The sequence below is a fragment of the Nicotiana tabacum genome, chromosome 8, assembly GCF_000715075.1.
Source record: "Nicotiana tabacum cultivar K326 chromosome 8, ASM71507v2, whole genome shotgun sequence".
Classification (NCBI taxonomy): domain Eukaryota; kingdom Viridiplantae; phylum Streptophyta; class Magnoliopsida; order Solanales; family Solanaceae; genus Nicotiana; species Nicotiana tabacum.
In genome coordinates, this window is record NC_134087.1 from 26,690,917 (window position 1) to 26,752,218 (window position 61,302).

The 61,302-nt window shown below is 38.4% G+C and overlaps 3 protein-coding genes across 4 annotated transcripts; 2 read left to right on the plus strand and 1 right to left on the minus strand.

The window, feature by feature from the left end:
* The first annotated feature begins 28,800 nt into the window (after positions 1–28,800).
* On the plus strand, positions 28,801–32,774 carry LOC107788678 (subtilisin-like protease SBT1.2). 2 transcript variants are annotated; one of them, XM_075219125.1, is made up of 5 exons: positions 28,801–29,630; positions 30,096–30,782; positions 31,276–31,761; positions 31,855–32,212; positions 32,328–32,774. In XM_075219125.1, the coding sequence occupies exons 1-5, from the start codon at positions 29,261–29,263 to the stop codon at positions 32,347–32,349; spliced, it is 1,923 nt and encodes a 640-aa protein (XP_075075226.1). In that variant the 5' UTR covers positions 28,801–29,260; the 3' UTR covers positions 32,350–32,774. The 2 variants fall into 2 exon arrangements, with proteins under 2 accessions (XP_075075226.1, XP_016465863.2); XM_016610377.2 differs by having other exon boundaries at positions 31,855–32,774.
* Positions 32,775–34,209: 1,435 nt separating this feature from the next.
* Positions 34,210–41,255, plus strand: LOC107788677 (nuclear transport factor 2-like). Its single transcript, XM_016610376.2, has 10 exons — positions 34,210–34,339; positions 34,429–34,519; positions 34,634–34,768; positions 36,819–37,128; positions 37,563–37,897; positions 38,415–38,586; positions 38,743–38,864; positions 38,943–39,008; positions 39,772–39,856; positions 40,830–41,255. Exons 2-10 carry the CDS (start codon positions 34,481–34,483, stop codon positions 40,928–40,930), a joined length of 1,365 nt encoding a protein of 454 aa, XP_016465862.1. The 5' UTR covers positions 34,210–34,339; positions 34,429–34,480; the 3' UTR covers positions 40,931–41,255.
* Positions 41,256–46,226: 4,971 nt separating this feature from the next.
* Positions 46,227–49,117, minus strand: LOC107788676 (plasmodesmata-located protein 2). The gene is made up of 3 exons (XM_016610375.2): positions 48,225–49,117; positions 47,262–47,399; positions 46,227–46,593 (listed from the first exon to the last, which is right to left on the minus strand). Exons 1-2 carry the CDS (start codon positions 48,976–48,978, stop codon positions 47,263–47,265), a joined length of 891 nt encoding a protein of 296 aa, XP_016465861.2. The 5' UTR covers positions 48,979–49,117; the 3' UTR covers positions 46,227–46,593; position 47,262.
* Positions 49,118–61,302: the final 12,185 nt, after the last annotated feature.

Here is a 61,302-nt window from a genome sequence, read left to right on the forward strand (position 1 = left end):
AGTTCTAGGTCGCCCACCAGTATAATGCGGGAATACTTTTAAGTTCTAGGTCGCCCACCAGTATAATGCGGGAATACATTTAAGTTCTAGGTCGCCCACCAGTATAATGCGGGAATACATTTAAGTTCTAGGTCGCCCACCAGTATAATGCGGGAATACTTTTAAGTTCTAGGTCGCCCACCAGTATAATGCGGGAATACATTTAAGTTCTAGGTCGCCCACCAGTAAAATGCGGGAATACATTTAAGTTCTAGGTCGCCCACCAGTATAATGCGGGAATACATTTTGTCTGTTCATTCCATATTCTAGGTCGCTCACCAGTAAAATGCGGGAATACATTTAAGTTCTAGGTCGCCCACCAGTAAAATGCGGGAATACATTTAAGTTCTAGGTCGCCCGCCAGTAAAATGCGGGAATACATTTAAGTTCTAGGTCGCCCACCAGTAAAATGCGGGAATACTTTTAAGTTCTAGGTCGCCCACCAGTATAATGCGGGAATACATTTAAGTTCTAGGTCGCCCACCAGTATAATGCGGGAATACATTTTGTCTGTTCATTCCATATTCTAGGTCGCCCACCAGTAAAATGCGGGAATTCATTTAAGTTCTAGGTCGCCCACCAGTAAAATGCGGGAATACATTTAAGTTCTAGGTCGCCCACCAGTAAAATGCGGGAATACATTTGAGTTCTAGGTCGCCCACCAGTAAAATGCGGGAATACTTTTAAGTTCTAGGTCGCCCACCAGTAAAATGCGGGAATACATTTAAGTTCTAGGTCGCCCACCAGTATAATGCGGGAATACATTTAAGTTTTAGGTCGCCCACCAGTATAATGCGGGAATACATTTTGTCTGTTCATTCCATATTCCAGGTCGCCCACAAGTATAAATGCAGGCATGTCATTACCAATAGGAGACGCACTTCCTCAGTTTAGTTTCACCATAGGAGACGCACTTCCTAAGTTTAATCTTACCAATAGGAGACCCGCCTGTAGAACGGAGTTTGTTGTAGGACAAAGAAAAGAAGTAATCAGGCGTCCACCTGGAGAACAAGGACAAAGAAAAGAAGAAATCAGGCGTCCACCTGGAGAACAAGGACAAAGAAAAGAAGAAATCAGGCGTCCACCTGGAGAACAAGGACAAAGAAAAATAGTAATCAGGCATCCACCTGGAGAACAAGGACAAAGAAAAGAAGAAATCAGGCGTCCACCTGGAGAACAAGGACAAAGAAAAATAGTAATCAGGCGTCCACCGGGAGAATAAGGACAAAGGAAGGAAGAAATCAGGCGTCCACATGGAGAACAAGGATAAAAGAAATAGAAATCAGGCACCCACCTGGAGAATAAGGGAATACAATTGAAGTATTGAAGTCAAAAGCCCGCTCATATGAGAAAGGAGCACACTTAGAATCAATGAAGCAGAGGAATACAACAGGAATCCCAAGCAGGAAGCAAAAAAAATCCCCAGCATTCACAATGGCTGGTCAAAAAAGACAACAAGAAAACAAGAGGGGAAAAGAACCCAAGGTACGGAAGCGGAGAACAGATGTGGTCCGCTCAAGAACTAGCACCTACAACTAGCAGTATCAAGGTTCAAATCTGAATTCTGTATGAAGCACCATTCAAGACTCAAGACCAAGTTTCAGAAGACTTACAGATAGGAATCCCTGTAACTAGTAGCTGATAGGCTTAGTTAGTCTTTTTCAGTCTTCATTTTTTGTTGTAACGACAGGACCGCGGACCGGAACCTCAACGGAACGGCACCTCGATCGGCTCTTCACCTCGGTACACTTCACTATCTCTCTCATTTTCGAACTACACGTGGCCTGATTCCTATAAAACCAAGGATATGTAGGCAGCTCAGATACCAGGGCTCGGTCACATTCCTTTCCTTTCCGTAGTGTAGTCCCCTCCAAATAATGGTTGGGTCAAAAACACGTCTAGTCGTTCTTTGTCGGAAAACTCTTCGTGTTTCCAGTCAAAGAGGGGCAGCTGTAAGCACGTGATTTTTGACCCTCCCCGAGGATTTTTACATTTTTTTAGCATAAATATGTAATTGGGTCTAATATAGTCATTTTAACTATTTTACTTTATTTCGTTGTAAAAAGAAAAATCACAAAAATATATATAAATTTTAGTTTATGTATTTCTCATAAACTTGAAAAATACAAAAATTGTACTTTATTTTGGTACTTTATATAAATTCGAAAATTACAAAAAATATAATTCTATTAATGTTTTGTAGTCGTTTTAATTTTGGAAAAATACAAAAAATATTACTTTATATTTTGTCTTTATTAAAAAAAATGAAAATTACAAAAAATAGTTTTATTAATATTTTATAGTCATTTTAACTTTGAAAAATACAAAAAATATTACTTCATATTTTATCTTAATATTTACGAAAATTACAAAAAATAGTTTTATTAATATTTTGTAGCTATTTTAAATCATGAAAAATATTTAAAAAGATATAGTTTTGTTAAATACTAGTCTTATTTTTTTGGTAGTTATTTTACTTACATAGGACTAGTTAAGCAACGTGCTCCTATTTCTCGGGTCCGGGCAAAAGAATAATGTTCGGGTTCAAATCACCCGCTTTTAGGCCTAATTTCGGACCTAGCCCATAATAATCCGAGTCCACCACACATGAGGGGACACGTGTGGGGAACACGGACGAAATACGATACACGGGGAACACCACCACGCGTGGGGGACACAAGTCTCGAACCCCACCACGCGTGGGGCTCATTTGTCTTGGCAAAAATTATACAAATGCACGGACAAACAAGCCAAGGGGGAGGACTTTTTTTTGAAAAAATTTGAGAAGGAGACTACTGTAGATCTTCTTCTTCAAAAGAAGAAGAAGAAAACACCCTACTGTGAAAACAAAACCAAGGTAGCAACCAACTCCTCCTCCCACCTTCACCACCGAGCAACCAGCCCCCCCCTCGTCGTCATTTCCAGACGACAACCAAACAACCCGTCACCTCCACATCCAAAAACCTACCCAAACCAGTCGCACCTCCTCCCTCTCCGCCTCACGACCACCACCAAACAGCCCAACTCCCTCGTCGTCTCACACAGTCGAACCACCAGCCCCCCTCGTCGTCATTTTCCGGTCGACAACCACCCAGCCCAGCTCCGTCCATCCCGTCCAGTTCACTCCGTCGACCACTGCTCGTCGAATACTGTCCAAACCAACCAGTCCTACACCCTAAACCATCGTCAAAACCACCCAACACCACCACGACCTTCCACCTCCAGCTACCAACCTCACCATCGACCACCGTCCAAACACCACCTCCGACCAGCTCCTGCTCGTCGCGCTGCTCCGTCGACCACACCTGCCGAGCCAACAAAGCCCACGACCACTCCTCCTCCGTCTGGCTCCATCAAACCAGTCGACAACTAATCAACCAAACCCCAGCTCGCCTCCTTCCCCAGCAACGAACTAGTCGCCATTAGCATTAGCATGCCCAGTTGCCGCCGTTTCTTCGCTATCGTCGCGCAGTCCGTCTTTGGTCGTCGTCGGGTTGTGCTCGTGGCTTCCGGTCTGATATCGTTGAGTTTGACATCGAGGTTCCGTCATTGGAGAGGTTTCCGATAGTTGTCGGGACAGTTTGGTTGTTGTTCTTGCTTCAAACAGGTGCATACACATTTCCAACTTGTTATATTTGCTTAAATGGAATGAAATGATAAGGATTTCCTATGCACTATTTGTGTATCGAATTTGTTGAATGTCTCTTCCTTTGTTTCATTATTTTAAGTAGCTATTCCGCATTTTGTTTCTTCATGCTCAGATTATTGTTATCTACATGCTTGTCTCAAGAGTTGTTTGTACGTGTAGTAGTAATGTTAAAATCATAGGAGTAATTTTAATCCCGCGGAAAAAATATTCGTTTCATCAAATAAGTTTACTTTACAACCCATGACCTCGCAAAGTAGCAAAAATGTAGTTATTTTAGCCTTGTCCCTTTTTCTAATAAATAAAAAATAAAAAAATTAAATAATAAAATAAAAATAAAATAAAATGAAACGACCCTCGCCAAATAAAAGAGACAAATTGCGGGGCCCTCACAAAAATATATGTATTAAATACTTAGATTCCGGGATGGACCGTTTAGCAAATTTTACAGCCTTTCCCAAAATAACAATACGCTAGTCGCTTTAGGCGCGCCTTTAATAATTTAATTTTCTTAAACTCGGGTGCACATTTATGTGACCCAAATCCAAATCTCAACGAAATCGAAATGTGTCTCTAATCACGGGTATATTGATTATGGCGTGGCCCGAGATGCATTTCCATGACGTTGTAAATTCCTTTTAATAATAAATGAGACGAGCCTCGACAAACAAAAATGTAGAAGCTGCGGGGCCCTCTAAATGTATATATTAAGAATACTTAGAATCCGGGACATGCCATTTAGCAAATTTTACAGCCTTTCCCAAAATAACAATACGTTAGTTGCTTTAGGCGCGCCTTTAATAATGTTATCTCCCTAAATTCGGGTGCACATTTATGTGACCCAAATCCAAATCTCAACCGAGTCGAGATATGTCAATAACCACGGGTGCATTGATGTAACGTGGTTCGAGATATGTTTTCACGACGTTGCAAGTCCTATAAAATAACAGTGAATGATAAAAGCGGTTAAAAGATAAAATTGGCACATAAGTTCACATTTGTATAAAATCAGATAATCAAGCCGAATATAACAGTTGAGCGACCGTGCTAGAACCACGGAACTCGGGAATGCCTAACACCTTCTCCCGGGTTAACAGAATTCCTTATCTAGATTTCTGGTACGCAGACTGTAATATGGAGTCATTCTTTTCCTCGATTTGGGATTAAAATTGGTGACTTGGGACACCCTAAATCTCCCAAGTGACGACTCTGAAATAAATAAATAAATCCCCTTTCGATTGTCCTTTAATTGGAAAAACTCCCTCGCGCCCCGCGGGTGCGTAAAAAGGAGGTGTGACAGACGCGTCTTGAAAGAAGCGGCTGGTGAACATTAAATCATGCCCAACATAACAAGTCTGATGAAGAGAGCCGTACCCACCAGAGGAACCGCCGAAAAGCTTGATGAAGAAAGCCATGTCCCTAGCGGACCGAGCAAAATGATGAAAACTGGTATTCAGAAAAGCAAACGGCCAGTATCATTCCCAAATTCAAGGAAGAAAAGCACACCGGAGGAAACGCAAGCCGACAAGAAAGCAAGGCAACAAGAACAAATTTCAGTCTAGCCTAGCTTCTTGTTTTCTTTTAAGCACGGTGTAACAAGGAGATCGGTAAGCAGTGATAACAGCATGCAACAGCAGTAACATTGCAGTCCCATGGTAGTCCCAGCTACCAAAACTTCCCGAACTACATTAACCTGATTCCCCTTTAGCCAGGGATATGTAGGAAACCTTTGAAGCAAAGGTTCGGTTAAATCTTTTTCAAAAAATGCTTTACACGGAGTACTCGGACGGGCAAAAATCGCTCGCTTTATCTTTGCGCGAAAACCCTTCGTGTCTTCGGACAAATAGGGGCAGCTGTAAGCACGTGATTTTTGCCCTATATGAGAATTACTCCCAAAAAATTCAAAATCAAATGATTTTCCTTGGTGTGCAATTTTGTGAGATTTTGTGATATTTTTGGATAATTATTTGTATTTTGTCTGTGCTTGCTTATTTGTTAAATTAATAAAAAATACAAAAATATGTCGCATTTTGCATGTAGGATTTAATTCTACAATTGTTAGTAATTAAGTTTGTTTACAAAAAATGAAAACTACAAAAATAGGCATCTTTTGTATTTTTTAGCATTTATTGTTCAAATATACAATTTTATGCTTAATTATTACTTAATTGTGCGTTAATTGTTATTGGGAGTTAATTTGCGCTTTTATAACTTAATTTAGTTCTTAATAATAATTTAAGTACTTTTATAATTTAGTTTTAGAAAATAAAAGAAGAAAAAGAATAACAAAAATACAAAGAAAAATCGGATTGGGCCACTTCTTCAAATTTCAACCTCAGGCCCAAATAATTGCTCAATCTTCCCCATGACCCAGTCCACTTCAGACCGGGTCGACCCGGTCCGCCCCATTAACCCATTAACCCAACACCCCTTCTTCATTTTTCAAAACACAAAACAAAAACAAAAACAAAAACAAAAACAAAAAAAGAAACCAAAAAACCCTAAAACTAAGACAAGGATGATCCCCCCCCCCCCCATTTTTGGGTTTTCTTCTTCCCAAAAACTCAAGAACACCTCCCATGGCTTCTTCTCCAAACCTTCAATGCTTCAGGCTCATCCATGGCTGCCCTTAGCTTCACCATCCAAACGCTTCATCTTCTTCGCGTAGCTGCTCCATCTCTGTTCCCGCTGCTTCTGCTTTCTACTTCATTTTCTCCGAGTTGCATTGTGAACGACCTCTGCGTCGTCTGCTTCATCCTGTGAGTGAGCTGCCCAGGACCCAGCAACCTCAGTTCCGCCATTGACGCTGCTTCAAGCTCGAGCTTTCTGCTTGTTGCGTCGACTACCTTCCTGCTGCCCGCGTCCAGCTACGACGAGCAGCCATGGCTGCTTCGAACGGATGTCATTGCTCTAGCTTCGGCGTGGACATGGCTACCATGGCATCGCCTCAATGTCGAGCAGATATCCGTCGACCTCCCCGTCGGCTTTGTCGCGCTGCTTCTGTTTCCTTCCAAGATCCAGCTCTTCGTCGTTTGCTTCACGTCCATGGCGTCCAACTCAGTCACGTCCAAACAACCCCATCGCCATCTTCTCCACGCTGATGCGTCGACTGCTCACGCTGCTGCGTCGACTGCTGCTGCTGCGTCGGTGCTACTTTCGGCGTCAACTTCTTAAAGTCGAGTTCGTCGTTGAGTTAGTCGTTGAGTCCGGACAGATTTTTTCCCATTTGAGGTCCGTCGAAACAGTCCATACAATCGAATTCGTCATTGTTCATCTCCGGTTAGTAGTTTTTGAGTTTTATTTTGTCCGTTTTGTTTTGATATTTCTCGAATCTAAAATCGGCAAATGTTTGTTTTGTTCATGTCTTCGTTTGAATTAATTTTTTAGTTTGTTCATATGTTTTGTTGAATTAATTTTCAGATTTCAAATGGAAGTTTAATTAGTTGTTTTTCATGTTTATTTCATGTTTGTGTTATTGTTTAGGTAAATATTTGTTAGTTTAATGTTTGTTAGATTCAAATTGAAATTTAATTAATTATTTCTTCAATTTGTTTCATGTTGTTATGTATTTTCCAGAAAATTATTAATGTTGTTTGAATCATGTGAATCCGTCATGTTTTGTTGCTTAAAAATAGATTTAATTCATGTTCGTCTTGGTTTGAAGTTCATGTTTAAATCTAGTGATTTAATGTGAGTTTATGTTTGTTTTTGATTTGTTTGATTTAGTTTGAATCATGTATTTTGTTGTTTGTATTGTTGTATCCTTGCTAAATTAACCAGGATTGGTTCCCGATATGGTTAATTTAGTTCCATTAATTTGGAGTTGTGTTGTTCATCGTGTTCATATGATTTGTTGTTGAAGATTGTTGAGAAATTGGTCATCTTGACTATATTTTGGTTAAGTGATGATTAATTGATTGTTTAGGGCTGATGGGGGTAGTTTGGTAAATTGCAATCCGTTCAGGGGTAAAATGGTAATTGCAGTAAGGTCAGAGGGGTAGTTTGGTAATTGAACATTATTTTGATTCTTTATGTTAAGCATGGGGGACAAAATATAATGGGTTGGTTTTTGATGTACTTGTTTAATATAATGGGGGACAAGACAAATTGTAATGGGAGAGAATATTGTACTTATTTAATGTAGGCATGGGGGACAAATTATAATGGGTTGGGAATGATTTATTTATTTAATGTAGGCATGTGGGACAAGGTTTAAAATAAAGAAAACATTAATAAGTAGGACAAAGCATGCCATTGGGGGAATAATTTGGGGTTGGGAATTGAAGACTTGTCTTGCTATATATATATATATATAGGGTCATTTGACACATGAAAAAGGACTTGAACATTAAGGAAGACTTAGAGATTATTGGGAGAATATTTTTGAGAATAATACATTCTGGAAAATTTCAAGAGTGTTAGAGAGTAAAAGAGAAAGACAACTTGAACTTCTACTTGAATAAATTCCGTTTGTCTTTTCTCGAGTGTTATTGAAAATAATGATTTAAACTGCATCTTGTATCCGTCTCTCTTCTGCTTTGACTACAATTGCACTTTGGTATTGCTGAGTTTTCAATCTGTTACTGAGTTATTCTACTGGTTGTTACTGGTTTGCGGTGTTGCTGAACCTGCTGTTGCTGTAGTATTATTGCTGCTGACTCCTACTTCTTTTGTTCTTGTACTGCTGTTTCCAGGTACACATTTGTACAATCTCGGCTTGAAGCAAAAATGAAATATTAATCAGGCTTTGTTCCTGTTGAATTCCTCCTGTTTAGATTTGTGGTTGAATATAATTTTTCTTTCTTCGTATAAAGATGTAGTTGAATGATTAATGAATAATGAGGTTGCATATGTATACTTTCTTCATCTAATAATATTAGTTTAAATTAATCGGAGAATAATTAATCTGTTTTGATATTATGGTCAATCTCATGTTCTAGTATTATTGAATAACAGAATATAAAATGAAAGCAGTTTTTCTTTGTACAAACTCGATCACAATTTTCCATTCGCATTAGCCGTAAACTAATAACTAATAAGTTACGTTTTTCAGCATGTAAATAATTAAGAGATTTTCTTTTATTTTAGAGATGAACTTAATAGAAAATATAATCATTGTAGGTTTATCCTTTAAAAATAAAAATGAGACGAGCCTCGCCAAATAAAACGTATAGATTGCGGGGCCCTCACAAAATATATGGTTTAATTAGAATTCGGAAGGACCGTTCAGCGAATTTCACGGTCTTCCCAAAATAATAACGCGATAGTCTCTTTAGGCGCGTGTTTAATATTTTACTTTCTTAAGCCTGGGTGTGCATTTCATGCGACCCGTATCCAAATCTCAAAACATCAAATAAAACGTGTTCCGGATTGTGGGTGCATTTCATGTGACGCAGTCCAAAGACGTGCTTTAAACGATGTTCACATTTCTTTTAAAAACAATAATAATAAAGCGGTTAAAAGATAAAATTTGCACATAAGTTCATATTTGTATAAAATCAGATAATCAAGCTGAATATAACAGTTGAGCGACCGTGCTAGAACCACGGAACTCGGGAATGCCTAACACCTTCTCCCGGGTTAACAGAATTCCTTATCCGGATTTCTGGTACGCATACTGTAATATGGAGTCATTCTTTTCCTCGATTCGGGATTAAAATTGGTGACTTGGGACACCCTAAATCTCCCAAGTGGTGACTCTGAAATAAATAAACCAATCCCGTTTCGATTGTCCTTTAATTGGAAAAATTCCCTTGTACCCTCGCGGGTGCGGAAAAAGGAGGTGTGACAAGTCGGAGGGAACTTTTTCGAAGGGTGTAACTTGTTATTGCAAATGTGGATAACCGAACACCTATGTCACCGAGCCCAGTTCCTGAAGCCATGGATCTTCTGAGAAAACCTGCATAGAGGAGTTCTACACCAGAATTAATGAGGTCCGCCTACCTGAAGGAGTCTCGGCATGGACCTCATATTTCCGGACCCTCAACGCCAGTCAAATACAGTGGACACTGGGATGGTTACCGATCGACGAAGTCATATATATGCCAGCAGCTAGGCCCCATTTTCTCTTGATGGGGCTTAAGAGCATTCAACCTTATGCGCCGTATCGGGTTTTGAGGCAGCTTGGGAGGTGTCAGATAGTGCCGAAAGATGAGGACCTGAGCACCCAAGTGATTGAGATCAGTTCCGATGGCCAGTTTCCTGAAGCAAGGGTCCGCCAGATTTGGAGCCAATGTCAATACTTGGAGGCAAATACTTGTGTACTTAATCGGGCAAGAGGGGAAGTTTCACCCGGATACCAGGCTTGGTACAAAGAGGAAGTGTCGTCTGGAAGGCCAGCTAAAAGACCTCACCTTCAAGAATTTGCCAAGTCCTCACAAGAGCATTGGGACTGGTTGGCAAAGGAAAAAGAATACAGGGCCACAATAGGCAAGTTGAAGCAGCAAGTCATAGATCTTCAGTTTGAAAGAGAAATTCAGACCGCGGCCGATGAAGGGGACAGAAAGAAATCAGCCCAAGAAAATGACTCCCTTAGGGCTCAAAACTGACAAGTCATAATGGATGCCGACAACCAACGGAGAAGCCGGTCCGATAAAAGGCTGATAGCAGGGTTAAGGAATCAGGTCGTTGAAAGCCGAAAAGACTTGGAAAGATCTGAGGCTAGCATAGCAAGAATGCGGGCCAGATGGGAAAAAGGTGCAGCAGCACGGAAAAAGCACCTATGGCAAGTGAGAAGGGATTATGAAGGGAGCATTGCAATATTAAGAGAAACAAATTCCTCTCTCAGAGATCGGGTCTTTAAACAAGCCCGAGATGCTAGAACGGACAGGGAGCGCTGCTATGATTCAATAGCCCGAATGGAAGAACAAATGGAGAGGTTCCAAGATCAGCTCGTTGACAACACTCAAGTATTGGGATTAAAGAATCAATGAATAGAACAGCTGTGTATGGAAAGGGATAGAATCAGGGGTAGGATCGATGAGATTGGGCGCTACATCACCACGAAGTGCCTAACATGTGAGAAAATGCCCTGTGATACCCTTTTTGCCTCAGTCATAGGTTATGTCCACCGGATCATGGAGGAATTAAAAAGCTTGCAAAGAGGCCTGGCCCCAAAACCCGCGGAAAGGCCAAACGATGCCTCGCGGGCACCAAAATTCAAGGCTTTAATGTATCCCTAGTTCAAGTCTACACTTGTTTGTTTTTAAAAGTCTGTTGTCTACCCCTTTGTTCTCTTTTCATATCAAACAATGTTAATAGTGTGGAGTCTATATTTTGTTTGTTTTTTCAAATGGGTAGCTTGTAATAGCATATTTTGGTAATAAAATGCAAAATTGTGTCTTTATTTTTACTTATGGCAGAACTACGCCCGGTCTGATTCATGCGGGGACATGATACGTAAGCAATCCACATAAGATTCGACCACCACTAAAAGATAAAAAGAAAAGGCAAAGTGAATAAAGAAAGGACATAAGCCGGAATGACGCATGCAGTCAAAGCAAAAACATGTTAGAAATGGTTAAACTGCCTAGGAACATTGCATTCCCCAATGTGAAAGTGCAATATGTGTTAAACTCTAAAGCTAACAAGTTTGTTGTTTATACTAGAGAAAGAGATTTCAAAATAGTTAGCTCGGTATAACGTTCTGGCAGATTACCATTATCACACAAGATCAAAAGGGCCCATTCCGGAAAGTATGTCTGGTTCGGACAAAAGTGTTGAGGAGGAAAAGACAGAGATGCAAATGATGAAGGAGGAAGTAGACAGGTTGAGACAAGAGATAGTTGGGATGCACCTAGCCTGGGCTTAGGGACAAACACTACCAATACTTCCCTCTACTCCTACCCTTTCACCAGCTTGGACTCCGGAACACCCTTCCACTGGTCCATCAACGAGCTTCCCCATTGGCCAATACTATCAAGGGGAAACTTCCTATAATCCTCAAGCTTCACCACCCAAACAAAACCCTCCTCCACCAGCTGTTCCTATTTTCGTGGCACCTCCACCCGCCATATTGCAAAAATCATCCGATGAACCAGTGTTTCAGGTTCACGACAATCAATATTATCCTCCTGAACTCACCTTCAAAGCACTCGAGCCATACACTCACACCCCTCACCTTTAGCTCCCGACAGAAACTGAGAGGCCAGCTAAGAATCCGGAGCAGGACGAAGTGCTCTGTAAAGTGAAAAGCCTGGAGCAATCCTTCAGGAATATGCATGGATTGGGCAGCCAAGTCAGTGTGTCCTATAAAGATCTTTGTCCCTTCCCCGATGTTCAATTACCGGCAGGTTTTAAGATGCCAAAGTTTGATCTATATGAGGGACACGGTGATCCCATGGAGCATTTATGAGGTTTCTGTAGTAAGATGAGAGGGTCAGGTGGAAAGGATGAGCTGTTGATAGCCTATTTCGGTCAAAGTTTAAGCGGGTCCGCATTAGAGTGGTACACGAGGCAGGACCCTAGCAGGTGGTATACCTGGGATGATCTAGCACAAGCATTTGTAGGTCATTTCCAGTATAACCTTGAGATCGTCCCCGACCGTCTCACACTGTTAAAGCTTGAGAAAAAGCTCGGAGAGAGATTCAGGGAATTCGGATTCCGTTGGAGAGAACAAGCAGCAAGAGTCGATCCACCAATGAGGGAATGTGAAATGGTGGACTACTTCTTACAAACGTTGGAGCCAACTTACTTTGGTCACCTAGTGACATCAGTTGGTAAATCTTTCAATGAAGTAGTAAAAATGGGCGATATGGTTGAAGAAGGACTCAGATCCAACAAGATAATGAGTTATTCGGCGATCAAGGCCATAACTCAGGCTATCCAAAGCGGCACGAGAGGTGCGCTCGGAAAAAGAAGAGAGAGGAGGTCGCAACAATCGAAACAGGTACTTGGTCCAAATCAAGAGGTCCTTCCCCGCGCTACCAGCCCAGACCCCATTACCCAAATTATCCACACACTCCATACAACCCTCTACAACCTTATTATCCACCACAAGAGCCACATTTCTCCGTCCATCATGCCCAAACTTACACCCAGCCTCCGGCTCGCCCGCAATGGCGTGCGCCGGCTCCCCAACATACATATCCACCTCCACAAAACACATATCCACCTCCACAAAACACATATCCACCACCAAGGGCCTACAGGAATCCTTCAGGGCCAAGCTTTCGTAGAAATCAGGCTTTCAGGAATGAAAGGATGCAAAAGACGAGAACATTCACTCCGTTGGGAGAAACATATACTACTCTGTTCCACAAGTTGAGGCAGATAGGCCTATTAAGTCCTGTTGAACCCAGATTGTCAAATCCCCTTCCCAAAAATCTGGACCACTTAGTAAACTGTGAATATTGTTCGGGGGCTCCCGGATTGTCAAATCCCCTTCAAGATCTTATTGACACTAATAGGATCGAGGTTCAGGCACCAGAGGCATCCAACATCAATGAAAACCCGTTACCGGTGCACCATGAGGCCCACATGATCGAACTAGTGCACGAAGGAGGGAAACTTAAAACACCCTCACAAACGGTAATGATGATTCGTGCCAGTCCAAACGAAAAGTCGACCAGTGGAAAGGCAGTGGTACAGTTAGGAAAGGCACATAACAGGCCATTTGTGGTAGTGGGGAAAGGTTCGTCTGTTGCTGCGAAAAAGCCAGAGTCAGTCAGGACAGTGTTGCAGGGAGTATCAAGCACACCAGTGTTAGTGGTGAAGGGGGTCCACGTAGAACCAGTTGTTATCAGGCCAGTCATGCAGTTGCCGATAACAAGTGAGAAAGCTGTGCCGTGGAGCTACAGTCAAGTGACAGTGATGCATAAGGGGAAGGAGGTTGTGGAAGAAGTATGCGAGGCTCAGGGGTTAACTCGTTCGGGAAGGTGTTTTGTTCCCGCAGAATTGAGAAGGGTCAATCCTGTAACAATAAAAAAGCCAGTGATGGAGGAAGAAGCAGAAGAGTTTTTGAAGAAGATGAAGGCCCAGGACTACTCAATTATAGAGCAGTTGAGAAAAACCCCAGCCCAGATTTCATTGCTATCCTTGTTGATCCATTCAAGCGATCATTGTCAGGCCTTAATGAAGATTCTGAACGAAGCCCATGTCCCGGACAAGCTCTCAGTGAACCATTTGGAGAAAATAGTGCACAAGATCTTCGAGGTAAACCGAGTGACATTCTCTAACGATGAGTTACCGGTAGAGGGTACAGAACACAACAGAGCACTCTACCTGACTGTGAAATGCGAAGACTCGGTGGTCACTCGAGTACTAATTGATAATGGATCAAGTGCCAATATCTATCCTTTGGCCACTCTAAACAAACTAAAGGTTGCTGATGATAGGATCCACAAGAACAGCGTCTGCGTCCGAGGTTTTGATGGGGGCAGTACTGAAATTTCAAGTATGGAATTTCAAGTAATAGATGTGGCGGTGTCGTATAATCTTTTGTTGGGACGACCCTGGATCCACGCAGCCAAAGCAGTGCCTTCTACACTGCATCAGATGGTCAAATTTGAATGGGACAGACAAGAGATTATGGTACACGGGGATGACGGTACACATGCCGTTAGCGATGCCATTGTGCACTTCATAGAAACTGACGAGGACAAGGGCCCATGGGTTTATCAGGTTTTTGATGCAGTCTCAGTAGACAAAATTCCTGAGGGTGGGGGCCTTCCACTTCCTAGAATCACAGCTGCAACCTTCATGATAGCCTCAGAGATGTTGAACAACGGGTTTGTACCAGGAAAAGGTCTAGGGATTGATCTGTAGGGAATGGTCCAGCCAGTTTCTTTGCCCAAGAACTTGGATACTTTTGGGTTGGGATTCAAGCCTACCGCAGCGGATGTAAAGCGGGCCCGCAAGTTGAAGAAAAGAGTCTGGGTCCTTCCTAAGCCAATCCCACGCCTGTCCGGATCATTTGTCAAAGCAGGGTGCAAAAAGTTGCCAGCCCCGGAAGTTCTCGAACCCCTGATCGGGCCAGATGGAGAATTGAATGGGGGCTTTGAAAGGATGTTTGCTGATGTCAACATGATAGAAGATGGAGAGGGTTCCAGTAAGGCAGACATACAACTTGTGGGTCCTAAGGCCAAGGTCAACAATTGGACATCTACTCCTCTTCCTACCCGGAGGGAGTCATGGTAGTTGCCTCTGATTTTCCTTCTTGTTTTCTGAATTATTCCAGGGTTGTAATCCAGATTCCTTTTATTTTTATTATTGCTCAACAAAGTGTGAAACCTTGTTATCCTATAATTCAATAAAATGAAAAGTTTCTTCTTCATTCCTTATTTTTAATTTTTGTTTCCTTCTTTTCTTTTTCTGAACAGTTCTTTTCATACTGGTCTTAACGACATGGCATGCACAACGGATCTTCAACCTAGTCTAAAAGATCAATCTGATTCCGAACTAACCATACAAGAGGTCGATTATGATAATGAATCAGAATACGATGAGGATGAAGCCTTCGAAGAAATAAACAAAGAGTTAAGCCAGTTTGAAGAAAAATCCAGGCCCAACTTAAATGACACAAAAGCCATCAATTTAGGGGATGCAGTCGATATCAGGGAAACTAAAATAAGCATCCACATTGCACCAAATATCAGGGAAGAATTAATCAAAACACTTATTGAGTTCAAAGATGTTTTTGCATGGTCGCATGATGACATGCCGGGGTTAAGCATGGATTTAGTGGTTCACAAATTGCCCACTGACCCGGCATGCCCTCCCGTCAAGCAGAAATTGAGTAAGTTCAAGACGGATATGAGTGTGAAGATTAAAGATGAAGTAACCAAGCAGCTGCAAGCAAAGGTTATTCGTGTCACTTGATATCCTGATTGGTTGGCAAATGTGGTGCCGGTGCCGAAGAAAGATGGGAAGATCAGGGTGTGTGTTGATTACCGCAATTTGAACAGGGCAAGCCCAAAGGACAACTTTCCTTTACCCAACATCCATATCTTGATTTACAATTGTGCCGGACGTGAGATCGGATCTTTTGTAGATTGCTATGCTGGGTATCATCAGATTCTGATGGATGAAGAAGATGCGGAAAAGACGGACTTCATTACGCTGTGGGTAACTTATTGCTACCGGATAATGCCATTTGGTTTGAAGAATGCTGGGGCAACGTACATGAGAGCAATGACCACTGTGTTTCATGACATGATCCATAAAGAAATTAAGGTGTATGTGGATGATGTGATCATAAAATCCAAGCATCAGGAAAACCACATAGCAGACTTAAGGAAGTTTTTCCAAATGCTTCGAAGGTATGATATTGAGCTCAACCCGGCCAAATGTGCCTTTGGTGTTCCATCTGGGAAGCTATTGGGATTCATTGTCAGTCGGCGAGGTATTGAACTGGACCCGTCAAAGATCAAATCTATCCAAGATTTGCCACCGTCGAAGAACAAGATAGAAGTAATGAGTTTGTTGGGAAGGTTGAATTACATCAACAGGTTTATTGCACAACTCACAACAACCTGTGAACCCATTTTTCGGCTATTGAAGAAAGATGTTGCGATAGAATGGACGACAAAATGTCAGGAGGCATTTGACCAGATCAAAGGATATTTATCAAATCCACCTGTGTTGGTTCCACCTGAGCCGGGGAGACAGTTAATTCTTTATCTAACGGTCCTGGAGAATTCGTTTGGCTGCGTGTTGAGGCAACACGACATTACAGGAAGGAAAGAGCAAGCCATCTATTATCTCAGCAAGAAGTTTACAGTATGTGAGGTTAAGTACACTCAACTCGAGAAGACATGTTGCGCCCTAACTTGGGTGGCCTAGAAATTGAAGCATTATTTGTCCTCATATACTACTTATCTCATTTCACGCTTGGATCCACTAAAGTATATTTTCCAGAAGCCTATGCCCACAGGGAGGTTAGAGAAATGACAAATATTACTCACGGAGTTTGACATCGTCTATGTGACGAGGACTGCCATAAAAGCCCAAGCACTGGCTGATCACTTGGCTGAGAATCCTGTTGTTGAAGAATACGAGCCGTTGATGACTTATTTTCCTGACGAGGAGGTAATGCATATAGATGAGTTGGAATTACCTGAGGAACCAGGTTGGAAGCTTTTCTTTGATGGAGCCGCAAATGCGAAGGGAGTTGGAATAGGAGCGGTACTTATTTCTAAAATAGGACGTCATTATCCTGTTACAGCTCAGTTGCGTTTCTATTGTACCAACAACATGGCTGAGTATGAGGCATGCATTTTGGGTCTGCGACTAGCTGCAGACATGGGTGTCCAGGACGTTTTGGTCTTGGAAGACTCGGACCTCCTGGTGCATCAGATTCAGGGTGAATGGGAAACACGAGATTTGAAGCTCATACCATATCGACAATGTTTGCACGATCTGAGCAAGCGATTTCGATCAGTGGAGTTCAGACACATCCCAAGAGTTCATAATGAGGTTGCCAATGCATTGGCCACTTTAGCATCGATGTTGTACCACCCAGACAAAATTCATGTTGACCCGTTGCACATCCAGGTTCGTGATCAACATGTTTATTGCAACATGATAGAGGAAGAAGTGGATGGCGATCCATGGTTTTATGACGTCAAGGAGTACCTCAGGATGGGGGTATACCCGGAGCAGGACACCGAAGATCAAAAAAGAGCCATTCGGCGATTGGCAAGTGGATTCTTCCTCAGTGGAGGAGTGTTGTACAAAAGAACCCCAGATTTGGGATTGCTGAGATGTATAGATGCCAGTCAAGCCACGACAGTTATGACAGAGGTACATGCTGGAGTTTGTGGGCCACATATGAGCGGATATGTATTGGCGAAGAAGATTCTTCGAGCAGGGTACTATTGGCTCACTATGGAGCGTGATTGTATCAATTTCGTGCGAAAATGCCATCAATGTCAGATACACGGAGATTTGATTCATTCTCTGCCGACAGAATTGCATATAATGTCAGCGCCATGGCCATTTGTTGCCTGGGGCATGGATGTCATTGGACCTATTGAGCCGGCAGCTACCAACGGTCATAGGTTCATTCTGGTAGCCATCGACTATTTCACTAAGTGGGTTGAAGCTAAAACTTTCAAGTTGGTAACCAAGAAGGCAGTGTTGGATTTTGTTCACTCAAATATCATCTGTCGATTCGGAATCCCAAAGGTGATCATCACGGATAATAGTGCTAATCTTAACAGTAATTTGATGAAAGAGGTATGTCAACAGTTTAAGATTACACATCACAATTCTACCCCATATTGTCCCAAGGCGAATGGAGCAGTCGAGGCAGCCAACAAAAATATAAAGAAGATACTGAGGAAAATGATAGAAGGGTCCAGACAATGGCATGAGAAATTACCATTTTCATTGTTGGGTTATCGCACTACAGTTCAGACTTTAGTAGGTGTAACTCCTTATTTGTTGGTATATGGAACTGAAGTAGTAATACCAGTGGAAGTTGAAATTCCATCCCTTCGGATTGTCGCTGAGGCTGAGATTGATGATGACGAGTGGGTCAAAACCCGTTTGGAGCAGTTGAACTTGATTGATGAAAAGAGATTGGCAGCTGTGTGTCATGGCCAGTTATATCAAAAGAGAATGGCGAGAGCCTACAAAAAGAGGGTGCACCCCAGAAAATTTGAAGTGGGGCAACAAGTGTTGAAACGAATCCTGCCCTATCAGGCAGAAGCAAAGGGCAAGTTCGCCCCGAATTGGCAAGGACCATTCATTGTAACCAGAGTGTTGTCCAGTGGCACTTTATGTTTAACAGATATCGAAGGGAAATGCGTCGACATGGCTATCAATTCTGACTCAGTTAAGAGATATTATGTATTATCTCTTTTGATTGTAATTGTTGTTTGTTTGTGGTTGGCATTTATCGGAGAATGAAATGACGGAGGCAATTCTTTCTTCTATCCAAACACTTTAACCTTTGCTTCCCCTTTTGAGCCTTATTTATTATTTCATATCCCTCTTTTGGAATCAGTAATTAAAATGAAAGAAAAAGAAAAAGAGAAAAATAATGATAATAAAGACAAAAGAAAAGTCACAAAGGAATTGAGAACTACGTTTGACCTGATTCCTCAAGAAGGATACGTAGGTGCCTTACGGCTCGGTCATAATGTAACAAAAAAAGTAAAAATCCCCAAGAAAGAAAAACTGGAACAGAAGTTTGTGTTTGTAATTTTGGGAAGAAAGTTCGATTCCAAGAGTTGTAATGTTTTACCCATCAAAAACCCCATATTGATGTCCAAAAAAGACCTCCCGATCAGCCTCCGAGAAGTGTCAAGTCAAGCAAATAGAAGTCGGGAACAATACTCTGATCCCCAACAAAGAAGAAGATCATAAGTTAGAAATGAATTGATAGCCGAAATAATCCCCAACAGAGAGAGTCATATCGGCAATACTCCAATCCCCAGCTAAAAAATAGTCTCATCGGTGAAAACCTTCACAGGAACCATAAGACGACGGGAGTTGAGAGAAATGAGAGAGTCTTATTAGTGAAAACCCCTCGAAGGTCATTATGAGGCGACAAGACAAGATTGGCGGGAAGGATCCGCAGTTGGCAAAAAGTTGAGTGTTTATTTATCCCCAGCAAGATGAGGCCATCCGAAAGATTGATTGATACGAATAGACTGGGTTGATCAATCCGGAATGCACGACATGATCGTTGGGATCGGTTATATCATTCAGATAAGTTCTTTTTTTTTCTTTTTCCCCAGCATTTGTTCTGAAAGACTTCTTCTTTTTCTATTTTTTGAAATCATCACTTTTTCATTTCTTGGTTTAAAGACTTTACCTCCCCAGCAGTTTGTTTTTGAAAAGGATTTTCAGAGCTTACTACCAGTTGTCAAAATGGTGCAAAGCAAAATGAGAATAGGACAGGCCAAAGATAAGGCGATAAAGCAAAAAGAAGTTTGTCGCAAGACCAAATGACGAATGGGTCTAGATCCCAAGAGGACCAAATTTTCAGGGGAAGTCGGAGAAAAACAGAAAGAACAACAGTTAAAAAGTTAGGGATCAAATTCCAAGAGGATCCCCAGCAGATTTGCGATATACAGGAACAACTCTGACAGATTCTCGACCAAGCTCCACAATGGTCGGACAACACAGAGCGGGGAAGGAAGAGAAACGAAAAACCATCCTCAGCAGGAATATCAGCCCCAACCAACAATATCATCCCCAACAAGTTTTATAGCAAAGCGGGGAAAAGAAAAGGGGAAAACCATTCCCAGCAAAGTGGCACGACCACTCGCCCCGTTTTAAACTAACAAATTTTTCTTTGATTTAAAACAGGGAAAGGAAATATTATTGACAGCAGGAAGCAGGGTCACAAAGAAGATTATTAAACTGGAGCAGAAAATTTTCTCTCAAATCAGATAGCCATTTGGGAAAGAGAGAAGATAACACAAGTTTTGAATGAAGTAAAATTCCTAGCAGTATACAAGAAGGGAAATACAAGTTTTAAAAGAAAAGCAATCTTGGAAGAAGCAAGATAACCCAAAGTTGTAAAAGCAATGACCTTTGAATCAATATCATCCCCACCAGTGTTAAAAGGAGGAAGACAATTCCCCAGCAGTGTTATTCCCGGCAGGTTTCAGGGAAGTGAAAGCACCAGCTTTAAAGGAAATAGTCTTTGAAGAAGGAAAATGACATATTGATAAAATAAAATATCGGTGTTATCCCCAGCAGTTTTCATAGGAATAAAACACAAGTTTTGAAGGAAGAAGTTGAAGAAGTCAGGAGCCCGCCTGGAGAATGGAGGTGTTACAATTAAAAAGTTGGAGAAATCAGGAGTCCGCATGTAGAATGGAGGTTGTTAAATTTTAAGTTGGAGTCAGGAGCCCGCCTGGAGAATGGAGGCTGAATTATTTTTAAGTTGTTGTTGAAGTCAGGAGCCCACCTGGAGAATGGAGGCTAAATTATTTTTAAGAAGTTGTTGAGGTCAGGAGCCCGCCCGGAGAATGGAGGCCGAATTATTTTGAAAAGTTGATTGAAGTCAAGAGCCCGCCTGGAGAATAGAGGTATTATTTTGAAGAAGTTATTGAAGTCAGGAGCACGCCTGGAGAACGGAGGCTGAATTATTTTGAAAAAATTGATGAAGTCAGGAGCCCGCCTGGAGAATGGAGGCTGATTTATTTTCAAAGTTGCTATGGAAGAAATCAGGGGCCCGCCTGGAGAATGAAGGCCGAATTATTTTCAAAGTTGTTGAAGTCAGGAGCCCGCCTGTAGAACGAAGATCGTTATATTTTTAAACTATGGAAGAAGTCAGGATCCCGCCTGGAGAATAGAGGTTGTGTCATCTTTCAAAAGTCAAGTTGGAGTCAGGAGCCCGCCTGCAGAACAGAGGAATACATTTCAAGATCAAACAGAAGTCAGTAATGAGGAGGGTTACAACAAAAATCCCCAGCATAACAAGCTTTAATGTAGGAAGCAACGTCCCCTGCAGACAGAGCGGAAGGATAAAACTTGTGTTCAGAAAGGCAAAAGGCCAGTGTCATCCCCAGCAGTTTTCGAAAGAAAAGCACCAGAGGAAACAAAAGCCGAAAAGAAAGCAAGGGAACTAGAGCAAGTGGAATATAGATAAGATTTTGTAATTCCTAGTTTAGTCTAACTTCTTGTTTTCTTTTGGCACAGTGTAATAAGGAGACCGGTAAGCAGTAGCAACAGCATGCAGCAGCAGTAACAACAAAAGTGTAGTTCCATGGTAGTCCCAGCTACCAAAACTTCCTAAACTACATTAACCTAATTCCCTTCTAGCCAGGGATATGTAGGAAACCTTTGAAGCAAAAGTTCGGTTAAATCTTTTTCAAAAAATGCTTCACACGGAGTATTCCAATGGGCAAAAATCGCTCGTATCCGCTCACTTTATCTTTGCACGAAAACCCTTCGTGTTTTCGGACAAAGAGGGGCAGCTGTGAGCACGTGATTTTTGCTTCACGAAAACTACTCCAAAAGAAATCAAAAATAAAACAAAATTCTCTTGGTGAACAATTTTTAGGATTTACGTGGCATTGTTGGATAATTATATGTGTTTTTGTCCGTAAATATTTACGTTGTTGTAGTTAATTGAAAAATACAAAAGAATACATTTTGTATGCATATTTAGGATTTAATTATGCATTTAGGAATTAATTAAACCGTCATTTGGCGCTAAAAAAAAAGAAAATCACGAAAATATGCGATTTATTCTATTTGTTGTCATTGTGTGATTTTATTTTAAGGTTTTAATTTGTGCGTTAATTGTTGTAAGTGTTAATTAATATTTGTGTAGTTGTATTTTGATTTTACAATTTAATTAGGAATTGTGTTAAAATTAGGAATTAAAGAAGGAAAAGAAAAAGAGTTCAAAAAATGAAGAAAACTCGGATTGGGCCACAAGGTTTAAAATGAAATTGGGCCCAAATCAATACCCAATGCATGACCCAATTCATTACCTGGTCTCAGATAACCCCAAACGACGCCGTATTGGCGTCTCAAATCTGAGCCGTTGATCAAACTGGATCGAACGATCCAGTTCAGCCCCTACATAGTTGAAACGGCGCCGTTTCAGGCATGTCGATCTAAACCGTCCATCTCCATTGATCCAACGGTCCCAAGCTTCCCTCACAACCCGGTCCATTTCGACCCGGGTCGACCCAGACTCTGAATGAGACCAAACGGTGTCGTCCCCTTTAAGTGAATTGATCCAGGCCGTGGATCATGATTGATCCAACGGCCAAGATCAAACCGTCCCTCCCCTATATAAACTTAATATCCTACCCCAGCTCCCCCAAACCAAACACACCCCCTTTTGCCCTGTTCATCGTCTCTTTCAGAGACGGACCCCGAACCCTAGCCGCCCTGAAATCAATCCGTCTGAAAGCCGGCGGCAACAACGCCGGTGACCACCACCGTAACACCCTAAGACCATCTGACCACCCCCGTTCCAAATATGTTACTCGTGTAGTTCAAATCTTCCCCCATCTTCTCGAATCTTCATTTAAAGATTTGAGCCAAACGGAAACATACACCAACCAACTCCAAACTCACCCCAAGGCACCCCCTAACCACCCTCGTTACGGATCTGTTGGTTGCTCACCTCGAATCAACTTCCAACTTCTCGAATCTTCAATCGAAGATTCGAGCAAGACTTAGATCTACCCCATCCACTCCAAATTCATACCAGGCAACCCCCAGACCTCCCTCATACCCTAAATAACTTTGGTTCCCTTCGAATCTGGCTAGAAACATTCGAGCCCTAAATCAAAAAAAAATTAGGAACCCTAGAAATTCAAATCATGGAATCCGTCCAAATTAAGTGAGGATTTGGGGTCTAATCGACCTTAATCGAAGTGTTCTCAGTTGAGAACACTTCGACTAAGGTTTGTTCGACCTCAAAGTTTCCGAGTCCGAAGATCGAGCCTGGGTCCGCGTAATTTTGATATTTTGAGGTATTTTCCTTTTTCAATTGTATCTGTTTATATCTATTTATTTGTTAGTTTAGTTTTATTGGTTTGAGAATTCTTTTTGTCAATTGATTCTGTTCATCTTCAGTAGACCTTTTTATTTGGTCCAATTCTATCATTTGTTTATGTTTGTTATAATTGTTATGTGTAATAATTTGTGTAATCGATTAATAAGTTGTGTCGATTAATTAGTTTCCAGTTAATCTATGTTTTTGTCAATACCACTGAAATTACTCGTGAATTGCCTGATTATCTGGGTCTGATTGTTTAGTGTCAATTGTTGTAGGCAATCAGTTAATTAGTTTCGTCTATTAATTCGTTCTTGTTTATAGACCAATAAGTTCGTCAAATGGTTGTTGTGTGTGCTGATCTGTGGACACTTAATTTCAGGGCATTGTCAATAGGCTGACAATGATCCTGCATTCATGTTGATTCTAATTTTACTATTCAGTTTCAGCTTTAAGGATTCTATTGAGTTCTATGTTGTGTTAAGTCTGGTTTTGGTTTAATTTCAGTTCATTTGTTCCAATTGAATTCTAACCTCAGTCATTCAGTTATCAGAAATAAGTTTGGTTATAGCTGTTAGTCAGGCTTAATTTTCAAATCTTTGTTAGTTGAAAATAGATTTCAAAATTAAAGTTTTAATACAGTTAAATAATTGTATTAGGAGGCAGTAATATTAAGGGGTTTCAGGGGTGATTTGGGAATGAAACAGTTAGGATAATATTTTAATGTTAGTGTGTTGTTAGTGGGATGTTAGTATCTTTAAATTAATACACTAATAGGGAACAAAAGGGAATGAGGGGCTGAAATTAAGGAAAAACTTTCCTTAGTGAGATTTTAGTGGAAAATTCTGATTTCAATAAGAAAATGGGTTGGGCAGTAGGTTGGAGGGGGGCAGACTTGTATAAAAGGGTGTTGAGGATGGAAGTTAGGGAGGGGGACTGATTTTTAAACCTTAGAGAGAGAGAATTTGAGAAAAAGAACTAAGAAAAAAAGAGACAGAAGAAGATTGAAAAAGCTATCTTCTGAAAAAATACTGAAAAAGGAAAAATTGGAGAGTTGGTTTTTTTTAACTTCTGAAAAAACAGAATCAGTTTGGTTAAGTGTTTAACAAAAAAGTTCAAAGTGTTTCTTTCTTGAAAAGTTTAAAAAATAGAAATCAAAGTTTGTTGTTCTATTGCACTTCTGGTTCTATTGTTCTATTTGTGATTGCTGATTTGTCTCTGGGATTTCATTGAGACTTCAAGTAGTTTTCCAAGTTTTTTTATTTCGGGTTTGTACTGGTTATTTGTTGCCGATTCTGGTATATCTGTGTTGCTGTTTGGCACTTCTGAAATTGCAACTGGATTTCTGAGTTTATTGTTGGGTTTTAAATCTCCTGGTTGCTGGTTGTTGATTGTTGTTGCTTCACTGTTACTGCCCTGCTGATCTCTCATCTTCCTTTTCTTTTATTTCAATACCAGGTACACTTTCGAATCAATACTGATGTGGCTGCGAGATGTAAAAGTAAAAATGAAATGCTAGGATGTTTGATGAATTAGTGTTGTATCTACAGTTTAATAAGATATGTGCATTTATATAGTTTAGTTTTATAGCTCAACTGGAATGCATGACGTAGCCGTGTATTTAACTGGAACTGTTTGGTTTTCAAACTATAGTTTGTAGTTGTCAATTGCAGATTCCATGTAGTTAGATATGTAATTTGTAGAATGAACAAATAAGTTAAGGGATTAGTTGACATATTTCATCTCTAGCTTTCTTTTGTATTTAAGACAGATTTTAAATAGGCAGTGTTTGATTCCGTTAGGCAGCATATAGGCCAATATTCGAATCCGTGTGGATAACATTTCCTAGCCGTTAATTCCAATAGTTTAAATCAATTTTAGTAATGTTAGTTTAAATCAAGTTTAAGAATGATTAGTTTAATTTGAATATCTTGACAAGTTTGTATGCATTTTTGTAATTTCAGCATTAGTAATTTACTTATAGAATAAAGGCACGAAACATTTCTCCATTCTTGCAAGTTCGAGGGTAAATTATCGTTATCATCTATTGTAATCTATTAACTACTTATCAAGTATGTAATTAATTAAGACTTTTCCCGTTTCTTTTAGAGACAAACTTAATAGAAATGTAGTCACTTTAGGATTGCTCTTTAAAAATAAATGAGACGAGCCTCGCCAAATAAAACGCAAGTTGCGGGGCCCTCAATAAATGGTCAGTAATTAATTAGACTTCGGATGGACCGTTTTAGCAAGATTTCACGGCCTTCTCAAAAAAAACAAATGCGCTAGTCGCTTTAGGCGCGCCTTTAATAAGTTACTTTCTTAAACGCAGGTGTACATTGATGTGACCCAAATCCAAATCTCAACGGAATCGAAGTGTGTCGACGACCACATGTACATTGATTGTGACGTGGTTCGAGATACATTTTCATAACGTTGCGATTCTCTGTAAAATAATAATAATAATAATAATAATAATAAAAGCGGTTAAAGAATTAAAATTTGCACGTAGGTTCATAACTGTATAAAATCAGATAATCAAGCCGAATATGACAGTTGAGCGACCGTGCTAGAACCACGGAACTCGGGAATGCCTAACACCTTCTCCCGGGTTAACATAATTCCTTATCCGGATTTCTGGTGCGTAAACTGTTAAACAGAGTCATTCTTTTCCTCGATTCGGGATTCAACCGGTGACTTGGGACACCATAAATCTCTCAAGTGGCGACTCTGAAATAAATAAATAAATCACGTTTCGATTGTCCTTTAATAGGAAAAAACTCCCTTCCGCGTCCCTTTGCGGCGGCGCGGGTGAAAAAGGAGGTGTGACAGATACCATTTGCTATATTACGGATTATAGATACCTTTTCTGTGGTTATAAGATGTGTTTGATGTATTTAAGCAATTGTATTCATGAATACAGTAGCAAAAATAGGCGTGAATCAGGGAAGTCCAACTAATCAGTTGTTGTATTCGAGTGTATTCATAGAGTGAAACATGAGATTAATTATAGCTGGACAGATTATTGTATTCGACTGTATTCACGGCGTGAAATAGGGGATTACACTGTTTTTAAAACGGAAAGTAAATCAATTAACATAATAGACTCCTAATATAATTCAACAAACTCAATTATAACACACAAAATTTGTATTTTCAGTTATAATTTTCAATCAAAAAATACCGCAAAAACATAGCAATCTTCAGAGAAATTATATAATACATCTGAATACATAAATTATATTAATTAAAAAAACATATGAATACATTCATGGCATATAGCGAGACAATAAATACAATGAAATACATAAAATACAGCGGGATACATTGAAATACAATGAAAAAAAAGACAATGAATACAATGAAATATACAACAAGATACATTGAATTACAATGGAAAAAAAAAGACAATGAATACAATGAAATACATGAAAATACATTGAAATATGTTAACAGAAAATCAATTTGCTTAGCCCCAAACTCCGTCGTCTTTGTTCAAGAACAAACCCTAATTTTCGGCGAATCCGCCATAGCAACGTTTGAAAGTACAACACGCGACACCTTTGAGATTTGAAGGTACAACACGCGACACCTTTTTTCATTACCTGCTACCCAAAAGATTCAATTTCGGTCGTCCACTCTCCGTTGTTCCGTCGTTGCCGCTCCATCGACAACTATATCCAAGGCCTCAGCTAAGGTGAAATATGTCAAAGTTCAAATGTTGGTTGACTCCCTTTCCCAAATCAGTTAGTTTTGGTTAGGGATTTGATCTGCTTTTAAATCGCAATTCAATATTCGGTGCAAGAATTGATCGGAATGAAAAGAAAATAGTGTGGGTGAGAGAAATTTTAAGATTGAGCATCGTGTTTTCAAGGAATGGGGGAAGAGAATGGGATGTAGCAAAGTAGAGAGAGAAAGAAAATAGTGTAACTGAATAGCGTATTTAGTGGCTTAGGGCAAGGAGGTAACCAAAATTAAATATTCTGCTATAAACCTTAAAAGGTCTATAGAATATAATTTTTTTAAATGGTATTTATTTAAAATAAATAAGGTGTTAACCTTTGCTATATGAGGTAAAAATTCCTTGAAAAGTAGCAACTATTTTGTTGCAACACGAAAAGTTCTAGCATGATATATTGGAGATTGGTTCAGCATAATATACTGGAGATTGGAGCACCTGTGTATGAACTTCCAGCATGTCATGCTGGACCAATATATTATACTGGAACTCCAGTATATTATGCTGGAATATTTTCCGGATTTTGAACAGTGTTTTCGTTCTGATTTATCTTTACATGAAAAGTGGCTAAATTTTGATTACTTTTGAAACTGTGGCTATTTTTCAATCACCACTTATGAATCTGGCTATTTTTTAGTTTCACCCCCGTAATGTGGGCTCATATAGTCTGTGCCTGTCTGTGTATATAATATGTTTGATTTCGTATAAAATCATATAAAGTAAATATTAATTTGGGATCGGAAGTAAAACTTTAAACATCACAAGAATTGTGACAATTAGCTGATATCACTCGCGCAAAATTCTGCATGTCCCTTTTAATTGAGTGTTCATTAAGTTATTTCAGCATATACTTTTCTTGTACATACAGAAAAGTAGATTGTACTCGTCTTTCTTAACATAGAAAAGGCAAAGAAGAAATTACCATTCCTCAACTCCTGAATTAGAACAGCTTTAGCAGTTTTCATGTCACCAGATAGCAAAAATGTGCCATTTGAAAGTGTCAATTTGGAAGGGCGAAACATTGGAGCATCGATGATTGTACGTCGTGGTACAAGTTCTAGTGAATCAAGATCAGAATGTTGTAGCATAAACATTTATATAAGTAACAATATTCAAGGAGTGAACAACTCCATTTTGTTGGGAAGCAAAGTGAAAATGGGGGATCCTGCTGTAAATTTGTCATTCAAAGACTTGGGATTTGAGAGAGAAAAGAAGAAGAGCAAGATGAAAAATGGAGCAGCTGTTACATTATGTTGGATGTTGTTATTTGCATTTGTCTCAGTTTTGTTTCCTTTTCTATTCATTTAGCTAATATCATCCGCCATTAATATCAAAAAAGTTTTTACTGTTCTTATTTTGTTTTCGACCACCAACAACAGTTTCTCACTTACTTTTAGTGTGATTCGAACTGTTGAAATTTTTTATATATTTCTCGCTTTTTTTTATCTAGTCTTCAATTTCTGGGCGAGATACCGTAATTTGAACTGATTTATGAGCTTTTTCTTGATAATAGATGAAACGAACCAAAGAACCACAATCTTAATTTACCAACTATAGCACGGAATATGATTTTTGTTATATACACTCATGATAGCATAAATAAAGTTTACACTATCTCAATTTACCAATTATAATATATCTATAAAGAGTTGCATTTATTATATGTCAACTTTACCTATTGATATAAGAAATTAATACATTGTAAGTTCAGGGAAACTTAAATTTAAAGGGAAATTAACTTATATACCTTAATAGTGTAAAGAATTTTTATATTATTAGCGTATTTTAACTTGTTATAGCAAGTTGTCCTGTCTCATTTTTCAAATTACCTAATTAAATTACTAATACTTATTATGGATAGATACATGTAATTACTTATAATTATTTTATTTATACAAGTACGTTTGTGGTCCGGCTTTTCCCCGGATCCCACACATAATGAGAACTTAGTGCACTGGGCTTTTTTTTTTTTTTTTTTTTTTTGTTGAAGTACCTAAAGGAGCCTCAAAAGCCTGAGCCAATATCCTAAGAAAAGCTAGCCATGGCGTGACTCAATTCAATGCTCAAATGCAGTAAAAACTCAAAACCTATGCCGCAGTGGAGCGTGTGCATAAATTGCACTGGTAATTTTTTATTTTTTATTTTTTGGTAAACAAATGAAGGTATTAAATGAACAGATATCTCCACGTTCTAAAATTTTCTTTCTACATCATGGACAAATTAATACTAAAAAATCATAGGAATGTTTTCTTGATTTTTGAAATCTTGAAAAAAACATCTCGTGAAGTGGAGCTCTTAAATTTCACGAGTTTCTTCTTCTTAAACCATTTTTGAATTCTCTTTAATCCCTTTAAATACCACATCAAATCTCCCAACAAAACATGCACTACAATCCAAGAATTGAGTACCTACTATTTCCATGGAACTCAATATCCAATTTTACTTTCTTTATTTCCTGCTATGTTTTATTCCCCTACTACAAGCTCAAAATTTACAAACTTACATAGTACAATTACATCCACATGCAACAACAAGAACCCCTTTTAGTTCTAAACTTCAATGGCACCTTTCATTTCTTGAAAAATTCATTTCCTCAGGAGAAGACTCTACTTCTCGACTTTTGTACTCTTACCATTCTGCATTTGAAGGTTTTGCAGCTTTGTTTTCTGAAAATGAGCTAAAGTCACTGAGGAAATCAAATAATGTGTTGTCCATTTTTCCAGAGAGGAAACTTGACATTCAGACAACTTACTCTTACAAGTTCTTAGGACTTAGTCCTACAAAGGAAGGTATGTTATATAGTTTGTAATATATAAATTGAGTTTTAAGTTATATACACTGTCAATATAAGAAATTTTTACAGCTTCAGTTTAAAAGTGACACGGAAAGGAGCCTTGCAGTAACTGGTAAAGTTGTTGTCATGTGACTAGGAGGTCACAAGTTCGAGCAGTGGAAACAGCCTCTTGCAGAAATGCAGGGTAAGGCTGCGTACAGTAGACCTCTGGGGCCGGCCCTTCCCTAGACCCCGCCAATGGTGGGAGCTTAGTGCAGGCTTTTTTTAATTTAAAAGTGACATGATGGTGTAAATATTTCTTTACGGTATATATAACTTAAACTCATATAAATTTAAATAAGAACATGTCTACTGTACACAGATAGTGTCTCTTTAAGGAAAGTCGTTTTCACGCCGCCTCAGAGTCTATCTTCTTACTTTCTTTAATTTTGTCTTGGTGTTATTTTTTTTTCCTAACAAGGTACATGGTTAAAGTCTGGATTTGGTCGAGGGTCGATCATTGGAGTTCTTGATACTGGAGTATGGCCTGAGAGTCCAAGTTTTGCTGATCATGGGATGCTTCCTATTCCAAAGAAATGGAAGGGTACTTGCCAAGAAGGACAAGATTTCAATTCTTCGAGTTGCAATCGCAAGCTTATTGGTGCAAGGTTCTTCCACATAGGACACATGGTAGCATCAAAGGCATCAACACCACTAGATTTAATGGATGAATATTTGTCGCCTCGAGATTCACAAGGACATGGTACACATACAGCATCTACTGCAGGGGGAGCTCCCGTTCCAATGGCGAGTGTTCTTGGAAACGGAGCAGGAGAGGCTCGAGGGATGGCTCCTGGTGCACATATCGCGATATATAAAGTTTGTTGGTCAAGTGGTTGTTATAGTTCTGATATACTTGCAGCAATGGATGCAGCTATTAGAGATGGAGTAGATATATTGTCACTTTCACTTGGTGGTTTTCCTGTTCCACTTTATGAGGATACTATTGCTATTGGCAGTTTTCGCGCTACGGAACATGGAATTTCAGTAGTGTGTGCTGCTGGAAATAATGGCCCAATTCAAAGTTCAGTAGCTAATGAAGCTCCTTGGATTTCCACTATTGGTGCTAGCACACTTGATAGGAAATTTCCAGCAATAATTCAGCTAGGTAATGTTACAATTTATTCAAGTATAAGTATATAAAGGGCAATCCGGTGCACTAAACTCCTGTTATGCGTGGGGTCTGGAGAAGGACTGGACCACAACGGTCTATTGTACGCAGCCTTACCCTGCATTTCTGCAAGAGCTGTTTCCACGGCTCGAACCCGTGACCTCCTGGTCACATGATAACAACTTTACCGGTTGCGCCACGGCTCCCCTTCGCTCAAATATAAGCATATAAATAAAGTATTTGTTGAACATTGCATCTTATCTTAAGCTAGTTTTTTCTTCCCTATAAATTGTCTTTTACTTTGCAAGAAAAAACAGCTCTTTAGTCTTGCATCTATTATAATAAGCTTGTTATGTCCACTAAAGTTGTTTGCATTCAATTACACAGCAATATTGCAAAGGAGAGAGAGTAGATATCGCTTTTAGGACAACGTTATTTAACGTGTTTCAAGCCTAAATTATTAGTCTTCTTTGTTCATATTTTGCAACAGGTAACGGCAAATATGTGTATGGAGAATCCTTGTACCCTGGGAAGCAAGTTCATAATTCTCCGAAAATTCTTGAGCTTGTTTATCTCACAGATGGAGATAATGGAAGTGAATTTTGCTTAAGAGGGTCACTACCAAAATCAAAAGTCCATGGAAAAATAGTAGTATGTGATCGCGGAGTCAATGGAAGAGCAGAGAAAGGTCAAGTTGTTAAGGAATCAGGTGGTGTTGCCATGATCTTAGCAAATACAGCAGTAAATTTGGAAGAAGATTCTGTCGACGTCCATGTCCTTCCAGCAACATTGATTGGTTTCGACGAATCAATTCAGTTGCAAAACTATATAAACTCAACACGAAAACCAACAGCTCGAATCATATTTGGAGGCACAGTTATAGGAAAATCTAGAGCACCTGCAGTTGCACAATTTTCCTCAAGGGGTCCAAGTTTTACTGATCCTTCAATTCTCAAACCTGATTTGATTGCTCCAGGTCAGTGGTGGATCTATTAATGTAAATGTTAGGTGTCTTAAAATAACTCAGAATCTCGAACTTATTTAAATTCTGGATCCGTCTCTGCTCCAGGTGTAAACATTATAGCTGCTTGGCCGCAAAATATAGGCCCGAGTGGCCTACCTGAGGATACGAGAAGAGTAAACTTCACTGTCTTATCAGGAACTTCAATGGCATGTCCTCATGTTAGTGGGATTGCGGCATTGCTCCATTCAGTTTATCCTAAATGGACACCAGCTGCAATAAAATCCGCGCTAATGACAACTGCTGATACAACTGATCACAAGGGAAAACCAATAATGGACGGCGACACACCAGCTGGAATTTTTGCTATAGGAGCTGGACATGTAAATCCTGGAAAAGCCGATGATCCAGGATTGATATATGACATTCAGGCAAATGACTATATCACTCACCTATGTACTCTTGGGTACAAAAACTTTGAAATCTTTAGTATTACTCACAAGAATGTTAGTTGCCATGATATTTTACAGAAGCATAGAGGTTTTAGCCTTAATTACCCTTCAATTTCTGTAATATTTAAGGCAGGAAAAACAAGAAAGATGATCACAAGGAGAGTAACAAATGTTGGGAGTTCTAATTCTGTTTATTCAGTTAATGTTGTTGCACCTGAGGGAGTTAAAGTCAGAGTTAAACCGCGACGTCTGATATTTAAGCGTGTAAATCAGAGTTTAAGTTACAGAGTTTGGTTTATATCAAGGAAAAGAATTGGAACTCAAAGGAGAAATTTTGCAGAAGGGCAATTGATGTGGATCAACTCAAGAAATAAAGAACAGAAAGTTAGAAGTCCTATTTCAGTGGCATGGGCAGCAAAGAAGTGAAGATTATGGCTATTTTTGTAAACTTGGAAAATAAGACAGGTTACATGTTGTAACGTGTTATTATGCACGGATAGTGTAAAAATTCTTTACATTGTCGGTGCATGTAAGTCAAATCTATTTTGTAATAATAGGAGCAGATTTTCATTGTCTTAGTTCCAAACATTTAATTTGGATTTGCATATTATATGATTTTGAGAATTTTGTGTGATCTTAACTTTAAGTGAAAATAGCACGGGCTAGTCAATTTTCGGACTCGTAATTGAAAAATAACCATCGTTTGCAATGTCGTTGAAACTAGCCACTATTTTGCTGCAACACGGAAAGTTCCAGCATATTATACTAGAGATTGGTGCACCTGTGTATGAACTTCCAGCATATTTTGCTGGAAGTTCACATGTAAAAATTCGAACTCCAGTATATTATGTTGGAATATTTTTCGGATTTTGAACAGTGTTTTCATTCAGATTTATCTTTACATGAAAAGTGGCTAAATTTCGATTACTTTTGAAACTGTGGCTATTTTTCAATTAACACTTGTAAATTTGACTATTTTTGAATTTCATGCCACAAATTGGTAGTGGATGAAAATTACTTGTCAGATCATTTTTTGCACAAAACGAATAACTAGATAGATAGCAAGTTGCTTAGGAAAAAAAAAAGATAGATAGCAAGTTCAAAGTGGATAAAGAAAGATACAAACAGAATAGAAAGGAAACATTAATAAATAATTAAATATATTTTATTTATGATTTGAATAATATATTTTGTTAGTTCTAATTTAGGTTTGGGGAATGAACTGAATTAAGTTAACTCTTGTTAGCATTACTAAGTGCTTTATAATGGTAAAGTTTGAGTCAAGGTTGTCATTTTTAGCCACAAGGCATCCAAATTTTGGCAAATTTGGCTAGGCTTTCAATTGGTCTTAAAAAGTAACACATCAAAGCTTATTGGATCAATTTAGGCTAGCTATAAGAATATTTTGTCAAAAGATAAAGTATACAATTGTTAGTTATTTTTTTTTTCTAGAAAGAAAAGAAGTTTTTGGTTTGGTTTGTTGGGTATTTTACCCTTTATTCAATTTCACCCACTTCTCTCCATTTAAAAAGGTACTAGCTTTTATTAAAATTGGTTTTATATATATTGTTTATACTTCATATATTTTCTTTATCAATTATTAAGTGATCAAGCTATGAAAATAACTCAATAAAATCACTTAAATGATAATTGATAATTACTTAAATGATAATTGAAGCTATGAAAATAACTCAATAAAATCACTTTTAAATTTACTGTACTAATGAAGTCATCCAATTTATCGCAGCCTATAAAATCATTTATGGTGCCGAAAAGGTGATGTTTTGCGGTCACTAAACTTTCGAGTTTCTAAGATAATCATCCAACTTAGGAATTTTCACAAAGTCTTTATTTATTTCTTACATAAACTCCTAAGTCAATAATATTTGTATTTTTTTTACCAGCTAAAATATTATTTACATGAGAATGCAGTGAGTCAATGACAAGAATGCCACTGCAACTTTCACGCGCGCACACCCCGCGGCCGCTCGTCCGACAAATCGCTTAACTTTCCATAGATCTATATTACGCTCCTCTCCATTATTCACTCTCTTTCTCTCCATTCGTAGAATCTCTTAAACCGCCGTATCTCTCTCTATTCTCTGTAATAAATAAATTCTCCTATTTATAAAGAAGATACGGTACGCATGTATTGTAACATATATTACTAATAATTTACCTTTTCTACGAATTGTAACAGTAATCTGCATCTCCTTTTTGAACCCTAAAGGTCTTGATCGAGGTTTTTTTTTGTGTGTGTGAACTCACTTGAGAGGGAAATAATGGCGAGCTCTTACTCTGCTCCAATCGGAGCCACTCAGGTTTTTAAATCATCGCCTGTTTCACCATAATATGCAGTTTAATTCATTGCTTTTTTTATGGATTTATCTTAATATGTATTTTTATTTTTATTTTGCTTTTTTGTGTGTTTTTAGGTAGGTTCGTACTTTGTGCAACAATATTATCAGGTACTTCAACAGCAACCTGATTATGTTCATCAGTTTTATACTGATGCCAGCTCTATTGTGAGAGTTGATGGTGATTCAAGTGAATCGGCTTCTGCTCTTGTGGTCAGATTCTCGCTTCTTTTATCCTTTTTTTTTTGTTTAGTAGGAATCTTAGATTTCAATTATGTTTCGAGATCTAATTTTGTTATGTATAACAATTATAAAAAACTTGCAAAATCAATTCCTACTCGTTAAATAATTTGACTATGAAGATACTAATCCTTTAGGAAAACACTTTGTCCATTTATTTCAAAATCAGCTACCATCTATCAATAAATATCGTTCACATACACTCAAATCTGGATAGAGGCAAAAAGCACTAGGTGATTTCTTCTTATCTGCCTAAGCCCCTAGGTGATTCTTTTCATCTGCCTAAGCTCCTAGGTGATTCTTCTCCTCTGTCTAAGCTGGTAGAGAAGAAAAAAATTACCTGGTACATGTGTTAGTGGAGGTAGAAGGTACTCCTTGAAACAGCGGAGGTGCGTGCAGGCTAGCTCGGACACCACCGTCATACAAAAATCGATCAAATACTCCTTTCATAAAAAAGAAAATTGATTAACTATGCCTCAATCCAAAACTAGATAAGATATGCTATATGGATCCTTTGTATCCCCCTACCATTAAAGGAAAGGCTGACGGAAGGAGGGAGGTGTGGCGGGGAAGGAAAGGACTTTCTGAGATTGATATTCTTTTCCTATCAAAAATGAGGGAAGGTGGAGGAATGGAAAGCTCAGTTTATTTTTGGGACATTCACATTATCTCCTTTTCCTCTCATGCTCCCCTGGGCCCTGGGTCGGGAAAGGGTCAACACACAAATATTATTTCGAAGTACTCTTTGAGGTCATATCATTCCATGACTAGTGAATTATCTGTCGTTTTAAGGCAAATTGGGAGCTTTAGGAAGCTAGTGGTTCTCTAAAACTCTCAACGGAGAAGGGACCTAATGTACGGAATTTTATTTCTACTTAGGTCTGCATTTTCCTGATTTCTCATTTGTTCAATACATTCTACCATTTAATTCTATTGTGATAATAACTGCATACAATGGCGAAGTGAAGAGAGAAATGCATCATGTAGATTGTCAATGATTAAATGATGCACTTCATGCTTAATATCCCACCTTGATGTCTAGATTTTGCTTGTCCTGGAGGCTTTTCTGATTAAATTGGTGCCTTTTTTCACTGATTGCTTACCAATGATAAGCCCTGTAGAATGTAGGTTCGTCCATCTACCTTGAGAGAAACAGAGAAGAGAAGCGAATGAGAGATCTTAAGTTTCAGCTTTAATTATAAAGTGTTTAGACATTTAGATTGAATCTGCTGATTGTCTACCTTTATCATAGGTGGCTGCAAACGTGTAAACCATTTCATGCCATATACAGTTGAATACCTCTTGAGAATGCCACCATCTTATGTGTTGTTCATTATTGATATATGGATATTGTCTGAATAAATCAATCAACTACACCTCAATCCTACACTAGTTGGTATCAGCTATGTGAATTCTTTTCTCTCCATGACATCCATTTGAGCCATCTCTTTATGATACAAAATAATTTGTCTTTTACGGCAAATTAGGGGTTCTCTAGATTCATATGTTGACATACAAGGCTCTAGCCAGCGTAATGTGATTGAACAATGACTATAACCTATACCTCTTCTAACCAATGTAGGATTGTATACTAGCTCTTTTACGCCATTCCTCTGCCTCCGAAGTTGGAATGTAGCAGGTGGACTTTATTTATAAAAAAAGGTGTTGGAATGTAGCATGTGGATCTCCTATTTTTTCTAAGAATGCTTGTACCTGTCTTTTCGAATGCCTTTAAGGATCTGGCACAATTAGATTCTTTTGTACTTTGTGGAAATGGGTTGTACCGGACAACTAGTCGCATTACTAGATTCTCACTAGAATTCTGAAGAAAGTAATGAGGGCTCTGATTCTCTGATATAATGGAGAGTTGCTGTCCCTATTTAAGTTTATTGTTGAAAGGACCTTGTTGTTGCTTATCACTATTACTCTGTTTAGTTTCTAGCTAACCTTATTTCCTTGCTTGAGATAGTGTAACTAGCGTTTTTGTTGTTAATCTTATCATGTGTATGTCTTCACTGTACAGCAAATTCATACTCTAATCATGTCATTGAGTTTCTCTGGAATTAAGATCAAGACGATAAATTCTCTTGAATCTTGGAATGGCGGTGTTCTTGTTGTGGTCTCTGGTTCTGTCAAGATGAAGGATCTCAGTGGGTGGAGGAACTTTGTGCAAACATTTCTTCTTGCACCTCAGGAGAAGGGTTACTTTGTTCTGAATGATGTCTTTCATTTTGTTAATGAGGAGGGGAGTGAGCTTCCTCAAGCACCAGTAGGTTTACAGAACAATCTTGATGCTCAACCAACTGCTTCTTATCCTCTTGCAGAGCCACCAGGTATTGTTACATCTGGCTTGTATAAGATGTTAAACATGCCAAGATTTTTTAGTAACAACCTCAGTTTCCTATTTGTTGTATAAATAATTGAAAATTTCAAGGATGGAAAGAGCTCCTTGCTCTCAGTTATTACCCCATTATGGTTCTCTTTGCTATGTATGAGAGGGTTAATGTTACCTCTACACTGTGCCAAGGGATATTTGAAACCAGCATCACCTCTTTTAGTTTCCACCCAAAACTGTGATGCTCCCATTTTTTTCCCTTTTTTTGTGATGGGTGTGGTAGGGGACAACTGCAGGACTTTATACTGGTTTTAGGTTCATATCCTTTGTGCATAACTTTCTCTCTCAGATATTTTGCGAGCGTTCTCAAAAGCATATTTGATACCTGACAATGTTAGCATATGACTTAACTTGTTATAACTATATTTGCAGCCCATGACTATGCCTTAGAGGTGGAGGCAACTGAATATGTGAATTCAGTTCATATACAAGGGAATGATGGTGTTGAAGAGTATAGTTATCCAGAGCATGATCACGAGCACCAATCTGAAGCTGAGGTTGAGGCTGAGCCTGATGAGCCTGAGGCAGAGTCTGAGGCTGAAGCTGAAGTGCCAGAGGAGGCTCATTTGCGAGAAGAAACTGCTCAAGTAAGGTCATTAGAGGAGGAAACTGCTTTGCCAAATAATGTGGTCAAAGTCGTGCCAGAGCCTGAGCCTGCTGCAGAAGAACCTGTTGGAGAGCCTTCAAAGTTTAGTTATGCTGCTATTGTAAGTACATCCATCTTGTGCGCACCTTACAGTTTGATCTGCATTCGTCTCTTTATGCACGAGTAATAGATCCCTTTATGGTCATTCAACCCTGCCAGATAGTTGCACGAATATTAGATCTTACGGTAGGTGCTTTGATACATTATTTTAAACAGCAACTTGTCTATTACATGGAGTCTTGATCAGTTTGAATATTGCTTGGTATATTAGGCACATATCTTAAGTGAGAACTTCTTGTATAGACAGTGGATGAAGAAAAGTAGATTCATCCATGTGTAGAATATACATGGTGAAAGGAAGCAGTAAACAGTCATATTAGTAGAAGTTTGTCCAACTTTAGATTTTGTTTTGACTTCTGGCCCTTGTTAGTTCCTGGAACTTAACTGTAGACGTAGTATTATCGTAAAGTGTCTGCAATGGTCTTTTGTTCTTGATTTCTATTTGTAATGAGCTTAATTGGACATGGCATTTGATTGATCTTTTTTTCCCGAAACACGGCATTTAATTTGATTGATAGTTAAGAGCTCCAAAAGGAAAACCTGCACCATCAATTCGTATCCAGCCAACTTATACCAAGACTGCACCACCTGTTTCGGAGTGGCAACCTCCTGTTGAGCAGTCACACTCCATGTCCCCAGCTGTGCCGTATGCCAGTCTTGACCTGGCAGAGGAAGGATCATCTCAAGAAGGTAATACAATTACACTACATCTTAGGGTGTCATTATTCATAACAATTATAACATCTCTGAGTAACAGCAAGTGATAGAATCTGCTTTAGCATTCTTAGCATTCAATTATGTATTGTCGAGGTTAGCTTAATTATGACTTTCTTCTGACTTCCCCAGGGGAACCAAAGTCTGTCTACGTGAGGAATTTGCCATCTACTGTATCTTCTCTTGATATTTTGCAAGAGTTTAAGAACTTTGGGAAGATCAAGCAAGATGGTGTATTCTTAAGAAACCGCACGGTTAGTATATTTGGTGCTTCCTTATCTTGTTCCTTGTTGTCTATGCATGCTAATGTTTGGATTGCAATGGATTAACAGGATGTTGGCGTTTGCTATGCCTTTGTTGAGTTTGAAGAAGTCCAAGGTGTACAAAATGCAATCAAGGTTTGAACCTCACTAAGTTCGAGACTGTAATTTGGTCAACTTTTTCAATTGCTTGATATGACTCATTTTGGTGTACGTTATCCTTTGATGTGACTCTTCATAATTGTCCACTTCAACTTTTATGTTGGCTTTCTTTAGCATTTATATGATGCATATTTGAGATGTTTTAGGTTATATGGTAATTTCTATAATGTTCTTGTTTTTAATGGTTATGGATCTCGTTGGTGATCCATAGTTGATGTTGGAAATCATGTGGAGATATTCACTTGAGACATATTGAAGCTGAAGTTAGTTGTCTCAAGTTAATAGCATCTTCATGACTTCATCTCAATGTGTTTGACATACTTACTATTTGAAGAATCAAAGACATTCTTCTTACCATCTGTCCAAGAGTTACCCAATACTTGAGCTGGTAAGAGGTAGTAGGTACCCCGTGGAATTAGTCGAGTTGCACACAAGTTGGCCCGGGAACCACGGTTATCAAAGGAAAAAGAATCTGAGACATTCTTCTCTGACATGAACTGCCTGTTGTTATCTTTGTATTCTTATATTTGTCTTGGTACTTCCGCAATAATTAACCTGATTGATATCTCAATGTAGACCCTATCAGTTTCATTTTGTACTCCAGATTAGATTATTCCTTCTGGGTAGGGCTAAAATTTCATGATTACTGCCATATGTTTATATTCAGGGATTGCCTTTATATGTCGTGTGAACCCTTGTCATGTCTAGTATATCAAACAATTTTTTTCTACTTGCTTAGGCATCACCGATACAGTTGGCTGGAAGGCAAGTCTACATTGAGGAGAGGAGACTGATCAGCAGTAGCATTTCTCGTGGAGGAGGAAGTATGTGCCTCAAAACTGATATCAATTTTAAAATTTGATCTTATTTTTATGTTACCCTTGGATATTTGACGTAATTCTTTGCCTTGGCATTTAACCTTCATTTGTTAGTCCATTTTTTTGAAGTGGGCATGGGTAGGAAATATTCCTCTTGCTGTTATTTTAAGATTGGGAGGTCAATTTTAAAATTCTAAAAATGGTTGTTCAGTATCATTGAGTGGGAAGCATGTGAAAATAGAATTTCTCATTTGCTTGGACTAGAATTGGTGATGGAATAATGTGGATAATATGTGTCAAGAAAAAAACTCACTTGGTGAAGAGTCAAATAGGATCTACGAGGGCATCCACCCGTTGAAGATAACACAATTCAGTAGACTTCCCCTATAGGTGAAAAGTACTCGTTTACCCTCTGGTGACTCAGTTAAATGCAGTGGTGCGAGCAAAACTATACACTGGTTGTTGCACCTAGTATTATAGATAGTCCTTATAAGGTTTAAGGTGTTGAACAAGCGGCGAGCCCATTGAAGGGAAGTCTTGGTTGGTGGCAGACTAGGACAGAATTAAACAAAAAAGAACCCCGAATTGGCATGCCCATTAATTTTGGTTTCCCTAGTAGTGTCCTTGGCTTAATTCCAATGTGGAATATGAGTCTTGGGCTTGCACCAACCTGAGGTATCACACATTGCTAGGCTCTTTTTATGTCAATACCCCTCTGCTCGGCATAAGGAGTCTCTGTATGGTATATTAGAGTGTGCAGTTTTTTTTCTTCATGATTGTCCCATTTGTTAACTGAAGTTGCCCTTCTACATCTGCCTTGGTTCATGAGAAATTTTATTGTATGAGTGCAGATAGCTGATAAAGGAGGTGGTGATATAATTGCTATCATTTGGTTAAAAAACTGTGTAGTGCTTGTTGCTGTTTGGTTTGCGTATTTGACCCTCTTTCGCTAACATTCTTCTCTAAATGCCTTGATCAGGAAGGGGAAGAGGCAGAGGAGGTCGTCCTGGCGGGCGAACTTTTGGTAGGGGAAGCAATCCAGATGACAGAGTGAAGAGCAACGGCTTTCGTGGTATATGATGATACTAGAGCATGAATGGCCAGTCTTGCATACTAAGTTACGATTCTGCTGTTGGGATCGATAAGGAACGTGGTTACTGGTTAGCTTTTATATTTTTGATGTTATTGTCTTTCTATGGAAGGATTATATTGCTATCAGTTCTCTTTTCCCCGAGCATTTTGAGAGAGATTTTTCCCATCTTTCTCCTGTAGCTTAAGGTGTGTTAGTATTCTGCTCTTAATTCTTTTTTGTCCTGCAATTCTAGAGGCAATACTTGTATTTTTGGAGTGATGCAAAGTGTGAGAAATATTGAGCATGGCTGAAAGTATGGCCTATGGAGTTACGTAGTCCTCTATTTCTTTTTTCTGTGTTTTGTCATGATATCTTTATGGTTCTCATAATGAAAACAGTGAGTCGAGCAGAAAATCCAACATTCCCCTGTGCATACCTGCATAAGCTGCATGTATATGGGTGTTAAGACGTACAGAAGTAGTAAGCTGTTAATATAGATGATGATTCATGGGTATTATTTATGTAGCGTTTTGCCTCAAATAGAATAGATCAAGGTTCAAATTTCAACAGTGGCCAAAATACTAGGCGATTTCTTCTTATCTGCGTGAATTTTACTGGGTGGAATTACCTAATATCACAAATTGGCTCGATATGAGGTTCCTATTGACTCAAAATACTAGGTGATTTCTTCTATTGTCGTATCCATATTAACTCGGCCACTGTTGCAGCCAGAGCCGATTTAGTATGATAGAAGTAGCTCATTCAGCTTAACTTGTTTATATAGAACGCTTAATTCTTGAAATGAGCAGTCTTTAAGGAACAGGAAAGGTGGATCTGAAGCAGGGAAAGAAAGCTACCTTATTTATGAAAAATCAGAGGTTGACATAAAATGGGAACATATGCATAAATTTATAAAGGTGAATGAATTCAGTAGCTAAAATGTGTAAAGCCAAAATTGTAACTCGTTCTTGCTGGTTGTATCTCTTCAATATAAATTTTGATGGATGTACGAATATCCATTTGACACTTTTGGCTGCATCCTAAGTCAAGTCAAGGTGTAAATATTTATTAACGCTTAAACTTGTCAGCATTTATGACATTAAAGTATTCTTCGAGAGAAGGGATAATTTGCTATTGCAATTTGCAAGGAATAGAAAAGTTTAGATATTTTTGGAGGATAACTTCAAATATTTTTTTATAGTACTCTTTTTTTCAACTTCAATATAATATTGTCCAAACACCTACGTAAGATGACTATGTTTGACTCAATGATGCCCCATTATAGTTGAAAGGCGGTATAATTATTGTGCAGTTATATTTGTTCCTATATATCAATTCTACTACTCCTCTCTTACTTAATGGTGAAGGCAAATAGCCACAAGAAAAATTACGGAACGAGCTTCATTTGCCAGGAAAGAAGAAAATGATGGATTAGTGCCAATAGGATGTCCATTTAGAAGGTAAAGGAAGTAAAGAAAACTTGGAAGAAAAAGGGTCTCAATTTCTTAGGTGATAGCTACTCAGGACCCAGAGCCCAAGGTATAAAGATATAGACAAAAGAAGAGAATCTCGGACCGCACATCTTCACTTTGCTCTTGAAATAAACAGACAAAAATGCCCTCAGCGTTTTGATCAAGTGGTAAAAGCACAATGCATGGGGTATTGATTAGGTGGAGCGCAAAGGAGTTCGGAACCTAAATAATGTGTGTTTGGACACAAATAAGTGTATTAAAAAAAACGACATTTCTATATATAGCGTGCAACAACAACACGTTATATATTAACGGTAACGTCTGTCGTTAAGTATAGCGTGTTACACACTATATGTGTCAGACGATTTGACTTCTCATATAGCGTGTTCGAATTAAACGCTATATATAGCGTTTTCAAATCATACGCTATATATAGCGTTTAATTTGAACTCGTCTTCTTCCTCGACAGAACCCTCCCCCATTTTTTTACAAACCCTCGCAACACTATATTGTTGATCAACATAGTTGGTTACACCCAAACCAACTTGTTGAAAGCACTTAATAGCATGTGGTAGATGGACCATTTTCCACAAGAGCATAACCTTCTAGATTCATTTACAGTATGTACATTATTACCTCGATTTTGATGAATAGCGGTGCGAACTTCAAAAACATTTCTTTCGTTATCATACTGCAAAAATGAATGCCAATGTGCTTGCCGTCTATATTTCTCAAATCTTTTCATAGGCACTGGCATAAATTCAACACCCTTTTTCCATCAATGATGTTGCAGCTGCAGACCTTTCAACAAACCTCTCCGCCATCTGCTTGAACGACAACCGCACCATGGCTGTGACAGGCAATCCTCTTGCAGACTTCAATAACCCGTTGAAAGACTCTGACACATTTGTAGTCAGAGTTCTCCATCGTCTGCCACCATCCGCATGCAATGTCCACTTTTCAGGGTCATGTCGCATTAACCAACGATAGGCTGCCTCGTCTTCTTGCCTGATATATTCCATGTGCATCCGGAATTTATGCTGTTGATGGTCTGTTGCTGCCATCCACATCAAATCATGAAGATCCTTGTTGGGATATGCCTTCTGAAAATTAGCTTTAAAGTGCCTAACATAGTAACGATGATAGACATAAGGTTCTTGCCATGCAGGCAAGTTCTCCACAGAACTTAAGATACCACCGTGTCGATCGGATATTAGACAAATACCGGAACGCTGTTTCACAACGTGCTCTTTCAAGTGGTTCAAAAATAGTGTCCACGTCTCTTGGATTTTATTGGCACAAATAGCAAAAGCTAGAGGAAATATTTGTCCATTAGCATTTACTGCCACGACTATCAACAGTTTGATATCGTACTTTCCATAGACATGAGTGTCGTCTATGGATATTAAGGGCCGACAATGCGAAAAACCATCAACTGCTGGTTTAAACGCCTAGAAAACGTAATCGAACATATATTCTGGTTTACCTGGAATACGCTCAAGCTTCCATTCAACAACCGTCCCGGGGTTAAACTGTTGCAGTGCAGCCATGTACCTAGGGAGATCTGCAAATGACTTATCCCAGTTACCATAGACTATTTCAAACGCTCTTTTCCGCCCGAAATATGCCTTTCTTTTAGTAATTGTATGGCAATGTTCCTGGTGGACTGCTGTAATGCACTCTTTGATTTTATACCTTATGGTTGCTTCGATGTATGGAATAAGAATAAGAGAAATCAAATCAATATCCAAGTTGAAATGATCCCCGTTGAATGTGTCCATTTCGCATCTGTGGGTGGGAATGTATTTACCCACTTTCCACACACCTGTCTTCTTCTTCATCGCAGGCAACATCCAATGACATGGCCAAAACCACATGCGACAAACAACCTTGTATACAACCGGACTTGACTCCCATACCGTCATCTCACAACACTCTTTTACGTTGTGCATTTTACAAGCCCTGCTTAGGCGCACTTTATCAGGAAAAAGCATGCCCTTTGCCAGCACCATTGGTCTAGACTCATCCCACATTGCTGTCCGAATTTCATCAAAATCCCTTGTTAGAGCTTCCACATCCGACATGTTTGGCAAGTTATCAAGGTAAGGAACCTCCCTTGAATGAAACAGCACTCGGGACTCATGCACTCTTCGTCTAGGGGGTGGAGCATACTCTCTCGTCAAATCATGTCCTTCCTTGTCATCCTCCTCATCACCATCCTCACGATGAAAGGGTGTATCGTCTCCAGATTCATCAGCATTGTTATTGTAATCACTGTTCTCTTCCTCACTCTGTGCATTTGCCAGATCCCGATTTAATACGTCGTCTTCGGGCAATTGAGTGAGTACATTTGCTTCAACTTGCTCGTTTTCACTGCACAATCAACAAATTAATAAGATGCTAAATTTACAAAATAATTTTCATATAGTCGTATCACTTTACTTACAAGTCGTAATGTGATGAAATTCCATGATGGACATTTTCATGAGGTGATAGCTCCCGGATGGACCACTTTGATCCAACACACCAAAACTATGCTCGGGTTCATTATTTATAAAACTCATATCCGGCTTGTACCCTCTGTTAAATATATGAGCGTTAATACAAATTGAATACAACAAAATTGTACATCATACCACAAAGGAAAATTGAAGCTTACCACTCGTCTTGTGAATTATGTAAAGCAGGCGGGGATAAGTTTAAATCAAGAAAAACTCTTTCATCAGGAACATGTCCGGCAAAAACTCCTCCAGAATAGCCAGCCGATGACTGGGGGTTATTCGGAACATGTCCGACCACCTCATTGTTTGGAACATCTTCGACCTTGACGTACATATCCAACATATTTATTACAAGATATTCCCGGTATTCATCCGAAGTCCTCAGAAAATCCCTCAAAGTTTCATCATCGTAGATGTTTAACTCCGAGTAAAAAGCGGCCCCCTTGCGGAGTGACGGAATATAAATATCTTCCAGTTACTTTAAGTATCACTGGACGTTACCTCTTTCCCATTTTTTTGCATAACAACGATATCAATTTATCATACTCTAGTGTAACTGGTAATTTAACATGACCCTGTGGAGATAAACTCTACCTCACAGAGTTATTCTCCGTCACAACCTCACCCCCCCCCCCCCCCCCCAATATAATGAACTTTTATTCTACGCTCTTCAGACATTGCGAAAAAAATGCTTCAGAGTTTAACAATAAGAAAATATTGAAGAGAATTAGAATTGTATGTGAACGATTTTTTCAAATACTCTGACCACTTTATATAGGAAATGGCTAGTCCGGAAGGTAGAAATTTTTGGATATATAACGTTTTCTAAACACAAGCTATACATTGAAATAATTGTGATTGTCAGTTCATTTATTGGTGGGGCCAAAATCAGAGGATATCGTTTTCTGTTTGTACGTTATACATATAGCGTGTAACAACAACACGCTATACTTAACGGCAGACGTTACCGTTAATATATAGCGTGTTGTTGTTGCATGCTATATATAAAAATGTCTCTTTTTTTAATACACTTATTTGTGTGTTTTGAGTCCAAACACACATTATTTAGGTTCCGAACTCTAGCGCAAAGCATGTTGTGTTGATTAGGTATATGTCCCATGTTTCAGCTCATTATTCACTGAATTGCGAAACTACATATTGTGTAGATTATAGAAGTATATCACAAGTTTAAACTCATTATCCACCAAATTTCAAATCGTCTACTGAAATTGCTCGATTTTGAAAAAGACTAAATTTACTTACTTTTTTCTAATATTTCCTTTTAGTGAAGTCATCAATTTTGACACTTTAGTATAAAAGAAACTGCAGTATGTTGATCCATAACTTTTTTCATAAAGCAGTTCACATATGGATGTACAATCATATTATTTCCATCAAAAGAAAAAGAAGCATTAATACAACTAATTCCTAGTGCTTAGTCTTACAGAGACAACTCTTTCATGTTTAATTCACCACTATTTACTTTGTACTTCAAAACTTGGTTAAGAAGGAAATCCTGGAAATTGGAGCCAATACAAAACACAAAAGGCAGATCTTTCTTTCCTTCATCACCACACTATCTCCTCTTTCTTTACAGTTTATAAACCCAATCATGCAAACTAACTTTACACTTTTGTCTTTTCTAGAGCCATCTCCTCAAAATCTCTGCCCCATTTTGTCATTCCTTTAGCAATTGACCTACATACATTGCATGATCAAGTGTTATCACAATAAACACCTCAATTAAATATATAAGTAAATTTTAATGAAATGTATATTTTTAACCGCTCCCAAATATAATCGTCAATATATATATGTGTGTGTATTACATACAAAATAAATACATATTTTATACATTTTTTGGCTACCGAATACAATAAGTTACGACCGACAAAGCCAATTTCGTATTTTGCCCTGAATATTAATCATAAATCTTTTAATTATTGTATATCCAAGAATGTGGTCTAACAGTTAAAGAAGTGGGGGATGAAAGTCGGGAAGCTTGAGACTAAATTCCACGAGAGACAAAAATACTAGATATTGTCCATCTGCCTAAGCCCCGGTCGATACTGAATAAATTTATATGATACTTGTGTTGGCGAGAGATAGCAAGTATTCAGTAGAATAATCAACATGCGCATACGCTAGTCCGAAAACCACTATTATTAACAAACAAACAAATAAATAAAGCAACATACGCGTAAGTTGGTTCGAACACCACCATTATCAACAAAGAATTAAATAAATCTTTCTATTATTAAAAACTACACCAATTTTCTCTTTTAAGAGTTCCAATATGAACAGTGGAACTATTCTTAGGAACTTAAAGAACAATTAAAAATAGTCAAAAGCTGTGTAATACTAACCTCATCCTCCACCATACTTAGATTTACTCTTTTTCTTGAAAGCTGATCTTGTAACTAGCAAACAAGCAACTCCCAACCCCACACCAACCATTCCACCCAAAACTATAGCCACTGTCTTTTGAGTACTCTCCCTTGTTCCTACACCATCAACAAATACAGTAGATATTTCAATAATTAAAAACCTTGATCAATTCAAACTTATCTACTACTCCTATTGTGAAAATGATCTCAGAAACACATTAAACAAAAAAAAAAAGAATTTAAATTAATGAAAGCTACTTGGTAATACAAGTCTTAATCAATGCACAAAATACTTCAGGACTATTGCTATGAACATAACTTCACAAAGTCATCAAAAAAGAAACTTCAATTATACAATTACAACTACTACATCTTAGTCGCATCCGAGGGCAGTCTAGTGGTTAATAAAGTATGTTAAAATATAAGAAACAATTTCAATTATGAATTTTAGAAGAGGGAAAAAATATTTGATGATTTCTTTTATCTTTCTAAGCTTAGGCAAATAGAATTACTGAGTTGTCACACCTAGTGAATTAGTGGATGTACATGTAACTTAGCCCTGGCACCATCATTATAAATAAATTTTAAAAAAATACACTATACAATTCCAAAGTAGTTTAAAATCGACCATATGAATCTTCTATATCAATCTTACTTCATTTGAATTCATTTCATTCAATTATTAATTAATTTGTCTTTTAGAACAACATTACTATACCAACTAGAACCTTGGAACAAAGATAAAGTTATTCGCATGACTAGGTTCGAGTCGTGGAAGCGGCCCTAATATTTGCATTAAGGTAGACCGTAGACCGTCTACATCACACCCCTTGAGGTGCGAGCCTTCCCTGAATCCTATGTGAACGCGGAATACCTTGTGCACCGAACTGTCTTTTTATTTATTTATTACTATACTGATAAGTGATAATATTAAAAAATTACCTGATGGAGAAAGTGATTTACTGGGCACACCATTAGGATAATAAGTGTAACTAATATAGCACTGTTGCAGATACATATGAGCAGAAATAGAATTCCCACATTCACTTTTAGCTTTCCCAACAGCATTTTTCACACAGTTCACACAGTCCCCACTCTCTAAATCACCTTCACACTGACCCAACACATAAACCGACTGATACCCACCTGCATAAAACCCATTCCCACTCGAAACCCCTTTACTTATTTCTCCTAATGCAGTCTCAAGCCTATCACTAAACCCAGTTCCACTCGCCTGAGTTGACCCGCAAACCTTAAACAGCAACTCAGTGGGTCCCACTGTCTGAAACCCAGCAACCTCGTACCTTAAGTAACACCCAATAAGCTGAATTCTTGCTGCTATAGATTCTCCACATAGTTTTTGGGACATGTTTGGTATTTTCTTGACACAATTATTACAGTCAGAGTTTGAAAGATCACCTCTGCATTGAAAAAGACCAGAAATTGCTGAACTGCCACTACCAGCTGTGGTTTTGTAGAATTTTGAGGTTAAAGATTGAGAAACTAAGCTGTCAAAAAGGGTGTTAAGTGTTTGTGAGTAAAACCCAGATGGGAATTTTTGGTTAGCACAGCCTTTGTACACAAAGTTTGTGAGTTGTTCAGATGATGAAGAAACAAGATTAATGGAGAATAATATTGAAGAGAGAAATAAGAAAAGGATGGAGAATGTTTTTTGGGGAATTTGAGATGGACCCATTTTAGGATTTGAATATTGGAATAAGTATAAACATGAGATGAGATGAGATGCTTGTTGGAAGAATTTGATGTGTGTTGGGGGTGGATTTGGTTTTTTGGTGTGTTTCTAGAGGCTATTTATTAGGCTAAGAACAAAGAAGAAAGTGAAATAGTAGTGAACTTTTTTGTAAAGAAAAAAGGGAAATTTCATTAGGGGGCTTTTTTATGGTTATGGGATATAACTTCCTTTTTAAGTACTTAGCCTTGCCTAAATAGTTGGCAATTTTTTTTAATTAAATGAATGCCATGACATGCATTATTATACTATGGTCATTTTTCCGACCAGTTTGCTTGCATTCTGATTATTTAATCGGATATTTGGTTATTTTTTATTTGGACAGAATTATTCTGTTCGTCCTGACTTAGACAAATGAAGAAGAAATTAACTTTTATCTTTGTTGATGTTTAAATTTAAGTTTTCCATAATTTTCACTTACTTAGTTGGCCATTAGGTTATACCTTTGAAAGTTTGAACTCACATCATTTTTAATGGGATTGAATAAATAGATTTCTGGTACTACCAATAATAGTACATGTATCATGTAACCAATGGGTTTAACCGAAATTCCGTCAAATAACACTCACACAAACATACATATATATATAACTAAATTTTAATAAATATTAAATGTTAAATGTTAAATTCATAATTTCAAAAAATACAATGAAATCATTAGTAATAAACTAAAGGTCAAATCTATCAAATTTAATATGAATTTGTCTCTGACTCTTAATATTAGTTGTCGATAGAGAGCCCGTTTGAATTTACTTATTTGAAGTGCTTTTAAGCTAAATAACTTTTAAGTCATTTTGTAGTATTCGAATAAAGTAAAAATTGTTTTTAAGCACTTGTATTAAAGCTAAAATGACCCAAAAAAGTCAAAATTTAAATTTATAACTTATGATTTATGCTTGAAAGTCACTTTAAGAGCTCGTTTAGATTAGATGATTGTAAATAGCTGATAAGCTTGAACTTTGAAGTGCTGAAAAATATTTTTAAGTGCTGAAACTTATTTATTAAATAAGCATTTATGTGTTTGGATAGACGTGCTGAAACTAATAATAAGCAGATGATGTGTTTGGTAGAAAAAAAAGTAATAAGTTACTATTTATTAAAATGACTAAAGTATCCTTAAAAACTTTACAAAATATTATAAATTAAAAAGATTGTTTTTTGTAAAGAAAAAGATGAACAACGAATATGGAATGAAAAAAAAGTTAGAAAATTTATTTTGGGAAAAATATTTTGTGAATTAGAAAATATTATTAAAGATAAACTAGTAAAAGTCTTGGTCAAACTAAAAGTGCTTATAAGTTAAAAAATCATAAGTTGCGGGTGACCAACTTATAACTTATGGCTGATTTTAGCTTATAAGCAAATCACTTTAGGTATTTACCAAGCGCGACATAAGTCAAAAAGTACTTATACGCCAATTTCTTAGTCAAACACCCTCTAAATAAGCTCATCCAAACGAGCTCAGAAATTTGTTCTCACTCACTTCCCGTTGTTATACCCAACTCCTTTTCTTTAGTTAAGTTTAAAAGAAATCATACTTTGCAAAACTTTCTTAACAGAGTAAAAAAATGTGTAATCAAATAGTAAATCTTATGACAGTCATTAATGCCATATTTTATTGGAATTTCATATAGTTTCTGGTACTAATTAGTAGGCAAATGAACAAACAGAATGTGATTTGCCTGCCAAATGTACGACAGTGTCTGGCTAATGAGCAGCGAGGAAAAGGAGAATGTGATTTGTTTGCCTTTTGGTTGGGACATTTGGCTCTGTTACTTATAACATCGTAAATTTATAACTGTATATCAGTATTATATGACTAATAAAGATTGAAAGGAAATGAGGTGAAAATAGGAGACTGACAATCTATTGATACTGCAAAGTATAACCGTACGAAATTGTTAGGTAATAACTAGGGCGAGAACAACGAGTTGTGTACCTTATTGACGCAGCGGAAACTGTTGAACTCACCACCAAAGAAATTGCCTCAAATCGTATTCTGAATCTCCAGGAAACAGAGTTTTTGTTCACAAACTAGATGCCTAAAGTTTACTGTGTTCTTACATTTTTTTTTCGCCAAGGGAGAATCTCTATACCGAAGAGAAATATATAGAGAAGAGGAGATGGGGAGAACTACCGATAACCTTTTGTTTCTACGTTGCCACTTCTTTTTAACGTGTGACACTTCTCCTATCCTTATGGGTGTTAATTATCTTCCCTACTAATATTAACTTCCATCCGCCTTATCTCTTATAAGTGGGTCGGGTCATTCCATATGGGCGACCCGTAACTTAAACCCAATATCCTATAGAAATAAATGTGGGTCCTTTCGGGAATGACCCAATTGGTTTGTAGGGCGGTCATCCATACAAGTGATTTGGGATCGATCCCCCTCAATGCCTTGTAGGTCGAGTCTGTTGCCTAGTGCACTTTACATTCCCTATATGGTTTGCATGTTATTACACAGTGGAAAGTTTACTCAATACGCATAGAGTGCTCAATTTTTCGGGGTTCAAAAAAAAATGTGGAAAATGCCCCCTGCATGGGAAAGGGGAGGGGCAAAAAACAACAGATTGTCCGGTTGGTTGAAATGAGGGACGTGCACACAATGCACATTGCATTCCAACAACAACAACAATAACAACCCAGTATAATCCCACTTAGTGGGGTCTGGGGAGGGTAGTGTGTACGCAGACCTTACTCCTACCCTAGGGTAGAGAGACTGTTTCCAAATAGACCCCCGGCATCCTTCCCTCCAAGAACTTCTCACCTTGCTCTTGGGGAGACTCGAACTCACAACCTCTCGATTGGAAGTGGGGGTTGCTTACCATCAGAGCAAGCCCTCTTGTAACTTAAACATTGCATTCCATTCATTCAAAAGCGTTTTTCGATATTTAGTTGAAGATAAATATTTTTTATATTGTTAATAATATTTATAACTTAAATTCGTAGCTAATTGGAATTTTAACTGGTAGCCTAATCTGAATATTCAATGGAAAGATTTAAGAATTAAACATTCATGTGTTCATTCTAAAAGGCTAATCCAAAATGATGTCTTTTTTTTAAGCAATCCACTGCGCAGAGCCTAGGGCTAGTTTTATATATATAATGAAATTAAGAAAAACAAAGTGTCATGAAATCGTAAGAAATGAAAAAATACCTATTATCAAATTGAGTAAAACACTCAACAATGATAGCACATGAGATCTAATGTAGCATTTATTAATAAAAACTAGCCCATGAAGCCCGTTAATCTTAATGTCTTCTTGAGAAATCCGCTTCTTGCACGAATAGCCTCTATCATGAATGGCCACTGCCCAGTTCTTGCCACAATAGCCTTCTTCATTGCTAGCCACTGCCCAGTTCCAATGCTTGCACAAGTAGCCCACTTCCTTTTGCAACAAAATAGCCACTGAATATCGCAATGTGTTGAAATAGTGCACTGTCCATGAATGTACAAGTGCACTGCCATTGCGATAATTTTTGCGTGAATTCCTTGGTCTATTTCTTGCAAACTTTGGATGTATAACTTCTTGTAAAGTGCCAGCCATTTGCTTCCCCCATTGTGAATCCAAAGCTCCTGAAAAATGTTTCCAACAACAAGCTATCCAGCAATGCCTAACATTGTGTAACACGTGAAACTGGCCGTGCGTCGCCAGGTTCAAAGCGTGCTGGAGCTGGCGTCTACCCTCGCGTCGCCAGGTCTTTAGCGAGATGGACCTGGCAAAATCCTTTGCGTCGTATGGGAGTTTTCTCGCTACTGGATGCACTAGGCCAGGTCTACAACAATGATAAACCCTGGGCGTCGCCAGGTATATAGCGAGGTGGAGCTGGCGCATTCCTTGGCGTCGCCTGGTGGTTGAGCTCGCTACTGGTCGTGATAGGTGTGCTCTTAGGCGTGCTGGGAAGCTCGCTGGGCCTGCTAATGTTGCTTGCCTTTGTTGTTGCGCCTCCAACACCCAAGCCTGTGACAATATATCACTTTGCCAAACTTGTTGCATGCTATGAATATTCATTTTCCTCCTTTGTTTCATGCTTGTGCATGTCATCTTTCCTCCTTCAAGGGAATGAGCACATAGTGCTAATACCACCCATAGAAGTCGTAATAAATGGCAAGGCATGAATACAATAACGTCTCCTGCAAAAAAGAACACAAGGTTAGTAGAAAAAAATGATCATCATGTATTCCTCCCGAAGGATTTGTACATGATGATCTAATGAATTCTCCAGCTCTCTACTCCGCTTTTCCTCCTTAATCCTTAATTCTTTGCAACTTTTACCCTTAAATATGGACATTGGAGCTTATCATTATTCACTATCCTCCTTCCTTGTACATCCAATTGTGCAAAGCATTCAACTTCAATATTGCTATGATCAAGTGTGTAATTAGCAAGGCGGTCTGCCATCATATTGCCTTCTCGAAAAATATGTGATATCTTAGCCTCACACACCTCCATTAATTTCCATATTTCCTCAACATATTCAACAACCATCCATGGTGGTTTCCATATCCTTTCAATTACATTTTTGAGCATCATTGAATCAGTTTGTTTCTAAATGTGTGTGATATGCCTTTGAGAACAAATTCTCAAGGCCTCCAGAACTGCCAAAGCTTCAGCTACTGTATTAGTGTTCTCCAGAATTTCCCTACCACATGCATACACCACATCTCCAAGTTCATTTCTCATACAAAAACCAATAGCACTTCTACCTAGATTTCCCCTAGAAGCCCCGTCAGTATTTACCTTAATCCATCCATCCCTCCCTAGGCAGTTCCCAAAGCACCTTGTGCACTTGTAATTTAGGTGTATAATTCTCCAGTAAATGTACCACATCAAGCCATCTATGAGGGACCTGCTTGATTCCAAGCTTCCTATACTTCACAAGTGCTTGAATGGTGGAAGACACTTGGTATATCACCCTATTAATCGTAACAGTTTCATCATGTTTATAACTATTTCTCCTCTTCCATAACTCCTATACAACGATACATAGCAATGCTTGAAAAATAGGTCTAAATCTTGGAATAACTTGTATTGTCCAATACTTCACCACTGCTTGGTGCAAGTTCAGCTCTTCCAAAATTAATCCAGCAAAGGAAAAGAAATATGATCATACCTTTGATGCAGCATATGATTTGAAGAAGACATGTTCTCTTGTTTTCACTTCTGGATCTGTACAACACCAACACCTTGAAGGTGAAAAGTAACCTCACCTTGTAATTATATCATCAAGAGGCAGCTTCCTCTTCCATACCTTCCACATGAAGAACGAGATTTTGAATGGCAATCCTTTTGGCCGCATGTTTTTGTAGATAATGCTAGGATCCTTTCTCTTCCTCAAATAGACCCAAGCCGACTTAACAGTGAATTCTCCCTTTGGCCAACATCCAGTAAGGTTTATCAATTTTTTCATGTACCATATGAGGCTTGATATTGTCTATAATATGAGCAGCAAGATCTTCAGGTAGTATTTCCTCAACCTTTCATCATCCCAAACTCCCTCTTGAGCAACATCATACACATTGTGTATTGATTCATCACAATAAAAATCTGGAGGAGTAACAAAATATAGTCCATCTAACCCTGTCCAATTGTCAAACCAAAACAAAGATGATCCCATTTTAAGTTGCTGCAATATCTGATGCTCCACCAAATCCCTACACTCCAACATTCCTCTCCAAGTATGAGACCCAGCTCTCCACGGCACCATCAATGCATTTAGCTTCTTACAATATTTTTGACTCATGAAGGAACTCCAAAGAGTAGGTTTTGTTCTAAAGTTCCACCATAGCTTGCAAAACAAAGCTTTAGCAATATCATGTAATGATCTAAAACCAACTCCTCCTTCCTCCACTGACAGACATAAATTCTTCCATGATGCCCAATGTTTACTTTTTTCACCAACTGAATTGCTCCAAAAGAATTGAGCAAATATTTTGTGTAGCTTTTCAATGACATAATTGGGGGAGGGGGATTAACAACAGAGAGAAGGTGAATAGGCATACTTTGCAACACATGAGTAATCAACACTGCCCCATCACCTATAGGCAACAGCTTTCCCTTCCAAGATTGCAACTTATCAAGAACCTTTTGAATAAATCCTTGATAGTTTTCCATCTTCCTTCTAGAGTAAAAAATAGGACACCCCAAATAAGTAAATGAAAATTCTTGCCTTTCTATCCCAGTAACCCTTTGAACCTTATTCACCACCTCCATGCTAGATGAGTGATGCATATATAGGGCTGATTTGGATTTGTTTATAAGCTGTCTAGATGCAGCTTCATATGCCCCAAGAACCTCCATAATAAGCCTCAAAGAAGTAGTATCTAAAGATGAGAAAATAATAGTATCATCAACATAAGCTAGATGATTAATTTTAGGGCTCCATTTAGGCAATCCAAAACCACAAAAGTATGGACTCCTGTGAAGTGAATTAAGCCCCATTGCTCGACTCCTCTAGTTGATTTGAAGAATTCAAATAGTTGACCATTAAGTAGCACTGAATACCAATTATTAGAGACAAGACCAAAGATCAAACCTATGAATCTCTCACAAAATCCATCTTTCTCAATACTTTGTCAAGAAAAGCCAAGAGAGTCTATCATAAGCTTTTGTCATATCAAACTTGATCACCGCATTTGGACCTGCCTTAGTTCTCAATCTTATATCAGTGATAATCTCTTGGGTAAGTAACACACTCTCCACAATGCTTCTCCATTTAACAAAACCAGCCTGCTCATCTGAAATTAGGTTGGGAAGACGCTCCGCCATCCTCTCATGAATAACTCTTGAAAACACTTTATTAATGAAGTTGCTTAGGCTTATTGGTCTCATATCGGAAAATGTAATAATATCCTTCTTCTTTGGCAATAACACCAAGTTTGTATGAATCACTAATGTGAGCACGTGATTTTTGCTTCACGAAAATTATTCCAAAAAGAAATCGAAAAATAAAACAAATTGCCTTTGGGTACAATTTTGAGAATTTTGCGTGACATTTTGGATAATTATTTTTGTCTGTGAATGTTTACCTCGTTTTAATTAATTGAATAATACCAAAATACCTGTTGCATGCATATTTAGGATTTAATTATGCATTTTTGAATTAATTAAACCATGTCCCATTTTAAAGAATGAAAATCACAAAAATATGAATTTTTGGTAGTTTTGTCATTTTTATTGTTTAATTGTGTGATTTTATTTTCATCAATATTTGATCTTGTGTGTTAATTAGTGTTAAGGGTTAATTAATATCTTTTTAAAATAATCTTGGTTTTACATTTTAATTTAGGAATTTTTGGTTTTTGGGAATTAAAAGAAAATGAAAGGAAAAAAGAAAAGAATGAAAAATTGGGCCAAATCGGAACTGGGCCAATTTCAATGCAAAATCAGCCCCAAACGATCCAATCCAATAGGCCTGGTCTCTCAGACAGTCCAAACGACGCCGTTTCGGCGCCTCAGATCTAAGGCGTTGATTTGTTTCCATCAGACGGCTCAGCTCAACCCAGCATTATTTGAAACGACGTCGTTTTAGGCAAGTTGATACTAGTCGTCCGTTCCTAGTGATCTAACGGTCCTAGCCTTCCCCCATAACCCGGTCCATTTTAACCTGGGTCGACCCAGTCTCGATGCATGACCAAACGTCACTGTTTCCTTTAAGTGAATTGATCCAGGCCGTTGATCGTGCTTGATCTAACGGCCAGGATTAAACCACCCCTTCTGTATATAACCCTAATCCCTTACCCCACGCCCCAAACCAAACCCCCCCTCAAAACCTTAGCCGCCCTGAAACCCCTTCGCCTGAAAGCCGACGGCAACAACGCCGCCGATCACCAAATTAACACCCCTAAGCCATCTGACCACCCTCGTTACAGATCCGTTAACCGTTTGCCTCGAATCAACCTCCAGCTTCTCGAATCTTCAATTGAAGATTCGAGCAGAACCTAAACCTACCCCAACCAGTCCCAAACTCATACCAGACATCTCCCTGACCTCCTTCGTCACCAAACCACCGTTGGTTTGGTTCGAATCAGACCAGAACCGTTCGAACCCCAAATTGAACCCCCAAGAACCCTAGAAAACCAAAGGGTGAAGTCTGTCTAAATTAAAGGATGATTTGGGGGTCTAATCGACCTTAGTCGAAGTGTTCTCAGTTGAGAACACTCGATTAAGGTCCGTTCGACCTCAAAAAGGTCTGAGTTAGAGTCCAAGTCAGGGTTGTCCAGTTTCCGAGTTCTCGAGGTATTTTTCTTTCCTGTTTGTTCCATTTTTGTGTTTGTTTATATCTGTTTGTTTGTTTAGTTTAGTTTTATTGATCTTTAAATTTTTTTTTTGTCGATTGATTCTGTCCTTCTTCAATGACCTTTTATTTGGTCGAGCTTTTTCTGGTCATGGTCAAGTATATGATAAACTATATAATCGATTTAAATGAGTTTCGTCGATTAGTTAAAGTTTTATTATAATTCCTGTTTCTATCAATACGACTCGAATCACCTATATGTCTGTTCGATTCTGATTATTTGCTATTGATTGTATGTGTTGTAATTCGTGTAGTCGATTGGATAAGTGTCGTCGATTAGTTTTACATGTTTGAATGTTATAATAACCTAATAATAATTTGACTCATGCTGCTTCAATTCTGATTGAATCACTGTTGGAATTTGATAGGCTGGATTGGTTATAGCTGCTGTAGTTTGGTGATTAATTAGGAATCAGTTTAGTTATCTGTTTAAGGAGATTGGTTATAGCTGATGAGGTACAAGGGATTGGGTAGGACAATAATTTCAGGGACCCTGGGAGGGTATTTTGGGATTTGAAAGTTTTGAAATTGGTTTAAGTTGAATGGTCTGACAGTAGGGTACTAAAGTGTCATTAAACTAATGAATTATTTAGTAATAGTGGGGAACAAAATATAATAGCATGGGGAGACCTAATGGGGATTTAATTAAAGTATGCACTACCCATAACCATTGAATAAAATAAAGGAAAGACAAGGGTTAATGGGGGACAAAACAGACCTTAGTGGAGTTCTAGAGAAGATCATGGGAAAAAATGCTTGATTAATGGGCCTAAATGCTCCTAAGAGCTGGGGAAAAAAAAGATTGGCTATAAAGGAGAGGGGTCTGGACAGTAATGAAGGAAGAAAAAAAGTGATTTTTGGAGAGGGTAGAGAGGGCATTGTTAACACACTTTTAGAGTATGGTCTGGCTGTTCTTTTGGACAGACTTTAGAAGAAAAAGGGGCCGGAAAATCTGAAGGCTGGAAATCTTAAGGGGCTTTTGAATCTGAAAAAAAAAAGATCATTGTTTGAGAGTTTAAAAAGGGTTGGCTTTTGAAAACACCACTCTTTCAAGAAGTCACACGTTTGAAAATCAATGGAAAGGGTCCTAAAATCAGTCTAGGATAGATGTTAAGTCAGTTCTTGTTTCTTCTTTAGCTTGGGAGTATCAGTTTAAAAGGAAAAAAGGTTAGGCATCCATGGAGTTTGTTACTGTGCCATTGGGGTCCAGTGTTGTTGCTGATTTGATTTTGAGTAAGCTGTTTGGTTTCCTTCCTGAAGTTGAAACTAGTGTGTTGTCTAGTTAAAGTTGATTCCTGGACTGCTTTCTGCTACTCTTTTGGTTCAAAGTTGGTTTCAAGTTAGGTTTATTTTGGGTGCTGTCATTGCTATGTTGGTTTGTGTTGGTACTGTTTCATTGAGTGTGATGGAATCCTGTTGGGTTTCAAATCTGTCACTGGGTGCTCTGTTTACTGGTTGTTGCTGGTTATTGTTGTTGTTGCTGTGTTACATACTACTCTGCTGATCTTCTTCTTCTTGTATTCCAATACCAGGTACACTACCCTGAACCACATTGATATAAGCTCGTTGAAGTATTGAAATGAAATGTCGGACATATTTATTGTTCAACCGAGGGCTGCTTGCATTTTAATTGACAGTAGTTTAGATATTTTCCTGTTATATAGATGGTAGTTATGTGTATAATCAAAATTGTTTCTTAAGGTGGGTTGTCTGTTAAACATTGTATAACATTGAGCTGTTAAATTGAACCCTTGGAATGGCATGAAATGTATTCAGTTCAATAGGTTTGTGAAATGGGATTGTTGAATCAGTTTGGAGAAATTCGATTGTTATCAGTAATAGATGGATCTAGATTAATGTCAGATTAAAAGGGTAATGAACTTGTAATAGGATTTCAATTCCTGAGCTAATCTAGTAATATTCATCCTACTCACTAGTAATTTTATCATTAATCATGCTAGTGTATTAGGATGTCTTAGTTTGAATGACAGTCTCTGAATTCGATAGTAAGTGAAACCTGAATTGTTGTCGGTAGATTAGTGTTGAAATCAGTTAAAAGTCAGGAAAGGAAAGGCTCATTTACATTAAATCGGTTCATTAAAACCCATAGTTCGTAATTGGGGATGATAAATTGGTTTAGGAATTTTGGAGTTCATATCTGTCAATAAAAATGAAGGTATGCATTGTCATTGAGGTGCGTCATCGTTAAGTTGTTGGTTCGAACAACAAAAGCTGGGACATTGCACGTTTGTAATTAATTAGGTTTTTTCCTCTATCTTTAGAGACAAAAGTAAATAGAGAACCATAGTCGCTTTAGGATATCCTTAAAATAAACGAGGCGAGCCTCACCTAATACGTTGCAAACTGCGGGGCCCTCAATAGGTGCTTTTGATAAACACTTAGGTTTCGGGATATGCCGTCTTAGCAAATTTTGCGACATTCTCAAAATAATAACGCGTTAGCATCTTTAGGCGCGTATTTAATAATGTTACCTCCCTAAACTCGAGTGCGCATTTATGTGACTCAAATCCAAATCTCAACGAAGTTGGAACGTATCAAAATTGCGGGTACATTTATGTGGCGTAGTTTGAGATGCATTCTCGCGACGTTGCAATCTCTTTAAACATAATAAATAATAGAAGTGGTTGATTAGCCCTTTTAAAAAATAAGTGAGGCATGCCTCGCCGAATAAATTACAAATTGCGGGGCCTTTAACGGATAGTTATTTCAAATGCTTAGATTTTGAGACAGGCCGCATAGCGAACTTTACGGCTTTTTCTCAAAAAATAACAACGCGTTAGTATCTTTAGGCGTGTATTTAATAATGTTATCTTCCTAAATTCATGTGCGTATTTATGTGACCCAAATCCAAATCTCAACGAAGTTGGAACGTATCAAAAGTTGCGGGTACATTTATGTGGCGCAATTCAAGATGCATTCTCACGATGTTGCAATTCTTTAAATAATAAATTAGAAGAGCGGTTCAAGGTTAAAATTGGTACATAGGTTCAAAAATGTATTAAAATCATATAAACAAGTCGAATATGACAGTTGAGCGACCGTGCTAGAACCACGAAACTCGGGAATGCCTAACACCTTCTCCCGGGTTAACAGAATTCCTTACTCGGATTTCTGGTTCGCGGACTGTAATACAGAGTCAATCTTTTCCTCGATTCGGGATTCAACCGGTGACTTGGGACACCATAAATCTCCTAAGTGTCGACTCTAAATCTTTAAATAAAATCCCGTTTTTCGATTGTCCTTTAATTGGAAAAACTCCCTTTACGCCCTTTTGCGGGGTGTAGCTAAAAAGGAGGTGTGACAACTAACTTAGGCAATTCTTGACCATTAAAGAAGGCCCTAACCATATCAAACACATCCTCTCCATTAATGTCCCAGCAGATATGAAAGAATGATCCATTGAAGCCATCCGGATCCTTGCATATTTCCATTTAGCCCAAACACATCCCTCTTTACTTCTTCAATAGTTGGTTATTTGATAAGCTCCTCATTATATTGCACCTCCACCATGCTAGATACATTATCTAATATGTAAAAATCAGTAGGGACCTTATCTTCGTGAAATTGTTCTTGGAAAAATCTCACTGCCTCCGCTGCCATAACTTCACTATTTTCCAACCACTGCCCAGTGCTATTTTGAATTCTTATTAATTGCAATCTTTCTTCTCTCATTCACTTGTGCATGAAATAATTTTGTATTTCAATCACCATCATTGAACCAGTTCATCCCAGTTTATTGTTTCCAAAATTCCTCCTCCAAGTGAAGATATCTAATGAATTTTGCATGTACCTTCAGAAGCCTTTCTCGATTATGTGGTGTTGGATGCAGTTCAAACAGTCTTTCATGGACTATGACAAGCTCCTCCAAGCTAGCAATCTTCTGGAAAATGTTACCATATTTGGCCTTGTTCCACATTGAGAGTGCTTTATTCAGTTTCTTCGTCTTAT

Excerpts from the sequence above, each read along its gene's own strand:
- LOC107788678 (XM_016610377.2), top strand. The coding sequence starts at position 29,261 with ATGGAACTCAATATCCAATTTTACTTTCTTTATTTCCTGCTATGTTTT. Across the intron at positions 29,631-30,095 it reads ACTTAGTCCTACAAAGGAAG|GTACATGGTTAAAGTCTGGA; the intron begins GTATGTTATATA and ends TTTCCTAACAAG. Across the intron at positions 31,762-31,854 it reads ACCTGATTTGATTGCTCCAG|GTGTAAACATTATAGCTGCT; the intron begins GTCAGTGGTGGA and ends TCTCTGCTCCAG.
- LOC107788677 (XM_016610376.2), top strand. The coding sequence starts at position 34,481 with ATGGCGAGCTCTTACTCTGCTCCAATCGGAGCCACTCAG. Across the intron at positions 37,898-38,414 it reads AGTTTAGTTATGCTGCTATT|TTAAGAGCTCCAAAAGGAAA; the intron begins GTAAGTACATCC and ends TTTGATTGATAG. Across the intron at positions 39,857-40,829 it reads CATTTCTCGTGGAGGAGGAA|GAAGGGGAAGAGGCAGAGGA; the intron begins GTATGTGCCTCA and ends TGCCTTGATCAG.
- LOC107788676 (XM_016610375.2), bottom strand. The coding sequence starts at position 48,978 with ATGGGTCCATCTCAAATTCCCCAAAAAACATTCTCCATCCTTTTCTTA. Across the intron at positions 47,400-48,224 it reads TAAATCACTTTCTCCATCAG|GAACAAGGGAGAGTACTCAA; the intron begins GTAATTTTTTAA and ends TTGATGGTGTAG.